Genomic DNA, 72,089 nt, shown 5'->3' on the forward strand with positions numbered 1-72,089 from the left:
TAGGGAAAACACGGAAATTTTACTTGAAGCAATTAAAGCGATCGGTTTGGAAGTAAATCCCGAAAAGACAAAGTATATGATTATGTCTCGTGACCAGAATATTCTACGAAATGGAACTATAAAAATTGGAGATTTATCCTTCGAAGGGGTGGAAAAATTCAAATATCTTGGAGCAACAGTAACAAATATAAATGATACTCTGGAGGAAATTAAACGCAGAATAAATATGGGAAATGCGTGTTATTATTCGGTTGAGAAGCTTTTATCATCCAGTCTGCTGTCAAAAAATCTGAAAGTTAGAATTTATAAAACAGTTATATTACCGGTTGTTTTGTATGGTTGTGAAACTTTGACTCTCACTTTGAGAGAGGAACATAGGTTAAGGGTGTTTGAGAATAAGGTGCTTAGGAAAATATTTGGGGCTAAGAGGGATGAAGTTACAGGAGAATGGAGAAAGTTACAGAACACAGAACTGCACGCATTGTATTCTTCACCTGACATAATTAGGAACATTAAATCCAGACGCTTGAGATGGGCAGGCATGTAGCACGTATGGGCGAATCCAGAAATGCATATAGAGTGTTAGTTGGGACGCAGGCGGGAAAAAGACCTTTATGGAGGCCGAGACGTAGATGGGAAGATAATATTAAAATGGATTTGAGGGAGGTGGGATATGATGGTAGAGACTGGATTGATGTTGCTGAGGATAGGGACCAATGGCGGGCTTATGTGAGGGCGGCAATGAACCTCCGGGTTCCTTAAAAGCCAATAAGTAAGTAAGTGAGTAAGTAATAATAATAATAATAATAATAATAATAATAATAATAATAATAATAATAATAATAACAATAATAAGAACAAGGAGCATCCTAAATTAAATGAAGCATGATCACTTAAAATAACATTTAAAGTAAATCTAATTTATCACCGCCATTACTCATGATCATCATCAACATAATCATCGATCCTCATGTGAACTGTTATACAGGTGCACAGTACGTAATGTTATTAATTTCAGGGGGTTATTCCATGAGATATTTCAAAGAAAAAAAGTTTAATACTATTTTGCGCGTTTTTGCTTCTTTTCGAGATAAAAATTGTTTCACGTGAAACTTTCATTGCGAATTTTGGGAAAGCCATTGACTGAATTCCCAATATACTCAGTTAATTTAAGAGAGTAGTGTATTTTGATCATCATCATTAACAGAGTTACAATGTAAACCACATCTTCCTGTATCCAAAGTGTTTAAATTCTTATCTTCTTCCTCCATTCTTCTCTTGCCTCCCAATCCCGTTCTTCCAAGCCTCTCTCCTTCATTCCACTTCTTATATCGTTCATCCAGGTTTTCCTTGGTCTTCCCCTCTTTCCTCTTCCTGGCGGAATCCATTCCAAAATCTGTCTGGGCAATCTTGTTTCTGGCATTCTACGTACGTGGCCATACAATTCTAATTGCTTGTAGCTAACGAAATCTAACAATGTAGTATTAACTCTCATTTCTTGTCTGATGGTTGTGTTTCGAATTTTTTCCAATTTAGAATGTCTATTGGAACGTCTAAAACAATTAATTTCAGTGGAGAGGAGTTTCAATCTCAGATTCGTGTTTATTTAAGTAGATTATTTTACGACGCTTTATCAACATCTTTGGTTATTTAGCATCTGAATGAGATGAAGGTGATAATGCCGGTGAAATGAGTCCGGGGTACAACACCGAAAGTTACCCAGCATTTGCTCATATTGGGTTGAGGGAAAACCCAGGAAAAACCTCAACCAGGTAACTTGTCCCGACCGGGAATCGAACCCGGGCCAACTGGTTTCGCGGCCAGACGCGCTAGCTGTTACTCCATAGGTGTGGACGATTCGTGTCTAAATGCCACGTTTCCGTCCCATATGTTATAGCACTCCCTAGTACTCTGCCCCGGGTATTTTATTTCCCTTGTACCCTCCTTATCTGGCGAGAATTCCCCTATCCGCCACTTGGGGAGGCACCCGATGGGAGACTAGCAACTCCACACGGGGTGTATTTTGATAATAAGCGGTTAAAAGAATTTTAGTTTTGTCTTTTAAATGCGCAGAAATTTGACCCGAACAAATGTAAATTTTCGTTCTACAAAGGAATTTTAAAATGTTATATTTGTCCGGAACAAATTCCTGCACATTTAGAGGGTAAAATTAAAATTCTTTGAATAATTTATTATCGTAATACACTGACCTCATAAATTTACTAAATATATTGAGAATTAAATCAATGGCTTTCTCAAACACACTATAAAATGGTTCATTTAAAACAATTTTTCTCTCAAAAAGGAAGCAAAAATATATTAAAAGTTTTTGTTTGAAATATCTCAAAGAACAACCCCTTGAAATTAACGGCATTATTTATGGTTCAACCAGTGTACCATGTCGTTCAGATAGAACTATCGTCGGTTTCTTGGAAAAAGTGACCAAGTCACAATCAAGGCTTTCAAGCATTATGAAAATTTAAGGGGAGGCAGAGGTAAAAGTTTCGAACAAAACTGAAGAAAAAATGAAAATTTGGTTTTTTTCCATTTTTATTACCTTTATTTTGATATTCCGATGTTAGTTTTGATTTTGTGCCCTTAAAAGTATGAAATTAAAAAAAAGATAACTGTATTACCATGTTATTCCCATAATAAACTAATACTTATCATTATTTATAGACCTTCTCTGAACATATAAATAAAAAGAAATATTGAAAATTTCTTACAATATGGTGCATGGAGCATTTTATATCAAACGATATAAAATTTTATGACATTATTAATATTTACAGAACTACTGTAATTAGAAAGTTGAAACTTGGTATGTCCATTACTAATAACATACTTAGTATCCATGATCAATTTCAAACAAATCGGATAAATTTTGTGGATTTTGAAATATTCACCTCTGCCTCCCCTTAAGACATAATATTATATTAAAATTAATAATATAGCACATTTACCTTCAAAATAACAAATTATTAACATCTAAATAAGTACAGTTATTTTTGGATGGATCATTTAAACCTTTAAATGGCTTTTCCCAATAATTTTGCATTTTGGACTTTGCCACGTTTACCAAGAAACCGGCGCTATACAGAATGTTTGAAAAAGGACTCAATATATTGTGAAGTGGTAGTAATCATCGGATCAAGACAAAAAAGTCTTATAAACATGGTTCCTAAAATTGATATATTCCGGGATACGAGTACCTCTTCATCAACATCACAGCAGATGCTCAATGTCTTTCATTAAAAAAAACATTCAGTATTCTGAGAGATGGTAGTTTTCGACAAGCAAGACAAAAATGTCTAGGAAACATGGATCCTAAAATTAATCTCTTCCGAGATATGAATATTGTTCATCAGCACGGCTAGGATTTTGATGAAATTGCATCTTTTTTCTAGTAAGCCAGAAACATAGCTGCTTTAGTATTTATATTTTATGTGATAAACTAAGTGTTTTAATACACTTCGTTAGGGCTTTTTTTTTGCATTTTTTTGCCTGTTTCAACTCATAAGAGCATTTTTTGTTTTATTCCGTCATTTTTAGGCAATTTCATTTAATTTTGCCCATAAATCCCCATTATTAATGTAAAATAATGTTTATTTCTTTTGATATTTTCTCTACATATTTTGTCTATTAATACCCATTATTTTGTGTAATATTTTAATCGTTCTTCTACACAAATATTACCATTTTAACGTAGTACACCCCATGTAATGGATCAGTCCAACTACCCCTTCAATATAAACTCCTCTATGCCTGCTAGTTCCGGATAAGAGTGGCCTTGTGGTGGGCTACATGGAAACTACATCAGATAAAATAATTAATTAAAGTGTACTGCTTAGAAAAAAATGTGCAAAATTAAATAAACTTAAATGTTGGTACTAGAATTTAATTTAATTACTAGTCTAAATATGAAGTAGTACAAAACCTCTTTTCCTTTTAAGCCAATTATGTAAGACCAATTTTTAGGGCATTTTTAAGGGTGTTTTTGAAAGATTTTTACGTTATAAATGCATTGTTTTTAAGACATTTTTTCATGATTTATAGGTCATCAAAATCCTAGGCCTATTCATCAGCATCATAGGGTATATGCCATTCATTGCAATGCATTCTTCTACCCTCCATCTTAGGGAATTGCACAAATTGAAAATAATAGTGAAAATTACGTGATCTTGTTTTAATCCTGTAGCTTCTTCAAAACTCTCTGATAACTCTTCCTGTATTTATACTACATTACGTGTTTTCTGAAGTGTCATTCTTACCACATTGACCAACATCACCGGTATTCTCAACTCTTTCAAAATTTCAACATTCCTTTTTTTCCTGGATCACCCTGTATAATATAGTATATCCCCTGAGTAGGAAGCTTCTCCTGTAGGTCTTTGTGACTCTCACTACGCAGTGATACTCCAAACGTTTTGAATTAATTTAATCATGGAAATTATTTGCAGGATTTGTGAGATAAGTATAATGCGAACGTGAGAGGTTGGTGCAAAGAGTCACACAGTCTAGTATAGCCTGCTGCGCGACACAATACAAGAAGTGCTTGAAATACGGCACTGGAGAGGAAAGGCCTTGGATAAGCAAATGTCATTGTGTACAGCCACGCTATCTTCAAGCATGTGTGCACCGATTCTAGCGCCACAAACTTAGGCGCTCTTAAGAGTGACGCATGGAGACGCTGCAAGAAGTATCAATAGAGATATAAGACTTCGTTGTCGGTAAGACGCATGGCTATTATATCGGTTTTCCACTTCGGAAATTCTGGTTCAATGCCGGAAGCGTCCAAGGAGATGTTCTTGAATTGCATGGAAGGTGTGAACAGACGTGGTCCACCGGATAACAGCTGACCTTTGAACCCTGGATTCGCGGGTTCAAACCCGGCCGAGAACGATGCATTTTTAAAGGGCGATGAGTTCTAAGAAAAGCTTTAGTTTCCGTGTAGTGGATTTACTGAGTGGCATTAATAGCTCCAGGAAAAATTAGGCGTCATTCCCCACTCACTGGATACCATCTGCAGTTCAGAGCGTCATTAAACAAAATGTTGCAATTATTATCAGGAACGTATTTATATAGGTTGAGTCATAATTATGTATACTATAAAGTATTACAGAATATTCTATATACATGAACATCATTTTATTTTTACTAACATGTTTAATATTATCCTTTCTATTAACGATTGAAACCGGAAATACCGTTTGCTACCCCTTCCACGACTGAAGTTCGATGATACTGGCGTAAAATAAAGGGTGCATCAGAAAGAACGGATGGATTTCAAACTATCGATACGCAACGAGGAGAGAGATATAGTGAGGGGGACCACGACTGTTGGGTCAGCCATAGAATGCAGTTTCAGTTGAGATCATGGTGTTGGTCTGGTGTACAACGTGCTTTCATCGTAGAGACATTTTTGAAAAATGAAGAGTCTGTGATCGCCACTCAGGACTCATTTCGACATCGGATGTCACGCTAGGATTCCAACTCGGAATACAATTTTGCGGTGGGTGGCTTCATTTCGTATCACAGGTTCAACATTAAAGAAGAAATCACCTGGACGAAATTCTATTGCACTGAGATTGTCCGAGGCTACGGTAAGATCTCGCGCCCTGCGACTTCTTTCTTTGAGACTTTGTAAACATCGATCACATACACTGGACGAACTGAAGACAGCGATTCGTGAAGAAATCGTGGCAATTGCACCAGCTATGACTGTGAAAGTGATGGCGAACATCAGAAAACGCCTCAATGCCTGTATTGAAAGCCAAGGACATCATATGGATAATGTTGTTTTCCATAAATAAACTGCATGTATTGGTGAATATGTTGATAACAATGAATTTTTGATTTGATGAATCTTTACAATTTTCTTGCCATGTGAAATCCATCCGTTCTTTCTGACGCACCCTGTACAAATCACTTTACTAGGTATAGGAAGGAAGAAAAGTAGTTCACCCATTTATGTAAACTAGGAAATATCGGAATTTTGAGTTTGATAATTTTCATTAGGTTTTTGTTTAATCAAAATGCAGTACTGTATTAACACTTAGTGTTTTTACTCACGAATTGAGCTATCCATTCGAACGTATTAATTATGCAGTGTATATTATACTCTTGCAGCACATTAGCATACAATATAGAGAAAGAAGTTAAATTGAAAAAAATTCATAATATGGATATTTAAACACAATTTTTGAAAATGGTGGCTGTTCATTTCGATACAGGCTTCAGTTCTTTTGTGCATATTATCGCACAATAGACTATTGTAACTAATTCCGATTACCAGTTTCGTCCTTCGTACTAGTAACTCATGTTCAAATAATTCTGTACCTACTCTATAAAAGAGTACCTTACGTACTGTAAATTCAATCTTCTCTTCTGCCCGATCCAAAAAGATAAAATTACTCAGAAATGCTATCTACTGTCCGTTCAAGTGGTTTTGTCGCAGGGTTATAGAAAGGGGGGAGGGAAATCACGTGACAGTTAATTACTTAACGAGGCCCTTTTATTTAAGTTATTTTAAACAGTTGCATAATATTACGTAACGCCCAATTCCTAACAGAAATTAATGTTTTCAGAAAAGAGCTAAGATAGCCCACCTACTAGACTTTACAGAGGGGCGAACAAAAACACGTGGGGGAAACCGGCATGCGACGTAGGCAAACGGACGACAGTATCTGTGCGAAAATATGATTCAATATTGAAACTCTTTCGTCACTGGAAAACGCGAACATATTTCTGAAACGTACTATACTCAGTAACTCAGTACTGCTTACGCGCCCTCGGCTCTGTGTCGTGAACGGTTGGAAGTTTACTAGTAGAAGGGGTGGGAGTGAAGTACATTAAAAAACTCAGGTACAATAAAAATTGAAGTAAAAATAAAATGATGTCCCTGTACTATTTCTATATACTATTTCATTTCCACCCTGTATTGTACTTGGAAACCTTCCTGCTTGCCGTTAACGTAGGAGAGGAAGAAGATACTTCTCACATTACATTACACTGGAGGCAGATTGGTAATTTGTAAGCCACAATTTAACTACATACAAGTCTACTAGTAGCTCTAACGATGAACTCTTGCGAGACAATTCTCACAAATTCTCACCCTCTCTGCCAATAGGAAATCAATACGATTAAGAAAAGTGGAAGGCGAAATCGTTATAAGGCTCATCATGCAAAGGTCATGAAGAGCAGTGTGAATTATTTATGCTCTGGTAGTATTAAAACATCACTCAAACGCACAATCTAAGCTATTCTTGTGCCTTAAAAATTTTATTGGCAATTGATTGTTAATTTTAAACTTTCCTTTACTTTATTTCGTGTGTATAACTTCTTAAACGTTTTTTTCTGCCTGAAGATTCGTTTTGAAATGTAATTAAAGTGGTATAAATTTCATAAAACACCGTTTTAACTTAACTCAACGATAGAATTGTTTATTAAATTATAAGGTGTATAGTATCGTAGAACAGAGAATCAGATTCTGGCCAAGAGTAGTGTAGCATAACTTAGCGCTCAGAACATTGTACCGGCGCTAGTGTTTTCTTCCTAATAACACATGGCGAATTTTAATAAGTATGGATACCGAACTGCAGCCTGTACATACTGACGCTCGAAACATCTGTCAGTGAATACTGACCTAGTTCCGAACATTAATACATGTTCGTTGTATCCGCAAAAGAGAAAATACCATGTTTTTCCGCAGTCTTTTCAAAACTGGCCTTGTTACATTTATGTCGATGTCATATAAACGTATAGCCGATACTGCATTGTTATCAAGATATGGCAACATTGCGTTATTTCAAAGCTACTCTACCAATTACCCATGGCTAAAATCGGAACTAACATTCGGTGTTGTTCCAGTGGGAAAAAGATGAAAAAAAAATAGCTCAACAGTTGTTATATCTGTTACAATAAATTTTTCCAATGAAACTATGTTTTCTTTCTGTAAGCGGCCCCAGGGAAACTCATTTTTACGGCCCTCGTAATTGTGCTCGTGTGGGCAAAATAATTTGTACAAGCACTTGTTTTGACTTTATTAACACGGTGGAAGAAAAAACTAACTTTTTATCTGCCCCCATCAGAATGTCTGCTTGTCAGCTAAAGACTGGACACTGATCTTTGCTCTACCAGGTAGAGCTACCTAATACGTTGCTCTGTGCACGTAAGTTGAACATTTAACATTGTAACGCCTTTCCATACATATTTTTCATATTTTCCTTTCCTTAAATTTCTCTGCAGATAGAAGTCCATCAGTGTGTAGTATATATCGATCTCACACGAGGACAACGCAAATCGTCCCTGAAATAGACGTTTTGCCTCACCTTCCACTATACTAGGTTGACACAAAGGCGCAAATAGTTCTGTTCCGTTCTCCTAACGACATAAATGTAACAAGCCAGTTTTGAAAAGACTGCGGAAAAACATGTTATTTTCTCTTTTGCGGATACAACGAAAACTAGGAACTAGGTCAGTATTCACTGACAGATCTTTTGAGCGTCAGTATGTACAGTGCTGCTGTTCGGTATCCATACTTATTAAATTTTTCCATGTGTTATTAGGAAGAAGATACTAGCATCGGTATAATGTCCTGAGCCCTCACGTTATGCTACACTACTCTTGCCAGAACCTGATTCTCTGTTCTACAAAACTACAGTGAGACATTGAATGACACCTTATAATTTAATAAATAATTCTATCGTTGAGTTAAGTTAAAACGGTGGTTCATGAAATTTGTATCACTTTAATTACATTTCAAAACGAATCTTCAGGCAGCAAAAAACGTTTAATGGGAGAGTATGATATTTTTTGGTGAAAAGTGAGTAAATTAAAAAAATATCTTTAAAATACTCTGTAATAAGTGTGGAATGCATAGCACATAACATTTTGTGGGTATTTGTGCCCTCATCGGATGCTGAGTGCCATTTTTGAACTTCCTGCGTTATGGATTTTTAAATCACTCGCCCACTTTTATTGTTGTTTCCGGGAAATTAAAGTTTCAAAAAAAATATTTTCTTTAAAATATCCTTTGATATGTGTGGAATGCATTGCGTAACATTTTGGGGGTATTTGTGCCCTTATCGGATGTTGAGTGCCATTTTTAAACTTCCTGCATAAATATTAAATGCTGTACATCTGTATATACTATATGGTTATATTACAAAGTAACTATTTTAGTTATTTACTAACATAATTATTATGAGGCTTATACTTTATTTTCTCAATTTCTCCGGAAATATTTGAGACAAACATAAATAAAAAAGTGTGAAGACTCACTGCTTTAGCCATGATTATAACATGTGAGTGCATTCACATGCTCCGAATTAAGTGCCGCTCTACGTTTAGTAACAATGATTCTTGCACACTAAAAAGAAAAAACTTTATTTTTTTCTGTCAAGCACTTCTCAACGATCGTTCAGTTTAAATCCAAACGTTTCACTGAGTTTACCTCTCAAATTCTCATATGTCATAATGGAGTTTTCACTACTGACCACAGAAATCTGATTTTTTCTTTAGCAAACTAAACACACAAGCTTCATCTACAAACTCAGTAAAGAAACTGCAACAAAAAAAATCCTGGCCCCTATTGTAATCGGGTTCCAAAATTTTATAAAGAGAAGAAGATAGTTACTCTCTCACTTGCACACAGTGTAGCCATGATTAAGGGATGAGGAGGGCGAATCCCAAAAAAAGTATGTATTTCATATAGGCCTACTAGGAAGATGAGCTGACAACAAGGTGGAAGTTTTCTTGGAAAACCATAAAATTTAATAAGTGTTTCGCATTGTGTTTCAACTTTCAATAGGGGTAGACAGTCAACAGGTCACTATCCTCATATCTACATCTCTTTCTGAAGTGTTTGTGCAAAGATTTGCTGTAACGGTATTGTTTGCTTTGAATTAAGCAATTTCTCAGAGACAAATGTTGTCGGAGTTTTTAGTCTGAGTTTTTCATTAAAAAATAATAATAATTAATATCAAGTAAAAGGTAAAAAAAAAGGTAAAGGTATCCCCGTAACATGCCATGAAGGCACTTGGGGGGCATGGAGGTAGAGCCCCATGCTTTCCATGACCTCGGTGGTGTGGTCGGCACCACGCTCTGACCGCCTTTTACCCCCGGGAAAGACCCGGTACTCAATTTTATAGAAGGCTGAGTGAAGCTCGGGGCCGTTGTGAAAGTTTGGCAACGAGAAAAAATCCTGTCACCACCTGGGATCGAACACCGGACCTTTCAGTCCGTAGCCAGCTGCTCTACCAACTGAGCTACCCGGCCGCCCAATTAATATCAAGTACAACCGATTAATTTTAATCGACTCGATTATTCGATTAAATATTTTTGATCGATTAATCTTACAACAGAAATTTATCGAAATCGGTTTGATTAATCGATTAAATCCCACAGCACTAGTTACAAGACATATTGACAAAGTGTATTTCTGCGAAAACCTCGCAGTAGAATTTTTTTACAGAATTACAATTTTGTGTCTTAATGCTTGGTATAAGGATGTAGTAAAGAGATAGCGTGTAGAAAACTGCTCTTCGTTACATGGCGCATCTCATGATACCCTGCCGCGTGCTTTATGTTATATTGACTTGTATACCACACGTGTGGTCCCTCGGATATGGGACAAGTAGCTGTGTTATTATATAAACACGAACACAGCGCCCGAAGTTTCTTCCTCCCCCTTCTCCTTCGTCCCTATCCCACTCTCTTTTTTTTTTGTGTGTGTGTTGTCAGATGTCGACCGCTTGTCCCGATCCCTAGGGATGTATAAAAAATTTAAAATACCGGATTAAATTTTGCACCGCGTTAAATATAGAGGAATAAATATGTCCCTTGGCTTTTGAAACTGTTAAATTTAAATAGCGTTATCACTGATACAGTCATACGAGAAAGGCTGGGACACAGGGGACCTGGCACCATGCCATTAAGTTGCGCAGAGAGCTCGAGCGTTATGTTAATCCAGAACATTTTTAATGAAATGTCAGCTTCACGAAATATCTCGCCATGATCACACTAGTTACATAATTGAGCATTTACGTAATAATTTATTTAATAAGGTTATTTAAATATAATATCAAACTCTTAATCTCATTCTACGAAAGGATCATACATAATCACGTCCATCAACATAAACCTCATATCAGTTTTCATCATCCTTTCCTTGGCAAATACAAGCTGTGCTGTTACCTCAAATCGTTATCTTACTTCAACGGAACATGGCCCTCTTACCTTAAATTTTCTTGTCACAAATTTCCATAAACCACCTAAGTTGCTTCACCATAGTGTAATCTATTTACTTTCGTTATTTTATACTCTGTTAATATAACTTATCGATGGTTAAGAAGTGATATCTCGTATGTACATATATACAGGGTGTTTAAAAAATACGGGGCATAATTTCAGGTATGTATTTCCCACATGTAGACAATCAAAATAGTTCATTACAACATGTGTCCGGAAATGCTTTACTTCCGAGTTATGGCCTTCACAACATTGAAATTCACCGGAACGTTTTTCTTTCCGCAGGTCGTTGCCGTCAAAGGAGACATTAAGAGGGCACTCTGACAGTTCATTCAGAGGCGAAGGTTACATTCAGTGTTATGTAGGCGTCAGATAGTGCTACATGTATTCAAATCAAGAGCTGGCAGAGATACACTTCATGTACGGTAAGGCGGACGGCAATGCTGCGCTGGCTCGTCGTTTGTACCAGGAGAGGTACCCACAGCGACAATGACCAGATCGGAAGACATTTCTACGTCTCCATTGCCGTCTGTGCGAGTATGGAAAATTTAACTCTCCTGGTTCGGGAAGGGACGACGAAGATCTACAACTCCAGAAGTACAGGAGGAGATTCTGGAGGCTGTGAACATGACTCCTTCTATCAGCACACAAAGGGTAGCGTTGCAAGTCAATGTTCCTCATACGACTGTCTGGAGACTGTTGAAAGAGTGTCAATTGTATCCTTATCATTTGCAACGTGTACAGGCCCTGTCACCAGCAGATTACCCAGCACGAGTTAGGTTCTGTCAGTGGTTCTTGCAGCAGTGTGGTGTAAATCCGAACTTTCCTGCCTTAGTATTATTTACAGATGAAGCACAGTTCACACGAGATGGCATAACAAATTTCCACAATCAGCATGTATGGGCGTATGAAAACCCACGTGCAACTGTTCCATCTAATCACCAGGTGCTGTTCTCCCTCAACATGTGGGCCGGTATCATTGGTGATCGATTAGTTGGACCCCATGTACTTGTAAACAGACTTACGGGGCAGGCGTACACAAACTTCCTGGAAAACACCATATCTCATGTTTTAGAAGACACTCCACTGATCAATCGTCAACACATTCACTTCTTGCATGATGGCGCTCCTGCACACTTCAGTCGTACGGCTCGCCGGTACTTGGATCGAAGGTTTCCTGATCGATGGATAAGTAGAGGTGGCCCAATTGCTTGGCCTCCACGCTCACCTGATATGAACCCTCTCGATTTCTACTTGTGGGGCCATTTAAAATCATTGGTTTATTCGTCTCCGGTGCCTGATTTGGAATCCCTTCGGAATCGAATTATGGCATGTTCTGAGGACATACGCAATACGCCTGGAGTTTGGGATCGTGTTCGCAGGTCAATGAGACGTCGATGTGAGGTCTGTATTCAAGCAGGAGGTGGACATTTTGAACATCTTCTGTAATGACAACGACCTGCGAAATGAAAAACGTTCCGGTGAATTTCAATGTTGTGAAGGCCATAACTCGGAAATGAAGCATTTCCGGACACATGTTGTAATGAACTATTTTGATTGTCTACATGTGGGAAATACATACCTGAAATTATGCCCCGTATTTTTGAAACACCCTGTATATATGGTACAATAAGATTTGAAATGTGTTGTGGTTGTGATAAAAATATTGAAAATTGGTTTATAGCGCCACATTGGCAGTGATAAAAGTGTGCAATATCCGTTCAGTGGTTGGTGGATGCTCTAGGTTGACCTTTTATTGATTAGGACATCCAAATTTAATCACTGATTTTAAATTAATGAACTCTTCTTTCTCTATTTAAGAATTGTGCCGTTTGTGAGACGGAACTGTCGAAACCCACTGTGGTACTAGAAGCGCATACACAAGTCTCGGGGGGGGGGGCAGGAAATGCAAATACAGTACTGTATTCGTTGATGGATAACCAATAAGAATTTGTATTCATTTCACTTGCCACATCCACTACCCTTATTGGACTGAACTTTCAATTCTGTTCAGTCGAATTTAGGAGAGTCCACCGTAATATAAAAGTATCTTTACACAAGTCTCTCAGATTCTGCCGGGCTCAGAATCGTTTTGTCTTCGTTGCTAAGGTCTTGATAATTACCTGAGCTGGGACCGGTCCATAGGAACAACAAGTTTGCAAGCTCGCGGTCGCCAAGGGAACGGCGGTTTGTTGTACGAGGCCTAATTGAAATAATATTTAACTACTGCAGACATAACATGTAACAAATGATGCAACGAAAACACACACAGGTGTTCACTGTCTGCTGTACATTACCGCACGGTCACCCAGCAGCGAGCTGTGAATGTTCCAATTTTTACCTGCTCATGAGCTCTACATTACACCCTAGGAAATACTATGAAGATTTAAGTATAAGTTAAGCGGTTAAAGCAGTGGCGGTTTCTTGGGGGAGGGAAGGGAGGAACGTCCTCCCCACATATTTTTTCTTTTGAAAGTAAATACCAAATGAAATATATGCCTTGAAATTCGAGGAAGATTCGATAATTTTTAAGTTCACAGCTATAAGAAAACCTTGGTTGATCGAGTTTTAAACGACGCGCACTCATGTGCCGCTAGAAAACTGTGAGAATGATGCGAGATTGTTTGTGTGGAGGAAAGCAAATCCTTTTCTCCTTTACTGCAGTTTACACACATAGACAACAGCGCACTAGCGGCCAGAAAAAGAAGCAGAGTTTTAAAGCAACCGAGTGAACAGTTAGGGAGGAGATCCTCCTCTGAATCAGCGCATGGGCGGGAAATAGGAACCAACTGGTCTTGCAGAAAACTCGCTACCGCTGCCATCTAACGATGCTGCATTCAACCAGACTATAACACATCTAAGAGGAGGCACAATAAAAACAGTTTTAATGCAAAGCTATGAAAGACACCATATAAACTTTTTTTAAATCATAAATCAAAATATATTATTCATTGCATTTTATATAACCTACTACTCATGGTTTAAAACTTTCGAGGATATCTGAAAGCTGAAGTTAGATTTATATAAAACAAAGAGGAAGTAGTTCTACGTTAGTATCGCAGATCTTTTTGGCCCCTGAAATTCACATCCATTCATTGTCTACTAGATAAACAACGGCCAAGTTGTCAGTTTTGTACAAATATATTTGAAATTGAAAGTACTCCAAACGACATTATTTTTAACACAAAAAATTAATCGGCCACCTGCAGCTTTGAACAATAATGGTAGTATGACTTTACAAGAACTGACATTCTTCAAAAGCATGTGATACTGAACTTGTAAAATGTACATGTGGCAACACAGACCATGTGAGTGGGTGCAGTGTTCTCGCTTTCATAACAGATTATTTCTCATTCCCACTTCCGTAAAACGGTCCTGGTTATATGTTAGTAGCTAGTCTCTACCAACACATGTGATGCTGTAGTGTGCGCGAAAAATGCTGCGAGTTTGTGAATTACCTTGTAATTGTTAATTTGTGCAATTATCCACCAATAAATGGAAGTGAAAACATATTTGGGCAATTTAGGAAACTCAGTTTACAAGAACAAATTATTGCTATACGAAAGAGAAGGCCAACCCTATACTACCTGGTCTTACATGTATGCATGTAGACTAATTTGTAGCTTGTTTCTCTCAAGAAGGTGTCATTTTGCGCTGTTAACTTCTTTCCTCCTCTTAAGAAATGTGCAGGAGCCGCCACTGGGTTAAAATATTGAGATAAGACAGTTTTTGCCACACTGGTTTTCGTTTACAGTAAACTGTTAAGTCGCATTATCTTTACCAAAAATCCTGATACGGCAATCCCATTGGAAAAGCTACGTTTCAATATTAATGATGATTAATATTAATACGTGAAGTAATTGGAACTAATCCATATCAGAACTTGAATCTGTGGAAAGATATTCATGAGAAAACAGTGACTGCAACTGGAAAACCTTTCTCTCTGCGAGCCATAAAACAGCATATGTATCATCTTATCAAACTATGGTAGAAATATGACACTGCAAATTTACGAAAGTAAGTAGGCCTATAACTGTAAAATTCGGTGAACACAGCCAATAAGAAAAGCTCATTTTACACTATACAAATGTAATTAATGATTAAAAATTTCTGTTTGTCGTACTAAGAGCATTTTCTTATTCCAATTAGAAATAGTTCCCTCCCACTTTAATTGTTAAAGTTGTTGTTGTTGTTGTTTTCTAATGCCAGGCGTTTGACAATAAAGTCATTTGACCTCTTGCACTCCAATATTTTTCAAAGATATTATCATGACCAGCCACTGAAGCACAGATTTTGAGGTGTTCCGAATCCATTTCTTGGTTTGAGTGGCATAATGGGCAGTTAGGGGACTGATATATTCCAATTCTATGCAGGTGTTTGGCCAAACAATCATGGCCTGTTGCCAATCTAAATGCAGCTACAGACGATTTTCGTGGTAAATCGGGAATTAACTGTGGATTATGATGCAGAGAGTTCCATTTTTTCCCTTGGGATTGAGTTATCAAATTTTGTTTGTTGAAGTCTAAGTATATAGATTTAATAAATCTTTTCATAGAGTAATACGTAGATTTAGTAACAGGTCTGTAAGTAGCAGTGCTGCCCTTCTTTGCTAAAGCATCCGCATTCTCGTTTCCCAGGATTCCACAATGGGATGGTACCCATTGGAATACAATTCTTTTATTGAGTGATATTAATTGAGAGAGCATTTTAGTTATTTCTGCTGTTTGAGATGAAGGTGTGTGTTTAGAGACGATTGATAGAATAGCTGCTTTGGAGTCTGACAATATAACTGCATTCCTAAATTTATTGATGTGGCATAGAAGATTCCTGAGATATTCACTTATTGCAATGATTTCACCATCAAAACTTGTTGTTCCATATCCAAGTAATTGTTAATTAAGTGTTAAAGTAGTAATCGGTAAACTTACATACAAGAAATCAAATTTCCCGAGCCCTATTTAAAAGTTATTGTGTTATGTTTAATTTCTAGTTGTCTCACCCATTCCCTGCATTTCCGATCTGCATCTCTCCAGGCATCTTTACAGCGTTGTAACAGTGCAAATAAAAAATAATTTGTAGTAATTCTTAAAGCAAGAAATGTTATCAATGATATATATATATATATATATATATATATATATATATATATATTGCCAACAGCTCAGTGGAATTTTAAATTTATTTAACTGGTTGTATACATGAAGATATGTTACATATTTCCTACTTTTCTGCATTTGTATCCTTTATAACTTCTGAGAAAAGTGTACCCAAAATTGAGGAATTTAACATTGTAAGATATGGAAGTACGGCCTCCCCTTAAGCAATGAATCCTGGCAGAGATATTGCGAAAGACTCAGAACCCAGAGGACGCCCTTCTGCAAACGTACAAACGGACTCTTCGAAACCGACATCAAGCACTTGTTTCTATCCCTCATCATACAACGTCTTTATACTCTTCTTCCTATATTGTAGAAATACCTCGCCTCTGGAATTCGTTACCTAATGACGTCAGGGACTGCCGGACTTTATCACAATTCAAAATTAAATTGGAAAATTTTGTCTTAGTTAATGTTTTTTAGGTATTGCAAGAAGTATTGATTTGTGTGTGTTTTTTTTACTCTAGATTAAAATTGCAAGTTTCTTGTTTATGTTAGTAATTAGTTAGAATACAATTAATTATGATACTTAATCACTCATTTAAAGTTTGTGTGACTGCAACCTGTGTATATTTTTGTGTGGATTTACTTTGATTATAGTGTTTCTCTCTCTTTCTCTCTCTCTCTCTCTCTTTATTTCTTGTGTAGCTTTACTTTGTACGAGGCGCACCCAGAAAGTAAGTTTCCCGATTTTTTTCCCCTTGAAAATAAACGTAATTAGCCGTGTCAATTGCGCATGCGTAACAGATTTATGACGTATAAATCATATGCAAGCCGGACAGGTCCCGCCTGGTGCCAGTAGCGTGGCAGCAGTGGTCCGAAATGGAAGTTCTTGTTCCTTCTCCCGCCGCCTGCGAGGTTCGATCGGAGATAAAGTTGTGCATTACGCCAATTGAAATTCATCGGCAGCTCTGTCAGGTCTATTGGCCGAACATCTCTCTCTCCCTCTCTCCCCCTCCCTCCCTCTCCCTCCCTCCCCCCCTCTCTCTCTCTCTCTCTTCTCAAGAAATTCCTGTCCTCCGGTGAGCGTTTTGCAAGACGAAGAGCTGAAGACGTCTGTCACACGCTGGTTCCATTCACAGGCTGCAGAGTTCTAAGAGAGAGGGATTCAAAAGTTGATCCCACGATACGACAAGTGTCTCAATTCTGATGGTGGCTATGTTGAAAAATTGCTGAAACATTGCTGTACCTGTTGCCAATAAATGTTTTCCTGAAAGTGTGTGTTCTTTTTTTTTTAAATAGGGAAACTTACTTTCTGGATGCGCCTCGTATATAGTGTATTTTTTTCTGTTTATTTCTATTATTGTATTTGTATTCCTGGTGTTGTGGAAGAGAAGGCCCGATGGCCTTAACTACACCAGAATAAATAAATAAATAAATAAATAAAGACATGCGTCATGGCCTAAATATGCCTATGAAGTGAAATGATGAAGAAATGAAATCTAAATTCTTTTTTCTACACGAAAAAGGGAAGGGAAATTGACCGTGGCAATGAAATTTTCAATCCGACATTTCCCTAAGTAACTGTGGAAAACCACGGAAAAAACCAGTCAGGTTGGTCGGTCCGGGGATTTGAATTGTGAGCCTCCCGAACATGAGTGCCACACTTATCGAATGAATCACTTTGATCGGTCCCGTAAACATGAAGTCAAGGCCCAGCTGACCAAATCTAACACAATCGCGTGTTGTGTGTACTCTGAACTAGGGCACCTTACTACTTATAATGTTTGCTATTGATTCTATTAATGTATCCGGTCATAAATTAGGGCTACGTTTAATTTAAATAACACAGCATTTCTCTTACTTTGTGTGGAGTGCAGTAAATTACAATGCACTATGCCACGAAGTATTCGTGATGTTTGTTACCCTACATTCTCTGACATGGGGATGCTAATTTATTTCGTAATTGTATTATTCTTAGAACGCATGCGCTAAGCACACTTTTCTCTATAACAACAGACTAGCAAGTAATTCAATTAGCCATCTATGCGGTGTGTGTTTCATTGGTAGCCGCATTCAAGCAGCGTTTTATGAGAACACAGTCGGACGACATAATGCAAATGCAAGCTTTTATTGCAGAGCACTACAGAGGAGAGCTCTGAACACACGGAGAGCCTACCCTGAAAATTTTGCATCAGTCCTCCATAACACAAAGTTCGCAAATGTGCTGTTTGAGATGTTGACTTTACTTAGCGGTTATTTCTCTGTTTGTATCCTGGCTCAGGCTGTAATATTGCCAGCTATGTAGGTGCAACAGACACTAATTCCATTCTAGGTAAGGAAATAGACAGCTGTATCCTCCCTACAACTATCTCGTGTTGATATTCATCATCATTTCATACAGATCTCTACTAAATTCGTCCGCTGGCATTGAATTAGGGGAAATACGGGTAATTTAGCAGTATTTATAATTTGGCAATACTTTATACAGAATTTATTGCCAATTTAACCTAACATATTTGACATAGTACGAATGCGATTCAACAGACAACAGTAAATCTCAGAGCTGCGGAATTTTGTTTTGAGCGATTTAAGCGAATCCTAACGGACTGGTAGAGAATTATAATAAGTGTGCCATGTTTCTGGTGAGTCAGCAGCAAGCTAATTTCAGTCTGTAAAGAAACGAAAAGTGTCAATGCTAAATAATTATATTTTACTGTGTTTTATATGACGCTTTGAAGACAGAGACTTTATCCTTCAAGTGAATTAATTATACTTTAATAAAAATTATGTTTTCGGGAGTAGGGGCTTATTTCTCTAGCCTAATTTCTTAACTATTTTAGTAATATCTTGCAGCTTGGCGGGAGTTGGGCAGTGTTAATATGGAGGGTTCCTGCCATCTGACGTTTCTTGAACTAACTGCTACCAGTAAATTCAATCTCAAGACTCCGAAAGCTTCATTTTTAATATTTCGGTGTTGCAGATATGCCAGGTGAAAGGGGCAAATATTCAAAATATTCGAAAGACGAATTGACTTCTGCAATTGGAAAGGTTCATAAGGATGAATGGACAGTTTACAAGGCATCAGATCACTACAAAATGTATTTTAATACCCTCACGAGGTATCTACCTTACCATATCTCCGGAACCCGATGACGTACCAGATGTCAAGAAGGGAAAACCAATAGTGCTGACAGCAGAAAATTTGTACCTTATGTTCATACAACTGATTTATGTTTTAACTTTTGTCTTTCTAGCCATATTGATGATAATATGAGTGCTTGTTTGGTTCTCAGAGTTCAAGTTGTCTTTGGTTGATCCATTATCACTATTTTACAATCATTTCATGTAATGTTATAAAAATATAAAAATCTGATATTGGACTAATGCAGTTTATTCATCTATTGCCAAATTAAACAAATACTACTCCCAAATTACACCTAAATATTGTCAAATTATCCTCAGTTGCAGTGTGCAATTGAATGAATGAATGAATGAATGAATGAATGAATGAATGAATGAATGAATGAATGAAGCCACTGTGTCCCATGAAAGGCTAGGGCCTCCTACAGGAGGGGAAGCTCGGTTGGTGTGGTTCACATGATGAGCTATTTCACGTGATCAATATTTACATTCACACTCACTATATGAGATATACTAGAGTTTGTCAAATTTTAGTTCTATATGTGTTTGTTCACTATCTGTCTCCACTCGTTCCTGTTGCGGGCGATGGTTGACCAGTTCCCTCCCAGCTGCTGCTTGAATGTATCTGCCCATCTTCTTCTTGGCCTGCCTTGTGTTCTCCTTCCTATGTACGGGTCCCACATGGTGGTTTCTCGCGCCCGTCTGCCTTGTTGCTGCCTTGCTACATGACCACCCCACTTCCACTTCGTTATGAGGGCTTTTTCTGTGATGTTCTCAGAAGCTGTAATTTTCTGCAGTGCCGTGTTGGAGACCTTGTCTTTCAGTGAAACGCCAACTATCTTCCTCTCCATTTTCCTTTGGCATATTTCGATGTTTGTCTTTTGCCAATTAGAATTTAATTTAAACTTGCTAAGTTTAATTTTATGAAATTTAGACGAAAATATACATGTTTATTTGTGCTTCAAATATTATATTCATATTTTGTAAACATATTTGCCGATAACCGGCAAGTCTTAAACTGTATAATTGTACAAACTATTGCCATCTTACCTGTATTTCCCTAATAGTTGAAAGTAGATCGTCGCAATCACTATTTTCTATCAATTTCAAATGGTTTATACGTTTTTTTTTTAATTATAGTGCTGTTGTAAATACCATCTTATAGAACAGATTAAGTCAGTCATATATAAATTACACACAATTATGTCGCCACTTACACAGACATAGCCTATTGTCTTCCGAATTCCTATACCCAGTTCTGTACTTTCGTACTTGTTTTAGGCGGTTTAATTTAATTAGTATATGGTCACTCTAAACAGATTCCTTACTCCTAAACAAGCACATTGTACTTCAGTTTAGCAATGTTTATGGTATTATGCACTAGAGCGTGTCATTGTGTTTGTGAGCAGGTAGAAATGTTATTTTGTTTTTCCAGTATATTTTCATAAAAATGTAAGGGCTTAACGGCTAAAAATTCTTATTGTGTATTATTTTGATAAGCTGAATTCTTAATTTACTATTATTTCTTATTATTAATTCAATAGAGTTCAGGTATATGTCAGTGAAATAATACTTTTCTACTGTTTTTAATGCCTATGTACTCTAATTTAAGAATTCTCAAACTTTCTAAGCAATAACGACTTAGGTTTTCCATACTTTATTTACGAAGAAAGTGAATTCTTGTTGAACGTTGGTTGAGAGAGTAGGTGTGTGTTACATTCGGGACAAAGATTTTCTTGTTTCACAATTTATCATTCTTTTATTAGTGTTGCTATTAATTTATGTATCTTACTGGTTTCATATTAAAGCCCCTATGTGAAGAACTACGAATCCAACAATTTTGAGCAAAGCTCTGCATTCCAGTACAATACGCCGCTTGCAGGTTCACCACACTGCATATCCTTCGGGTCCAGCTTGTTTCAAGTTCCTGCCACAACACTTAACCGAGCCCATTTTTCACTGTATCGGAAAAAGAGGGAAATTGATGTATCTGCGTTGTGTTTCATTCCTGCTGTTTCGAATCTTCGAAGCGCGCTGAGCTTGGCTGTCACAACGATAGAATCCGTCGCTGAGCTTATATTTTGTTCAGTTACGAAATTACTTACCAATGGATGTACTCAGTGGCGGCTCGTGATAAAATATGTGTTCACAATTTTTTGTTCCAAAATATAAGAGAATTTGAAATCGTACGTTTTTAGCCTAATATGAAATGTCATGATTATAATGTTTCACTGTCGAAAGAACAGTACCGGTATATAAATTCAAAACAACATATAATTTATTTATTTGTTTATTTACTTATATTTAATGTGCTGTACAACAGCCAGAGGCCAATTACAATTCAGCACAAACAATATAACAAAAACATTAGCAATAATTTACCATAAAAGTACAAAGAAATAATTAAATTAATGGTAATTAATTAAAATGATAATTACAAATGAAATAATGGAATCATAAATGAAGAATGGAATCATATAAAATAGTATTACAAAGATATACAAGATTATAATGACAATGAATGGACGGGATAAAATGTATGACTAAACTACATAGCATAATGAGATAAAAGTAATTGTATTTGAAAATGAAAGGATGGAACCAAGTAAATTAATAAATAACAAAATGATATAAAAGTTAGCGAGAATAATATTAAAATACATATTTAAACAAAAGATATAATTGAAAACTGATATAAAACTTCAAAATATATACTACAGATTAAATGGATCCAAGCTTGATCCATGCAAATTAGCATATTTAATACATCTGCAGACCGGAGACAGAGATTTAGAATTCCTATTGTAAAACATTTTATGATATCTTAAACCCTTAGCAGGAATACGAAGACTGATAATAATAATAATAATAATAATAATAATAATAATAATAATAATAATAATAATAATAATTATGAAACCTAGTCTTTTTATTTCCAATTTTTCCTGGAAAGCCAGTTTACCCAGTTCTTTACTCTTCAAAATTACTTGAACAGAGTTCATTGTTTACGTTTGTTAAAAATTAATACATAAAGCAATTTACAAAAGTATGTGTTCAGTAATATATTTTGATTCACAACACACTGATACACTATAGCCTATACCAGTACTGTAATCCCATTCGCATAGATTGATTAGCCTACTATAAATACATGCCAGTAAATATTATTCTTAAATAATATACACCACCATACAGATATTTTTAAATTCATACCACCATCACATTCAGCCAGCACGTCTTTGAAAGCCAAACTATGCTATATGCCGACACTGAAGTATAGTAATTCACAAACTACACTCTCGTAGCAGCACTGTACACACATCCACATAAAATAAACATTCCGACAGTGAGATGCTGGCACCTGCAGGCTAAAATACAGACTAATTAAATTTTCTCCTCGAGATGTAGCACGTAAACGATAGGCATCGATGCACCTGACATCTGTAGGATAGATTCACTGTTCACTTAATGCTTTGTGCTCTTGACGAGTCATAAGCGGCCAGTCTTGAAAAAAGCACGGCTTGTACGTGAACGGATGTTGCCAAGTTTACATAAGAAGTTTATGCAAGATGCGGAAAATTTAAAATACTCGATCCTGATATTATGCATCCCCATTACGCCAATACGATATTAAATAATAAAACTAGTCGTGCATTAATGGAAACAAGGTGTTCACGTGCTCTTGTGCTCTTATTGACGCACCGCCACTGGATGTACTACATACAGTTTACCCTGTTTTATTTCAGTCTATAACCCATTATGGAATATTAGGAGTAGTACTTATAAAACTAACCTTACTCCACTAAATTTATTACAGAGAAGGGAAGGGACTGGATGAGACGAGATGACCAAAACAATGGCCAACAAGTTCGCCAGATCTTACTCTCTAGATTTTTGGCTGTGAGGTATGCTGAAGGACCGTGTATATGCAACCAAGTCACGTAGACTTAAGACTTGAATTTTTACCACACACAGGACAACACTTTCCTTATGAATCCTGCTCGACTCTGTTGAGACTCTCAAATTTAGCATGCCAAAAAACACATTGTAGCAATTTAAATCATGTACGATTTTCATTTCACATTATGCATTGTTGATTTTCATTCTTACCATATATAGAAACTCTCATTTTTCAATCATAATATTACGAGCAAAAAATTTCTCATACTACCGTAATAGTTTTATAATAATAAATTAATGTTATCCATAATCAAACAGATCAGCCTGTAGATCTTGCTAACGCTATGTTAGGAAAAGAGTTCAAGTACTGTAAATCTACGACACAGGGCCCACAAGAACGGTGAGCATGTAATCGCTAGATAACCGGAGACGTTTCGGTTTTTTCAGCGTCGTATTGTTTGTGTAGTGATATACTGGGTTCAAAAAGTTCCCGGAATTTTACTACCATTTTTCGTATTAATATATAACAAGGGATATTATACATTTGTTTTGTTGGTAACATTCATGATGTCATTTCCTTAAAGTTTGTCGATAATGGCGATTGTTGGTTTTGAGTTGTAGGCATTTGTTTATCATAGTGTTTTGTTTGTTCGTCGCATTTTGTAATGATGTCCACAGAGCAACGTACAAACATCAAGTTCTGTGTTTTGTTACACAAAACTCCTGCAGAGACATTAAGATTGTTGGAAGAAGCATATGACGAAGCAGCAATGAAAAAAACTCAAGTGTATGCCTGGCATTAACGCTTTTCTGGTGGCCGCGATAGCATCAAAGATGACGTACGCAGCGGCCGACCAACAACTGCAACAAATGAAGCAATCGCTCAGTGTGTGCGTAATGTTGTGAGGGACGACCGACGTAAAACCATAAAAGAGATAGCAGAAGAGGTCGGAATATCAGTCGGAAGTGTACACAATGTTCTTCACAAGCATCTCAACATGCATTACGTGTCTCAGAAGTTAGTTCCGAAAATGTTGTCGGCAGAACAGAAAGAAACAAGAATGACTCTTGCTGGGGACATGATCAGTATGGCCGATGAAGATGGTGACTTCTTAAACAAAATTATTGCTGGCGATGAAACTTGGTGCTACTTGTACGACCCAGTCCCTAAACGACAGTCATCTGAGTGGAAATCGAAAACATCTCCTCGGAAGCAAAAATTTCCTATGGACACTTCCAAAGGCAAAGTTATGTTGGAAGTTTTCTTCGACTCTCAGGGTCTCATGCACCATGAGTTCATTCCAGAAGGTCGTACTGTAACGAAAGAATTGTAAGTAAAAATCCTCCGTCGCTTCCGGGACGCAGTGAGAAGGAAACGTCCAGAAAAGTGGGTAGAAAACAACTGGTTCCTTATGCATGACAATGCACCTGCTCATCGCGCAATTATTGTAAAGAATTTTCTTGCCAGGCACAACATAACTGCTTTGGATCACCCACCATACTCTCCTGATCTCTCACCACCTGATTACTTTCTGTTTCCCCGTCTGAAAAGTCATCTGAAAGGACGGAGATTCAATGCTGAAGAGGTTATCGCAAACGCGACGAGAGCACTAAGACGGGTTACACAAAATGGCTTCCAGGCCTGCTTCCAGGAACTCTACAAGCGTTGGCAGAAGTGTGTTGTTGCGGAAGGCAACTATTTTTAAGGGAATGCTGTAGAATAGTGTTTAAGGTACGTTGTTTCTATGATACTAGCAAATTCCGGGAACTTTTTGAACCTAGTATGTATTACAGACTTTATAATGATTATCCTACCTATGAGAGTTATGCTACAATGCTTCAAAATTTACATTTTACTAGTTTGCAAATTCGATGAAATTGTCAATCTTTAAACTTTCTTTATAAAATTATTAACAATAAGTTGGACTGTGTTGGTTTATTTTATTATATAACATTATATGCACCTAAGCTTAAAACGAAATTTCGAAATTTGTTTTACATACCAAGGACAAATACTGAATCCCACAAAAATTCCCCAGTTTTCCAAATGTTACAGTTATACAATAAATTACATCCTCATCCGAATGTTGATATTTTCAATATGAATTTCTCTAGATACAGAATTATTTGTTATCATATTTTACAGAATATTGTTGTTAGTTAATTTGAAGCTACTTTCACACCTTATTTCAATTTCTCTTTTTTTCTTTCTCTTATTTCTATTTTGTTTCAGTTTTTAATAAGTGTATGTTTCCTTTTCCTTCTTTATGTTTTATAAATTAATTTGTTAGTCGTGAACATTGTAATTGGGCTTTGCCTGTTATGTTCATCAACAAATGAATAAATAAAAAAAATAAAAAATAAAATAAATAAATATTTGCTGTGTTACGACTTGCTTGCTGCTACATATTCAGTTGTGCCCCTTGTCTGTGTTGTGCTGAATTGTCGGAAAAATTCTTCTACCTGCGTGCTACTATCTAGTCGGGAAATACTGATATCGGTTCATAAGCCACACAGAAGTACAAATGAAAACGACCAATCCTTGGTGGTGGTGGTGGTGGTGGTGGTGGTGGCGGCGGCGGCGGCGGCGGTGACGTAATAAATGTGGACTCAAGTTCTAAGTCGGTAATTTAGGATGTTGCAGGCGTTATCTCGTAAACAGGAAGATGATTGCCTGGTGTGGCTGCTTTATCCTCCGTAATACTGCAGCCGATCACGGGCAAGCTGGCAAATTCCATTAAGGAAGAGTGCAACTGTCGTTTATTGGAAGATGAGATGGAACAAGCTACCAAATTACACTTTTATGACCGGAAAAAACTCAGATTATGCTGGATTTTCTATTTCGGCCTAAGTAATGCTAGTGGATAAGTAGTTAGTAAATCGAAGCTGTGCACCATGGATGATAGGACCATAAAGAAACGTCACAGCGCGTCAGATGTTCAGTTTTCGTTACGAAAAAGACGATGTATGGTGGGTAAGGAAGGCGGGTGAAAGTTCTTTGCATAAATACAGTGTCCCATATGCATACTATCTTCAGGCGGCAAGCATGTGTTTTTAATACTTTACAAATGGCTAGACAGGTCCTTAAGGGCATTGGGAAGTATTCTATATCTTTTTTCTACAGTAATCTCACCAAAAGTTTTGATTTATCTAGACCAGGGCTGGGCACATCACGTGATTCTGAGAAATGAGCGCTGTGTGCTTTAAAGAGCGGTTCTTCCGAGCGCTGTGACGTATGCATACTGTACGTCATTCAGTGTCGGTGCAGTGGTGACTCTGCAGTATGATGGCGAACTTCGAAGACGGAGCTTCCGCTCATACACTAAACGGCCCGCTACTCCCACTGCTTTTAATGTATCATGGAAGGAGGAGTTCTTTCTCGTAGAGAGCAGTGGATTAGCAAAGTGTTTAATTTGTCATAAAACTCTCCAACTGATTAAGAAGTTCAATATCCAACGACATTATTCTTTACAACATGCTACTGAATATGACAAATATGTTGGTAATGAACGCCATAAATTAATACAGCTTAAAGAAAATGTTTCTCAGGTACATTATATTAGAGTATCTATTTGATATTATAAGTTATTATACATTTAGTAATATATAATTTTAAATTATACAAGTATTATGTTATATCATAGTATTAGTATATTACAGTTTATGATATATCATATCATATCATATCATATCATATCATATATCATATCATATCATATCATATCATATCATATCATATCATATCATATCATATTATATTATATTATATTATATTATATTATATTATATTATATATTAACAGGATGACAATAATGCACTTAGTGAATCAGCTATGAGAATTAGCTACAAAATTTGCCACGAAATTGCAAATGAATTGAAAACATTCAATGAAGGTGAATTCATCAAGCGATGTTTAATTATATTGGCAGATGAACTCTGTCCACAGCAAGTAGGGGAAGTGGAAGCCATACACCTGTCTCGTAGAACCGTGGTGAGGAGATTGCAGTATGTGCGTATGGGTTATGTAAATAAGCTTAATGATTTGTGTGTGTGCATAGAGCGAAGTTTATTCCATTAAATTAATAAGAGTGTTATAAATTCTGTAATGTGCAATGGATTGATGTAATATCCTTATAAACTATTATGTACTGACAGACTGAATGACTAGAGCAACCGTGGCTCTTGTTATATTAATGCAGGGAAGGTAGCTGTAATGCGAGTCCGCCACTGCGTGAGCGTTCTGCTCCGGCTTGGAATTGAAGTGCCTTGCGGAGCGAGAGCAGCTCTGGCCGACTAAATGGAGCCGCTCTCATGCCCGGCCCTGATCTAGACAAAATCAAAACTCGTATGGGATTGAATTGACTATTACACGATTAGAAGAAATTATATAAAGATTAGAAGAAATAAAGTAATCTAATACAATAAAATATTATTTGACTTGCTGAAATACTATACTGTCTTGAAAATGTATTATTATACCATCTCATTATTACAGATATTCCGATAGATGGCAGTAATTGTGTTATGATGGGCTGTTCTCTTGTTATCAATTGTGTCAGCTATACAATCTTCATTGAACGTTATGGACGATTACTAGTCAACAAGGCTTTGTTGATTCAGTTTCATTTTTATTAAAACAGTTGCATTCCATTTCAATTATCCATATATATTAAACAATCTCTGATACGTGACTATCCATAATCTCATACAGAAGAAGCTGTAACACAAGCTAAATAATATACAGGGCTTTCATTTCAAAACTTGTCAGTCTAAATAACTAATTATTTAAATTGAATTCAATTTAAATAAAAAAACACGTCAATTTAGATCAGTCATGTCAACTGATGCCCATCTGGGCAAGAGCTCGCTTTAGAGCCCAGGAGAGCCTTAGCGCTTTACAGCGGAAAGGAAAGAGACAGACGAAAGAGGTGGTATATGCCGCTTGGTCGAGCTATATTCAGGGATGGCCAGCACTGATTCAATAGATAAAGGGAAGAGAACTTATTAAAACTGTATCCATGTTAATTTTTAGATTTGTCTGAGAAGTGTAAGTGCATTATAAGAATTTAAGTTTCAATTTTAATGCTCATTTTTCACGAGTTTCCTTTTTATTGAAAAGCGGTATTTTCTCAACTTTTTACAGAAAGGTGAAATTTTCAGATATGTGTATTTAGTAGCCTTAAATAATAATAATATTGAACTGCCCCCCATTGAGGGTAGCCCTTACGGACTCAGTATATCCTAAAAAAAAATAATAGGCTATACACTTCAATTATCAATATACAGTATGTTAAACAATCTCTTATACGTGACTATCCATAATCTCATACAGCAGAAGCCATAACACAAGCTAAATAATATACAGGGCTTTCATTTCAAAACTTCCCAGTCTAAATACGTCTAAACACGTCAATTTAGATATTGAGGGGGAAGTCTGAAACCAGGCTTAATTGCATTTTAGATTTCCCTCCCATCCCCCAGTCACTCCCACATTGAAATTTCAAATGGAACCTCTATATTTTTATACTTAAATATGAAAGAGCATTCAATTGTTTACACACATCATTAATTTGTTTCCGCATCTTTTTTTCTATCGTCGCCTGGCAACCTGTACTTTTTTATCAGTTGATTGTAGGATGAAAACACAGCTTATTTTGTGTAATTTCCTACATTTAATCAATAAGGATAATTTATGTTCTCTCTTGAAGGGTATACACCATTTTTAATACACAAACACAACTATTATATGAAATGCTCAATAAGTTTTTGTAGCTCTATTCTCTTCAGCTCTAATCAACAATAACAACAATCAGGTTGTCTCCTCATCCAGCATCACCGGAAATGAAATAATATGAGATGAGAAGCGAGGAGAAGAAAGTAGAGGTATCGGAAGATGTCATCGACGTTAGATAAGAGATATGTTGTTATTAATATCATTACTATTATTGTTATTATTATTATTATTATTATTATTGTCCACACCTGTGGAGTAACGGTTAGCGAGTCTGGCCGCGAAACCAGGTGGCCCGGGTTCCATTCCCGGTCGGGGCAAGTCACCTGGTTGAGGTTTTTTCCGGGTTTTCAAGCAAATGCTGGGTAACTTTCGGTGCTGGACCCCGGACTCATTTCACCGGCATTACCACCTTCATAAAATAAGCTAAGATGTTGATAAAGCGTCGTAAAATAACCTACTAAAATAAAATATATTATTATTTTTATTATTATTATTATTATTATTATTATTATTATTATTATTATTATTATTATTAGACTTCGTGGAATTGCCACTAGAAACGCACGCGGTATGGACTGTATGAGAAGGGGACGTGCAACGGATGGAGTATGCCTCTGATGTAAACACTGAGCAGTATACTGCGGTTACAATAAAACCTGTATGCTTCATTCAAGAAATATAATGAATGACCATTGAAGTAGGAAATGTCTAAACATGTAAATACACAATTATTTTGTAGTGAGATATATTAACTCTTAAAATTTAATGGAAGATACATCATCCTTGAATATGTGCATTGCAGTAAAGAGTTACGTACATTTTGAGCGACTGCAAAGTGAACCTCCTCCGATGGTCACTCAAACAGTTTTTATATTGGGAAATTGTACGTTCAACATCACACGATGTAATAGGTGCATATTTGAAGAACGGAAAGTCGCTACTTTTTAGTACACCAACTTCAGAGGTCTTGTCGTGACCTGATAGTACATCATTTATAATACAAAGTTATGAATAGGCAGAATTTTTAGCAATAATGTTTCTCAACTTACATTTCACTTTTTCTGAAATTAGTGAATTGTTATTTTGGATAACGGTTTGTGATACTTTATACACTATATTAAGGGCTTCTGAGAGTTGTACTGACTGCGGGGGTAAGGGTATTCCATGGGCAATTGTATGGTACAGCAACACTCTCATTGTAGTATGTTTGATTGAATTCTTGTCTGCACTGAACAAATGTTAAGCTTTGACTATTCCAACCACAGTAATGCAAAAACAAGTGCTTACATAGGTATACATTAGCTGTAGCTGCTCTATCTATTTGGACCGGTCACAACTCTTAACATGAACTCCTTATACTACCAGACCGGGCGGTCGCTCTCCTCTTCTATACTACCGTACATCGGCAACCTGATTGCATGCTGCGTGTGGCAATTCAACGAAGTCTAGTTATTATTATCTTGGCGAGGACACACAAGCGTCTGGTGAATTATCTAGCTAGGGTGATCTGACGCAGCACTTATAACACCATAGAACTTCTGTCTTCCCACCGGGAATCCAACCCGCGTCCGCTGGTTTTGTAGCTGCATCCATTACCGCTTTGAATCACAAAGGAAGTAAGTTCTTGTCTGACGGACCTCCGTGACCGACACGAGGTAAGAGCCAGGGCAATCCAGACTACAGACATAATAGTAATACTGGCCGCTCCAACTTAGCCCGACATTCCCATTGATCGCATCGCCCAACTTCCGCATGGCCGTCTAAAATGATCAATTTTTGATGAGTTCATGTAGGGGAATGTCATGGTGGTGAAAAAAAAGAAGAACCCATTTCACTTTCGTAGCCGTAGACTGGTTTCAATGCCCAGGATGAGTCAATGTTGTGGAATTCCAGACGGCAGACTAGGAATGCTGTTCCTACGTGTACAGTAGTGCAGTCGACGTCAGTTACAGCATAAATAATGACTCAACGGCGTTGAGAGCTCAATGAGCTTGTATGTAAGACAGTAGCTATGTCGTTACTTAGCATTTGTATAATTATAGCCTACACATTTCCTCTTGAAAGTAAATCTATCTATCTATCTATCTATCTATCTATCTATCTATCTATCTATCTATCTATCTATCTATCTATCTATCTATCTATCTATCTATCTATCTATCTATCTATCTATCTCTATCTATCTATCTATCTATCTATCTATCTATCTATCTATCTATCTATCTATCTATCTATCTATCTATCTATCTATCTATCTATCTATCTATCTATCCCACCGTCCGTCCGTCTATCTATCTATCTATCTATCTATCTATCTATCTATCTATCTATCTATCTATCTATCTATCTATCTATCCATCCCACCGTCCGTCCGTCTATCTATCTATCTATCTATCTATCTATCTATCTATCTATCTATCTATCTATCCATCCATCCACCATACCCACCCACCTACCCACCCACCCACCCACCCACCCACCCATCTATCTATCTATCTATCTATCTATCTATCTATCTATCTATCTATCTATCTATCTATCTATCTATCTATCTATCTATCTATCTATCTATCTATCCATCCCACCGTCCGTCCGTCTATCTATCTATCTATCTATCTATCTATCTATCTATCTATCTATCTATCTATCTATCTATCTATCTATCTATCTATCTATCTATCTATCTATCTATCTATCTATCCATCCATCCACCATACCCACCCACCTACCCACCCACCCATCTATCTATCTATCTATCTATCTATCTATCTATCTATCTATCTATCTATCTATCTATCTATCTATCTATCTATCTATCTATCTATCCATCCCACCGTCCGTCCGTCTATCTATCTATCTATCTATCTATCTATCTATCTATATATCTATCTATCTATCTATCTATCTATCTATCCATCCATCCACCATACCCACCCACCTACCCACCCACCCACCCACCCACCCATCTATCTATCTATCTATCTATCTATCTATCTATCTATCTATCTATCTATCTATCTATCTATCTATCTATCCATCCCACCGTCCGTCCGTCTATCTATCTATCTATCTATCTATCTATCTATCTATCTATCTATCTATCTATCTATCTATCTATCTATCTATCTATCTATCTATCTATCTATCCGTCTGTTCGTCTGCCTAATCTCCTTGCCTGCTTAATCTATCTAACCTCTTTGCATACATAATCTACTAACCCTCCTTCCCTACCTAATCAACCTAACCTCCTTATCTGCATATTCTACTTAGCATCCCTCCCTGCCTAATCTATGTAACCTCCCTATCTGCTTAACCTACTTAACCTCCCTTCCTGCCTACCGTACCTACTCTTTCTCCCTGCCTGATCCACCTAACCTCCTCCTTGCCTACTGTATCTACTCTCGCTCCTTGCCTAATCTACCTAACTTCCCTGCTCACCTAATCTACCCAACCTTTCTGCTCACCTACTCTATCTAAACTCTCTGCCTACGTAATCTACTTACTCTACCTATTTACCTAATCTACCTAACCTCCCTGCCTACGTTGTGTACTTAACCTCTCTACCTGCCAAATCTAGTAATCTAGGTACCTAATCTCCCTGTCTACCTAATGCCTCTAATCTCCTTGCGTGCCTGGCCTGCCTAACCTCGCTACCTGCCAAATATAGTAGTCTACCTAACCTACCTGGCTTCCTAATCTGCTTAACCTCCCTGCCTGCCTAATCTATCTAATCTATATACCTACCTAATCTGTCTGTGTCTATTCTCTGTCTGTCTGTCCGTCCATGCACTGCAATGAGTTCTATTGATTTACACTTATAGTCATAATCATAGCGTTGTTAGTGCCTCGTATGAAATCAGTTACCGGTTTATAAAATGTTTAGCTATGTACATCTCTTATTAATGTTGAAATGTTAATTATTCGAAGTGCAAGTGTTTGTGTACATAGAACACTCCTTAGGATCGGCTCACCTAACGAGTGAAGTCTACTGAGCCAAACCCTGTCAATCAGGAGGCCCTTGCCCGTACGGGATCTAGTAGGCTAAATTTATTATTAAATTTATTATAAGTGTTATTTTTATTTACCAAACTTACCGCCAGTGTGACCTGACAAGTTGACAATATATAGCAAAATATAATAATGTTAAGTAATAGAACTAGAACATATACATAAATTTGCAGTACATAATAACACAAGTATAAAGAATTGAAATTCTACGCGTGTGATACACGAAAATTTGAAAAGATGAGTTAAGTGCCATAAAGGCAATTTGTCTACAGATTATTCTCGGTAAATTAAATTATTCACAAAAGAAAATTTTTTTAATATTTTGTTATATTTCCTCGAATATGCTCGTAGTTTCAATTGTCTTTATTTGATAATATAATTGTTATTGAGAGTTTAATAACTTTGAATTGTAGGGGATTTTGTGGATTTTATGTTGTAATAATTTCTCATGATTTATGTTCTTCTGGTTTGGCTAATATTTCTTATGAGCGTTTGGGTAGACTACTTTTAGATTAAAGAAATCAGATGTTGATGCTTCTTCTTTTTGGTGCAGGTCTGCAGTTCTGAATATTATGTGATTTCTTCTCAGACTGTAAGACAGCATAATTTCAAAACGCTCCACATGGCACCATAAGAGCAATGTGCGCCTGATATTCTCGTTGTGCTATAGTTTAGAATTAATGTCAGGTGAGAGAACTTTGTTTGCATATTTGTTACTTGGTGTTTAATTACCAGGTGAATGATAAATGGCTGGTTTACTTGCATCTGATGAATGATCCAGCGTTATTAATACGACGTAGTATATGCCTACCGCCTGCGGGGATAATTTCTATGCTCAGCTGACAAGAAAGCATCGCATCGTTTTCATTTGTTTCCCAGGAGACCTTGCGATCGGGTCTCATCGAGTGGGATGCGACGTAATTAAAGTTATTTTTGTGGCGCGTTGCCAACATAAACACCACCTCCTAAATGACGCTGGATTAAGAAAGTTATATTTAAAAATAATAAGCGAGTCTTTCAAATTCTGACACGTCTTTATACCGATACGATACTGTCTTAATTCACTACCAATATTACGACATTGTTTTCCATCAAGGATTCAGTTTTATCCTCGCACAAGTTGTGATGTAATTTGACATCGACTAGGTAGACATTGCAGGAGATCTTTTTCCCAAAGTTCTGCCATTTCGTTCTACTGAGACATTATTTTATTTTTACTAACATTTCTAATATTAACCTGTCTATACATTTGGATCAACGTTTCAGAATCGGAAACACCGTTTGCTACCCCCTTCCACAACTGGAGTTCGATGATACTGGCTTAATATACAAACAAATCACTTTACTAGGTATAGGAGGGAAGAAAAGTAGTTTATCCATTTACGTGAACTAGGAAATATCACGCTTTTGAGTTTGATAATTTTCATTATGTTTTTGTTTAATCAAAATATAGTACAGTATTAACAATGAGTGTTTTTACTCACGAACTGAGCTGTCCATGCGGACGAATTCATTACGCAGTGTATATTATACTGTCTACAACACATTAGCGTACAATATAGAGAATGAAGTTAAATTGAAAAAATAATCATAATATGGATATTTAAACACATTTTTTAAAATGGTGGCCGCTCATTTCGATACAGGCTTCAGTTCTTATGTGCATATTATCGCACTATAGACTATTGTACCTAATTCTAATTACCAGTTTCGTCCTTCGTTCCAATAACTCATGTTGAAATAATTCTGTACCTACTCTATAAAAGTGTACGTACCTTACGTACTGTAAATTCAATCTTCACTTCTGCCCGATCCGAAAAGATAAAATTACTGAGACATGTTAATCTACTGTCCGTCCAAGTGGTTATGTCGCAGGGTCGTAGAAAGGGAGGAAATCACGTGACAATTACTTAACGAGGCCCTTTTATTTAAGTTATTTTAAACAGTTGTATAATATTACGTAGACGTCCACTTCCTAACAGAAATTAATGTTCTCAGAAAAGAGCTAAGACAGCCCAGCCAATAGCATTTACAGAGAAGCGAATAGAAGCAGGTGGGGGAAACCGGGATGCGACGTAGGAAAATGGACGACACTATTTGTGCGAAAATGATTCAATATTGAAAGCTCTTTCGTTACTGGAAAACGCGAACATATTTTTGCAACGTATTGTTTACTATAACCGTAAGGTTACTATGACTGTATATGCGGTCTTGGATCTGTGTAGAGGAAGGTTGAACCTCACTAGTAGAAGGGGTGGGAGAGAAGTACATTCAAAAACTCAGGTACAATAAAAATTGAAGTAAAAATAAAATGATGTCCCTGTATTATCACACCAGCACTCTCTTCTTCTCCTTTTTTTTATTTATCATCTGCAATAGTTGAAAACGGGCTAGGGTGAAGTTTTTCGAGCAGTACGGATTTTCCGATGCTGATATAGGAAGGGCTTGGGGCTCTTCAGGCCTATCAGATAAGTTACTCATCTAAGGATGAGTCCTCGCTCATGTCGTGCTGAGGCAGGATGGCTCATCTATCAGCATCAGATTCGCAAATGTCATACTCAAAAATGAAGCCAAACCTTCACGTTGAAGAGTGGCGGACGCTGCTATTCGGAACGAGTAGTATTGATACTGTATATATTTTTCTTATTTACGGTCCGAGTTCGATCACCGGTCTGGTTTTAATTAAATTAATGGTGAACAAAGCAGACGTTGTAGACAGTTTTTCTGGTGGCCTATTTCCCTCTTTAATTCCACAAACGCAATCCAACTTTCCATCATTATCTGCTCGTCTTCCACTCACAGATTCATCGATAAAATCAAAACCTCTAATGAGATTAATTGAAAAACCTCAATGTCTTCAATATTTACTTACTTACTTACTGGCTTTTAAGGAACCCGGAGGTTCATTGCCGCCCTCACATAAACCCGCCATCGGTCCCTATCCTGAGCAAGATTAATCCAGTCTCTATCATCATATCCCACCTCCCTCAAATCCATTTTAATATTATCCTCCCATCTACGTCTCGGCCTCCCTAAAGGTCTTTTTCCCTCCGGCCTCCCAACTAACACTCTATATGCATTTATAGATTCGCCCATACGTGCTACATGCCCTGCCCATCTCAAACGTCTGGATTTAATGTTCCTAGTTATGTCAGGTGAAGAATACAATGCGTGCAGTTCTGTCTTGTGTAACTTCCTCCATTCTCCTGTAATTTCATCCCTCTTAGCACCAAATATTTTCCTAAGCACCTTATTCTCAAACACCCTTAACCTATGTTCCTCTCTCAAAGTGAGAGTCCAAGTTTCACAACCATAAAGAACAACCGGTAATATAACTGTTTTATAAATTCTAACTTTCAGATTTTTTGACAGCAGACTGGATGATAAAAGCTTCTCAACCGAATAATTACAGGCATTTCTCAATGTCTTCATTACTAGAAGAAAAATACATATATATATATATATATATATATATATATGAAATTTACAAGAATATATTTGTGAAACACAAAAAGTTGTAAATATTTAGAATCGAAATTTTTTTCTCCTATAATTTATAGCCTACTCTCGTGAAGTAGGGCCCAGATGTGAAAAGTTTAGCTTCTGTGAATGTTATTATTTCGTCTCGTACCATGATTACGTGATTATGTATTTTAAGAATGTAGAAGTTCCGTTAATAATGTGTAACAGCCACTCCTACACTGCAACATGCCTACTGAAAATGTCACGTTAGAACAAATGTCAATCACTTCGAGCGTCATTAACCTGCGGACACACATGGGCGCGCGGATCATCCCCTACACTTACTCGGCTCCACTCGAATAATCCTCCTGCACTTTGACCATGGGCAGGCGTGACGGCGCAGGCATTGTGTGGATTCCAACCGTTTTAAATGTTTCCAATTGCGTCTCAGTAAATGAATGTAATTATAGGATTACACTGTAGCTGCGACTTGAATCTTAATTTGAGTTTTAAACATGGAAATGTAACTTCTTGTATTTGCTTCACATCCAATATCGGGAGAAACTGTGGAATGTTCTAGTACAGTTACGCTTATGTTACGTGAAGCAAGACAGGTCCAGACATTGGCATTATACTTATTATTCTTCACAACTTAGGCTTAAATTCTTTTTATAGTTCTTGTCTAGTAAACTATACGCTGAATAACATGTGAAATAATAATAATAATAATAATAATAATAATAATAATAACACACCATATATTTTTATCTACAGTAATCTCACTAGAGGTTTTGATTTATCTAGAGAAAATCAAAACTCGAGTGGCATTCAGTTGACTATTACACGATTAGAAGAAAGTATATAAAGATTAGGAGAAATAAAGTACTCTAATACAATAAAATATTAATTGACTTACTAAAATTCTATTTCACTAATGTTACCTTCACAAAAATGTTTGAACGTAGCCACCATTTTCAGTCGAGTATGTTTTATAGTACCTTAAAGAATTTGCAGTTTGAAATGTTGAGAAACAAAGAAACAAATGCTAAGGTAGTGATAAAAACAAACAAATGCTAGAAAATCGATAAAATTGTAGCGATAAGCAGCCATGATTGGTTGAAAGACGTCCTACTGTATGTTTTATTGGTCAAAAGTAGTATGACGTAGTAAAATTGTAATAGTCCATAATAATCTCACTAGAGGTTTGATTTATCTAGAGAAAATGAAATCTTGAGTGGGATTTAATTTAACGATTAGAAGAAAGTGTATAAAGAGTAGAAGAAATAAAGTACTGTAATACAATAAAACATTAATTGACTTACTAAACTGTCTTGAAAATATATTATTGTACCGTCTCATTAAAAATATTTCGCTAGATGGCAGTAGTGTGTTATGATGAGCTATTCTCTTGTTACCAGTTGCGCCAACTATACAATCTTCATAGAACTCTATGGACGATTACTAGTCAAGAAGACTTGTTGATTGTTTCATTTTTATTAAAACAGTTGCATTTCACTTCAGTTATCAATATATTGTATTAAACAATCTCTCATACGTGACTATCCATAATTTCATACGGCAGAAGATATAACATAACGTAAATTATATAAATAAAGATAAATGATAGAAACGTTTTAATTAAGGATGATGAAATAAACATGAATCATTTTAAAAGGTGCAATTATTGAAAGTGTAATGTTGCCAACAAAGAAAGAAATGCTATGGTGGTAGTAAAAAACAAATCTTAGGGAGGTGATAAAAATTGTAGGATAAGCAGCCCATGACTGATTGAAAAATGTCGCTCCGTAACCTTTTATTTGTCAAAAGTAGTATGACGTAGTAAAAGTATAATAGAGAACTTTGAATTTAACATTTTGCACTTTAAAATGCATATTTAGCATATTCTAACATTTTCAATATCGGAATTTACTATTCTGTAGCGATTTGGGATGGAACATTTTTATGGAATTTTTGGTGGAAAAGTTTAATGTCATTATCTGTTGTGCATATGCACTTAAAAATCTTTAAAATAATAATAAAAGAAAGAAACATAAAATTACACTGAAATAGTGAAATATATATCCAAGGAAATTAATTTTCTTCCATTTGCTTTACTAGATATGGATTAGATAATCGTCATTAAATTATTATTAAAACCATTGCTATTTGAAGAAGAAAGCGATTTGTTATTCACGAGCTGCACAAAGATTCTTTCGGGTCATTGCTGGCCACAGATTTTTATTCTTCCGTTCACGGTTACAAGAATGAGGAATAACCTTCCGATGCCGATATTACCGCATGTATTTTATACTGCAATATTAGTACATTATGCAACGAGCTTATAATGGTAGTACTTAAGACGCGAGTATGTTTCTTTATGAAACGAGCGCAAGCGAGTTTCATAATTTTCATACGAGCGTCTTAATTACCATTATAGGCAAGTTTCATACGACTTTTTATGCTCGACCATATTTCTAACTTGAAATTATTCATAAGTATTCATCTTATGGTTATGTATGTGAGGAGCGGAACTGACCTGAATTGTGAGATGTGCGCAGACGCCAAATTATTGATTTTTTCCGAGGCACAAATGCCATTGACCTTGGTATAATCTAGAGAATAACATGAAGATTAGTCTTGATATAACCTGGAAATTGACTTGGAATTGAAAAACGAGATGACAAATTGAATTTATTTGAATATTATTTACAATTAATGCTAATTATTACAGTAACAGAACATAACCTTCTGCGACAATATTGGATTTCCAGCCTCCGTGACTTTCGCTAATTGTCTTTCGATTGCATGTCCGAGAATAATCGATACTTGCAGTTTTATAATGGTACAATGGTGATTTCTCATTGGCTGAACAACTAAATTATAATGAATAGGTGTACTTTAATGAGGTGCATTAAAGGGCTACTACCAGCTGTATAATTACTACATTTCGGCATAGTCGAGCATAATAGTACATTATGCAACGAGCCTATAATGATAGTAATTAAGAAGCGAGTATGGATGTTTATGAAACGAGATTCTTAATTACCATTATAGGTGAGTTTCATACGACTTTTTATGCTCGACCATATTTCTAACTTGAAATTATTCAGATGCATTTTATTTGTATCTGACAAGATCGGAAGTGACCTTGTTCTAGGTCGTGAATTGTGAGATGTGCGCAGACGCGAAAGTATTGATTTTTTCCGAGGAACAATAATGTCATTGACCTTGTGTAATCCCGTTTAACTTGGTATAACTTTGATTATTGAATTCGACATTGAAAAACGAGATGACAAATTGAATTTATTTGAATATTATTTACAATTAACGCTAATTATTATAGTAACAGAACATAACCTTCTGCGACAGTATTGGATTTCCAGCCTCCGTGACTTTTCGCTAATTCTCTTTCGATTGCATATCCGAGAATAATCGATACTTGCGGTTTTATAACGGTACAAAGCTGACTTGTTATTGGCTGAACACGTGTAAGCTGAGTTGTCATTGGCTGAAAACATCTGTACTTTAATGAGTAGGTGTTCTTTAATGAGGTGCATTAAAGGGCTACTACCAGGTGTATAATTACTACATTTCGGCATGGTCGAGCATAAAATAATCAATGCAATTGTTGCAGAATAGTTAAAGTAAGATTATGGGGAAGAAACACGAGGAAGCACTTTGCTCGACCTGTATGTGGCGGGAAGGACATCTGAGATCGTAGACCGATAAAAATTTAATAGTATCCGCTGCCACGACATGAACAACCGCCCCCGTGCGCATGCTCGGAATTCTTGATGGCCTCACGCGCGTCCTTCGGCCGCTCCAATTTATGAACACATTTTCTCACATCCATGACTGCAGCGCTTACATTTCAATATCTGGGCCGCGTGCTTGTTTGATTTCCATATTCCTGCGCAGGATATTCACGGGGCACGCAGATTAGCTGCCAACTAGATTAATGCTTAGATTACTGCAAGACGCAATCAAGTGCCGGCCAATGAAGCAGCGAATTCTATGAGATTTGAAGCAAAGACATGACTGGGACAAGTTGCTTGCTTCGTCTTTGTTTTTTGTTATTGCTTGCCAGCCCTAATGGAAACGGTTAGAAGAAAAGAAAGAGAAAGTACAAGAGGAACAACTAAATAAGAATAAAAATGGAAAGAATTGTAGAGCACCAGTCTTTTACACATTCAGGAATGGGCGCAGAATATTCACGGGGCGCGCAGATTAGCTGCCAACTAGATTAATGCTTAGATTACTGCAAGACGCAATCAAGTGCCGGCCAGTGAAGCAGCGAATTCTATGAGATTTGAAGCAAGACATGAGTGGGACAAGTTATCCATGAGATGCTTGCTTCGTCTTTGTTCTTTGTTATTGCTTGCCAGCCCTAATGGAAACGGTTAGAAGAAAAGAAAGAGAAAGTACAAGAGGAACAACTAAATAAGAATAAAAATGGAAAGAATTGTAGAGCACCAGTCTTTTACACATTCAGGAATGGGCGCAGAATATTCACGGGGCGCGCAGATTAGCTGCCAACCAGATTAATGCTTAGATTACTGGAAGATGCAATCAAGTGCCGGCCAGTGAAGCAGCGAATTCTATGAGATTTGAAGCAAGACATGAGTGGGACAAGTTATCCATGAGATGCTTGCTTCGTCTTTGTTCTTTGTTATTGCTTGCCAGCCCTAATGGAAACGGTTAGAAGACAAGAAAGAGAAAGTACAAGAGGAACAACTAAATAAGAAGAAAATGGAAAGAATTGTAGAGCACCAGTCTTACTCATTCAGGAGTGGGCGCGGGATATTCACGGGGCACGCAGATTAGCTGCCAACTAGATTAATGCTTAGATTACTACAAGACGCAATCAAGTGCCGGCCAATGAAGCAGCGAATTCTATGAGATTTGAAGCAAAGACATGATTGGGACAAGTTGTCCATGAGATGCTTGCTTCGTCTTTGTTCTTTGTTATTGCTTGCCAGCCCTAATGGAAACGGTTAGAAGAAAAGAAAGAGAAAGTGCAAGAGGAACAACTAAATAAGAAGAAAAATGGAAAGAATTGTAGAGCACCAGTCTTACTCATTCCGGAGTGGGCGCAGGATATTCACGGAGCACGCAGATTAGCTGCCAACTAGATTAATGCTTAGATTACTACAAGACGCAATCAAGTGCCGGCCAATGAAGCAGCGAATTCTATGAGATTTGAAGCAAAGACATGATTGGGATAAGTTATCCATGAGATGCTTGCTTCGTCTTTGTTCTTTCTTATTGCTTGCCAGCCCTAATGGAAACGGTTAGAAGAAAAGAAAGAGAATGTGCAAGAGGAACAACTAAATAAGAAGAAAAATGAAAGAATTGTAGAGCACAAGTCTTACTCATTCCGGAGTGGGCGCAGGATATTCACGGGGCACGCAGATTAGCTGCCAACTAGATTAATGCTTAGATTACTACAAGACGCAATCAAGTGCCGGCCAATGAAGCAACGAATTCTATGGGATTTGAAGCAAAGACATGATTGCGACAAGTTGTCCATCAGCGTACAGTAGAACCCCGATTATCCGTCACCCTATTAACCGATTGGCGGATTATCCGACTGTCTTTCTCTCGCTCCTTTTTTTGCTACAGAAACATATGAAGTAGATTCTATTGTATTTTATATTAGTATAGGCTTACGTTTTTTTTTCTAGAGCGTGTTATTACAAGAATTTACACTTACACAGTTTGGTGTACTGTTCGAGTTGCCGTACTCTACAACTTCTATACAAAATGTATGCCATGAATGTCAAAAGAAACGTGTTGTGCTAAGTATCGAACAAAATTCAAATAATTAAGTGGTTTGGGGAAAGAGAAACTATGGGTCATCTGGCATCAGAATATGAGATTGATGTTACAACTGTGAGCAATTGAATAAAAATAAAAGAAAGTGTAAGCAGTATGTAAATCTACAACATGAGACCTCTACTATTTATATTTTTCCGCTGACAACCATTACAAGGAGTTTTCTTACCCCTTAAAACTACGCCATTCACAACCGAATTTAAATTAATGAACTTCTGACTCACTACCAAGCATGTTAAACACAAGACCACGGAGGAAATGAAAATTCAAGTGTTATTTACTTAATTTACGAAAATATTTTATGGCACGGATTATCCGATTTTTTCGATTAATCGTTCCGTCATTACCACGGATAATGGAGGTTTTACTGTATTCCGAATCTCACCGGTCCGGTGGTATCAATGACGTCACGTTGCAGCGAAATAAGGAACAAAACTGCTGGAAGGATCAATGGCTGTCATGGCGACTGTATAAGTTGTTGTCCGTGCTACGCTAGCAAAATTTTGCGAAATTTTCGTACTCCCATCTCGTTCAAAGAAAAGACAGAATAAACATTTTATTTCTTGAACCGGTAGTAATAACTGGTCCGTTGACATATTCGCTCATAAGCCATTAACATATTGTTTTTTCGTTGTGCTCATTACAAACAATACAGCAGAACTAAAGCAGAACACACCGCCATGACACAACAGTGCACGATGTTATTCGTCTGCTAATTCCCGCCCTATACAAGAACCAATCAGATTCACTGATGGCGGCTGATGGAGACTGCCACCACCTCTGCAAGCTCATGGCACCGGTGCGACACCGGTGGAGCATCAATGACGTTATCGGTGGAATTCGGAACACCGTGATGCCATCGGATTGCCCACCGGTGAGATTCGGAATACGCTCCTTGAGATTCTTGCTTCGTCTTTGTTCTTTCTTAATGCTTGCCAGCCCTAATGGAAACGGTTAGAAGAAAAGAAAGAGAAATTGCAAGAGGAACAAGTAAATAAGAAGAAAAATGGAAAGAATTATAGATAGAAAAAATATATGTGCATAGAAAAGGAAGGTAGTAAAAAATGTGGTAGGGGATTTGAGGAAATACCTATGACTTCGTGTAACGTCTATTAGGAATTAAGGTAATGGAATTAGGATAGCGTCGGCTTATTTCTAAAACCTGTAAGTGCAGTTCTTCCCAGATGTTGTAATCTGTGTTTTTTTGTGGACTAAAGCAAGGAGATGCACTGTCACCTTTACTTTTTAACTTAACTTCGCTCTAGAATATGCCATTAGAAAAGTCCGGGATAACAGACAGGGATTGGAATTGAACGGGTTACATCAGCTTATTGTCTATGCGGATGACGTGAATATGTTAAGAGAAAATTCACAAAATGTTACGGATAACACGGGAATTTTACTTGAAGCAAATAAAGAGATAGATTTGGATGTAAATCCTGAAAAGACAAAGTAACTCATATGATTATGTCTCGTGACCAAAATGTTGTACGAAATGAAAATATAAAAATTAGAAATTTATCCCTTGAAGAAGTGAAAAAATTCAAATATCTTGGCACTCGAGAGGAAATTAAAAGCAGAATGAACATGGGAAATGTCTGTTACTATTCGGTTCAGACGCTTTTGTCATCTAGTCTGGTTTTTAAAAAACTGAAAGTTAGAATAATTTATAAAAAAAAAAAGTTACGTAGATTACCGGTTGTTCTGTATGGATGTAAAGCTTTTACTCTCACTTTGAGAGAGGAACAGAGGTTAAGGGTATTTGAGAATAAAATGCTTAGGGAAATATTTGGAGTTAAAAAGGATGTAGTTACAGGAGATTGAAGAAAGTTACACAACGCAGAACTGTACGCATTGTATCCTTCACCTGACATAATTTTGAAATGAAATGAAATGAATACATTTGAATTGAATACATATGAATAGACACCCGAAATGAGCATATGCTCGTGCTCGGGTGCAGTCCAGTAGTCTACATAAATTTTACAGAGATCAAATAATAATGCTGATGATAGAAATAATAGTAACAACAAGAACAATAATAATAATAATAATAATAATAATAATAATAATAATAATAATAGAATAATCGTGACGGAGATGATACAAAGATAGTAATACAAAATAATTCATTAATAATAATAATAATAATAATAATAATAATAATAATAGTGATAAAACAAAAATATTTACAATAACAAAATAAATACTAAGACGGATAAAATAAAATATAAAACCACTAGCGACAATTAACACAACTTAAATAAGCATGTAATAACCGGAAAAAAATGACGAACTCGAAAATCAACAGAAACATTAAATCCAGACGTTTGAGATGGGCAAGGCATTTAGCACATATGGGTGAATTCAGAAATGTATATAGAGTATTAGTTGGGAAGCCAGAAAGAAAAAGACCTTTGGAGAGGACGAAACGTAATGCAAGGATAATATTAAAATGGATTTGAGGGAGGTGGGATATGATGATAGAGACTGGATTAATCTTTCTCAAGATAGGGACCGATGGCGGGCAGCAATGAAACTCCGGGTTCTCTAGAATTTATTTGTAAGTAAGTAATTATTACTATTTTATTTTTATTATTATGTACTTGAGGTGTGTATTCCTAGTGAAACCTTGTGTTTTAAAATAACTAACACTTTAAGTTCACAATTATTGGTGAAACTTATCTGTAGACCAGGAGTTCGAGGTAATACAGATACGAGACACGTATTCCTGTAGGAGAGGGACAAAATTAACGCCTACTACATGATTGAAAACACATTGACGTCTTCTAGCTTCAAGGCGGGTGTGTTACTTCTCGACCTACAGTGGAAGACATTCTACATGAATTAAGGTTTTAAAAATTATGTTTTTTATGCAATGTGTATGTATTGAGATACGAGTTGCCAATGTAAATATATTTTGTGCGAGATCGTGCGTATTTGCTTGTTTTCCGCACAGAACCAATACGCGGTAAGTGTGAAATACCACATTCAGTATTCCCAACGTAACACACATAACAATTTCCCTCTTCTTACCGCTTAAGCGCGACATTCATTTTACTGCTTTAGGCTTTTAACATATTATTTTTAGAGACGTTTAACATAGTAATAATTATAAATTGGAAACTTATCACTGCAATTTCACCTAAATTGCAATGTTAATTATTGTTTTTAAATATTTGCAAACATCAAGTAAAGTCTACTACTCCACGAAACTTATTGCATTCCTGATACAAGTAACATTAAGGAAGCCGTGAAAAAATCAACAAGATTCCAGATGCCGATGTTATTACTACAATATGTTATATAAATAATATTGTTAAAATATTAAAATGAAAAATAAATCATTACATAACCTTACCGTTTGTTTTAAGTTCGCATTTATAGACTGGGAAAAAAAAAAACAGACGTATATCACTGCCTGCTGGAGTATAGTAAACACAGAAAACATTTTATGGCAACAATGTTGAACAAAGATATTTTGGTTTTCCGAAGTTGCCGTCATTAAACAGAAACCAACATGGAGATTTCATTGCAACTAATTAGAAATTCGTCTTTCAGGTATGTAATAAACGATCTTCGCAGAAAATAATGTACGATACACGAGCGGTATGTTTGTTTTCATGTTCTCGGAAATTAAAACAGCTCAACTACGTTTCGCTTTTTCAATCTTTTCCTCGAGCATGAAAACGTCAACATACCGCTCTTGTAACGTATATTACTATTGAATATATATCTTGCCGTTGAGCACCTGCACGTTCCGTTATCCTGAGTTGCAGAGTTGCCATCAATATTTGTCCGTGCAACTGATAAATTTCACTCCTGAATAGCCAATTGATCTTATTACATGTTAGTGGTTTACCAATAACGATCACCAACTTGGTGCACTTGATGAAGAGCCTATTTCCGTTTGATTTAATTCTGTTTGTTATCTGTGCATGTTAACATAATTAATGTACGTTATGCATATTTCGCCTAACAATCGGCTATTACATAAATCAAACCTTGTTTCCTGATGTTAATTTTCCAATGTATTGTATGCGTCATTGTAGAGAACGGGTTACATCAGCTTCTTGTCTATGCGGATGACGTGAATATGTTAGGAGAAAATCCACAAACGATTAGGGAAAACACGGAAATTATACTTGAAGCAAGTAAAGCGATCGGTTTGGAAGTAAATCTCGAAAAGACAAAGTATATGATTATGTCTCGTGACCAGAATATTGTACGAAATGGAAATTTAAAAATTGGGGATTTATCCTTCGAAGAGGTGGAAAAATTCAAATATCTTGGAGCAACAGTAACAAATATAAATGACACTCGGGAGGAAATTAAACGCAGAATAAATATGGGAAATGCCTGTTATTATTCGGTTGAGAAGCTCTTATCATCCAGTCTGCTGTCCAAAAATCTGAAAGTTAGAATTTATAAAACAATTATATTACCGGTTGTTCTGTATGGTTGTGAAACTTGGACTCTCACTTTGAGAGAGGAACATAGGTTAAGGGTGTTTGAGAATAAGGTTCTTAGGAAAATATTTGGGGCTAAGCGGGATGAAGTTACAGGAGAATGGAGAAAGTTACACAACACAGAACTGCACGCATTGTATTCTTCACCTGACATAATTAGGAACATTAAATCCAGACGTTTGAGATGGGCAGGGCATGTAGCACGTATGGGTGAATCCAGAAATGCATATAGAGTGTTAGTTGGGAGACCGGAGGGAAAAAGACCTTTAGGGAGGCCGAGACGTAGATGGGAGGATAATATTAAAATGGATTTGAGGGAGGTGGGATATGATGATAGAGACTGGATTAATCTTGCACAGGATAGGGACCGATGGCGGGCTTATGTGAGGGCGGCAATGAACCTTCGGGTTCCTTAAAAGCCATTTGTAAGTAAGTAAGTAAGTATGCGTCATCGTCGATGTAGAAGTTAAACAAAATAATACAGGTCTTGAAAACGGGAATCAATTTACGGACAAAACTCTTGCATTACAAACTGGGACGTCCGCTAAGAGAAACAAGGCTTTATTGTGAATCTGCTCTTGTATGTTCGTGCTGAAAGGCAACAAGATTATGCTAGCGACAGCTTTATTACAATGTAAACGAAATAATTAATCTACGTAAATTAATAAAATAATTAATGTTATAATGAAAAAAACATCAAAACAGAAAACTAAAAAAAAAAGACAAATTCTTAAAAGTGTTACGTATCGGAATAAAACACAAGAAAACAAATAATGGAACCAGTTAAAGAGTATAGGAATAAGGACATTAAAGTTTGTTGATAGACTGATGAATTCAAAGCATTCCAGGGGAAAGTTTCAACCCCCCCCCCCCAAAGATTTCAGATTTTTAAACTAAAAAAATGTAATTGGCACAATATTGACTGGAAAGGATTCAAAAACGGCCTCTCAAGCGTTGTCGTAATAATTCATCATTAAAATGGGACACACTCACGCACAGGAGAACGCGAATTTGATTATGTGCAATGTTCAAAACATACCGAGGTGAGCCTGCCTGGAGCGAAATAAAAAATAGGTTGCAGCCGCCAAATTACTCTTCAAGGAACGACCACTCATATAAATTGAGGGAAAGAAGACAGAGGACGGACACTGGAAAGTTTTCTTTTCTCAATCGTAGTATCAGGGACTGGAATGCTCTACCTGCAGACTTACTAAAGGCTTTACCAACAACCAAAAATGTATTTCAAAATAGGCTTAAGGACATTACTAATAGACGGTAGTATATTATACACACTATTTAAAGGCTGTAATTGATATTTTTTATTGAAGTGTTGTATCAGTGAAGAAGTGTGTTGTGTCAGTGAAGTGTGTTGCGTATGTGAAGTGTGTTTGTGTCAGTGAAGTTTTATAGTTTATAGTGGCAGTTCAAAGTAATTTGAACAGTGAAATGTTTTTGAAATGTTAGTGAAATCAGGATAGAATCAGTGAAATGTGTCATAGTTCCAGTGCAGTGAGTGAGTTGTCAGCGAAATGAGTGTATTGCTGAAAGGTACTTGTTATGTATGAACATATCATACTCGTGAGTTTTAGTTCGAACTTAGGGTTAAGATACAAATTAGATTTACTTTAAATGTTATTTTAAGTGATCGTGCTTCATTTAATGTAGGATACTCCCTGTTATTATTATTATTATTATTATTATTATTATTATTATTATTATTAAATTATTATTAATTGAATTTTTTATTAATTGTGTTTATTATTAATTGTCATTATTGAGTGTAATTAGTTACCACTACCACCGGGTATATACCCATTTGCAGTGTGAATAAATAAATACATACATACATGCATACATACATACATACATACATACATACATACATACATACATACATACATATATACATACATACATACATACATACATATTTTAATTTGATATGATTTTTCAGTACCTAACTAAATAATTCTATTATGTATGTTTTCAGGCAGCTTTTTTTTTTTAATGTTGGTTTTGTTATGTTGGAGATTTAAGAAGGACTACTTGCCGACACAATTCGTATAACTGAGTCTACTGGCATTTCTTCATCGGTTGAAATTTATACCGTCTGAATTTTCAGTCCTGTCGGTTTGGAAGTAAATCCCGAAAAGACAAGTATATGATTATGTCTCGTGACCAGAATATTGTACGAAATGGAAATATAAAAATTGGAGATTTATCCTTCGAAGAGGTGGAAAAATTCAAATATCTTGGAGCAACAGTAACAAATATAAATGACACTCGGGAGGAAATTAAACGCAGAATAAATATGGGAAATGCCTGTTATTATTCGGTTGAGAAGCTCTTATCATCCAGTCTGCTGTCCAAAAATCTGAAAGTTAGAATTTATAAAACAGTTATATTACCGGTTGTTCTGTATGGTTGTGAAACTTGGACTCTCACTCTGAGAGATGAACATAGGTTAAGGGTGTTTGAGAATAAGGTGCTTAGGAAAATATTTGGGGCTAAGCGGGATGAAGTTACAGGAGAATGGAGAAAGTTACACAACACAGAACTGCACGCATTGTATTCTTCACCTGACATAATTAAGAACATTAAATCCAGACGTTTAAGATGGGCAGGGCATGTAGCACGTATGGGCGAATCCAGAAATGCATGTAGAGTGTTAGTTGGGAGACCGGAGGGAAAAAGACCTTTAGGGAGGCCGAGACGTAGATGGGAGGGTAATATTAAAATGGATTTGAGGGAGGTGGGGTATGATGATAGAGACTGGATTAATCTTGCACAGGATAGGGACCGATGGCGGGCTTATGTGAGGGCGGCAATGAACCTTCGGGTTCCTTAAAAGCCATTTGTAAGTAAGTTTGTTACGATGAAGAAGTCACGTGTTCTGTGTTTTTATTGGCGTATTTTTCAATGTTAGTTTTTTTTAGCAAATATAATAATCGTGTTTACTAAAATATCTAATAATAATAATAATAATAATAATAATAATGTTTATTTTCGCTGGCAGAGTTAAGGCCATAAGGCCTTCTCTTCCACTCAACCAGCCTTAATCAATACAATACATAAATTTAAATTACAAATATTTTCACTACACTTAAAAGGTTCTGCAGCAATAATCTTAACTACACAGCATATACAGCAAATATAAATATTTCAATGTACGATGGAAAACAAGAGATACTGTTTACTTTTCCTAAAAAAGAAAAGACGTATTGAGGAGTCAATGGAAAGTGCAACCCTTGAATTTAGTGAAGAAAATTCTCAATTGGCTTTAAGCTGTGAACCGGTAATTCCATCTGTGTTACCTTCATCTAGTGGTTTTTGTGAGGTAACCAATGAAACGGTTGGACGCAAAATAAATATAAAAAACGATGGGAAACTGAATATGAATGGGTGTATTTCGATTGTATTCGAGGTGGTGTATTTTGTAAACTGTGTGAAATACATTAAAAATTATTTCGAAGTTCTTCAAAACAGGTGGGATATTTATGTCAACTCCTTTAAAAAAATAATAAATAAAAGCAAACTAATGGAAGATGCATTTGTCTAATTTAATCGGTGAGGAATTATTACTACCTTTACTAAATTTAGGCGGTATGTATAAAAAGAAAACTTAACACCGCTTTATGAGACAATTTTATGCAGAATGATAGTTCATATTCACCATGTTTTACATAACAATATTGACATTTTAAAATTAATGTCCTATTTAAAACAAGTATAAAGTAATGAAAGCTCTATTTCTTCAATTTCCGCCATTTTTCTGGGTTCTCTTTTACATAGGCGGTCTCTGCAGCTTTTAGGTAAGATCTAAAAATAATCTTGCTATTTCTCTACACCTTCGATTATAATTTCTACTTTATTTCATTTTGTTTTAACTGAAAGTAATTATTGCATAACGTATTTAGTATTGTTTACTGTATCTTAATTAGTGTATTTATATTGTAACTATGACTCATGCCTACTATTAATTCTTTAAAATTGTGTATTATCACTACATAATGTATTTCACATGTAACAAACTACAACCCTAATATACCAAAGGTAAAATAGGGTTTCAATATTTGGATAACAATAATAATAAATTATTGCTTCTTGGAATCATTTCAAGGGAAAAATTGTTCCGGGGTCGGGTTTCGAACTCGGAACCTTTGGCTGAGCGCGTCAACGCTCTACCGACTGAGCTACCCAGGAACTCTACCAGACCTCGGCTCAGTTATTCTCTTTTGTATCCAGATGCTTGAAGTGGGTTGACAAGACGTCATAGACCCACTATTGAGTGCACACTTTTTCTGTGTGACTTAAATTTTGCTTTGCCGTTAACGAGCAGTGAAGTGTGCTATACAAATCTGGCTTTTCAGGAATAGATCACTTTAAAGCTGACTGGGTAGCTCAGTGAAAGAGCGTTGGAGCGCTTAGTCAAAAGTACCGAGTTCGGTACCCGGCCCTGGAATAATTTTTCCCTTGTAATTATTCAAGTCAGCTTTACAGGAAGCTATTCCTGAAAAGTCAAATTTGTATTGCTTCTTTTTCCGTCGGTCTCGGCTCCCATTTGATATTCTATAATTTTCATCCTCCCCGGGAAAAGATCTGAATTCAACACTAATGAAACAAAATGGAACATTTTTAAATTACCGTAGAAATCCTTGTCATACAGGGATGATTTAAATACTATGTGTTAAGCTTTGTTCTGTTCTCTTCACAAAGTAGGCATACAGTATGAATAACATAGGCTATATATTTTTATGTATAATAAAGTGATAGTAGGAGGAAGAAGAATAAAGTGCATAAGATTTGCTAGCAGAAGAGGAAATGATACAAAAAGATAAGCTACTGAAGCTAAATGACAGCTGTGAGCAGTGTAGGATGAAGATAAATGCAAACAAGACTAAGAGCATGGTCATAGGAAGAAAAATACAGAAGATAAACTTACAATTCTAAATGAGGTAGTAGAGCAAGTGGACAGCTTCAAATACTTGGGGTGTACTACAGAGTGATTTATATAGAACTGACACATTTCTTTCTTTAATTATGCCGTTGGAAATTCATTCAATGACCCAATTTTAGCACCAGATTAAGCAGAATGTTCTGGAGTTTCGATTCCTTGTCACTAGATGCGCAGATGTTTATGTTTTATTCCTATTGTTGGCAGCTGTTTTCGACATTTTGTGTCAACGTGAAAATTCAGTACACATTAAATCAACGACTCTTCCTTGTGAAGCAATACTGGATTACGAATTCAATTATAGCTACTCAAAGGGCATACCAGAGAGAATTTGGTGTTCGCAATCCTCCCAAAAGAAACACAATACTGGGACTGGTAAACAAATTGGAAACAACTGGATCTCTGGTGAGTGAAAAGGGCAAGCATCGTTCATCTAGGCTTCCAACGGTTGTTTTTGACGTAAGAGCACGACTGGAGCCGTCACCCAAAAAATCATTAAGACGTTTGTCGCAGGAGACAGGGTACACCTACTCAATGTATCAGAGAGCCTAAAGCCATATAGGGTTACGGTTGTTCATCAGCTACAGGAACCAGATAAGGATAAAAATTGAATTATTGTCGTTGGTTTCAGACGTTCATTGTGCAAAATCCTGCCATATTGTCCATCACATGGTTCACAGATGAAGCATGGTTCCATTTATCCGGTTATGTGACGACCGAATAATTTCCAGGAACCTGTGGCCACCGAGATCTCCGGATTTCACAACGCCGGACAACATTTGCTATAGAGGTAAATAATCTCCCAAAATTCCTCTACATTTTAGGTATAATAAGTTGTCGCTAGCACAATTCGTTTTGAAACAATTAACGAAAGAAATGTGTCAGTTCTATATAAATCACTCTGTATAAGCAGTAAGATGAGCTGCTGCCAGGAAGTCAAAAGGAGAATAGCAATGGCCAAGGAAGCTTTTAATAGAAAAAAGAGCATCTTCTGCGGACCTCTGGAAAAAGAACTAAGAAAGAGACTAGCGAAATGCTTTGTATGGGGTGTGGCATTGTATGGAGCAGAAACATAAACATTATGACGAAGTGAAGAGAAGCGAATAGGAGCATTTGAAATCTGGATGTCCACATCTGTGGAGTAATGGCCGCGAAACCAGGTGGCCCGGGTTCGATTCCCGGTCGGGGCAAGTTACCTGGTTGAGGTTTTTTCCGGTGTTTTCCCTCAAATCAATATGAGCAAATGCTGCTTAATTTTCGGTGCAGGACCCCGGACTCATTTCACCAGCATTATCACCTTCATCTCATTCAGACGTTAAATAACCTAAGATGTAGATAAAGCGTCGTAAAATAACCTACTAAAAAAATCTGGATATGGAGAATAATGGAACTTTTGAAGTGGACAGACAGAATAAGAAAGGAAGCTGTGTTGCAAAGAGTGGGTGAAGAAAGAATGACGCTGAAACTGATCAAGAAGAGGAAAAGGAATTGGTTGGGCCACTGGCTCAGAAGAAACTGCCTACTGAAGGATGCACTGGAAGGAATGGTAAACGGGACAAGAGTTCGGGGTAGAAGACAATATCAGATCATAGACGACATTAAGATATATGAATCATATGAAGAAACGAAGAGGAAGGCAGAAAATAGGAAAGATTGGAGAAAGCTGAGTTTGCAGTGAAAGACCTGCCATTGGGCAGAACACTAAATGAATGAATGAATGAATAAATGAATCCTCGCAGGAAACCGGAAGTTAATTGAATCTGGAGGTGCTGTTGGAGGTCGTAACAAGCGCACCTAAAATCGAACCCCAGTGATGTGGGGAGGGGATTTTCTGTGCGCGGCTGTAATTGATAGGAACAGGCGGCATGAAATATGAATCCACACAACCAGGTTGCATGACCGTAGGTACACGCATCCTTGGGGAATGTGTTCTATATTCCGTCCTCTTCCATGGTCACGTGTGTTTCAATGAACACAGCAATTTCTGGTGTCAGTGATCTGTTGAGAGCATTTCACGTAGGGAAACAGAGTTCAGTACCCTGCAGACCGTTAAGGTGAAAAATGCGACTAGGGGCTGATTATCGTACAATTCTTTCGTAAAACGTTCATTATCTCTGTATCATTATCTAAGCGTCGCTAAATAAAAGCGTCGGATTCCAAAATTCTTCTCATCCAGTTTCTGTGATTTTCCATAAACTACAAGGTGTTTATTCATTACCTACTTAAACCCATGTGTTAAAATAGTACATTATGCAACGAGCCTATAATGACAGTAATTAAGACGCAAGTATGGTTGTTTATGAAACGAGCGCAAGCGAGTTTCATAATATTCATACGAGCGTCTTAATTACCATTATAGGCAAGTTTCATACGACTTTTTATGCTCGACCATATTTCTAACTTGAAATTATTCAGATGTATACATTTTATTTGTATCTGACAAGACCGGAAGTGACCTTGTTCTAGGTCGTGAATTGTGAGATGTGCGCAGACGCGAAAGTATTGATTTTTCCCGAGGAACAATAATGTCATTGACCTTGATGTAATCCCGTTAAACTTGATTATTGAATTCGACATTGAAAAACGAGATGACAAAATGAATTTATTTGAATATTATTTACAATTAACGCTAATTATTATAGTAACAGAACATAACCTTCTGCGGCAGTATTGGAATTCCAGCCTCCGTGACTTTTCGCTACCTAATTCTCTTTCGATTGCATATCCGAGAATAATCGATACTTGCGGTTTTATAACGGTACAAAGCTGACTTGTCATTGGCTGAACACCTGTAAGCTGAGTTGTCATTGGCTGAACACCTGTACTTTAATGAGTAGGTGTACTTTAATGACATGCATTAAAGGACTGCTACCAGGTGTATAATTACTACATTTCGGCATGGTCGAGCAAAAATCAATAAAAAGGTAGAACAACAATCTGCACAGTTTCATCTTCCAAATTTTAAGGTTAATCACAATATAAGGCCTAATATTTTGAATAAGATATTGACGCTGTATCACCTGCTGCTCTAAGTGTTGTAGACTTTTTAACTCACCTTACACTACTGTTGTCCTTATGGTATTACAGGCTTTTCATATTTCATATTTTCGTAACTACTATTTGCAGGCCTACTAAATTTAGTCCGTTTACGTACAGTACAAAGGATACTTAACACTAGCTTCATGGGATAATTGTTCATTAAGATAACTGCTATAAGACATGAAAATTGCTTCAATCCAGGACCTCCGGTATATTTTAAACTATTTAATTGTTGTACGTGTGGCAGTTACAGGAAATTCTACAAAGGATTCTTAACCAAGCGCAAGGTGCAATGTCTTCCGTTTAACTAAAGTAAGGCCTCTTCGTTGTTTGTGCCACCCCTGTGTTCAAGATGTGAATTTTGTTGTCCCTTGCCAATTGGCTTAAGGCTATGAATCGTAAAAATAATGAAAAAAAATTTTAATGGAAATTTTGTCTTCAACTCTAATACTTACTTACTTATTTACTTACTTACTTATTACTTACTTACTGGCTTTTAAGGAACCCGCAGGTTTATTGCCGCCCTCATGTAAGCCCGCCATCGGTCCCTATCCTGAGCAAGATTAATCCAGTCTCTACCATCATATCCCACCTCCCTCAAATCTATTTTAATATTATCTTCCCATCTACGTCTCGGCCTCCCCAAAGGTCTTTTTCCCACTCTATATGCATTACTGGATTAACCCATACGTGCTACATGCCCTGCTCATCTCAAACGTCTGGATTTAATGTTCCTAATTACGTCAAGTGAAGAATACAATGCGTGCAGTTCTGCGTTGTGTAACTTTCTCCATTCTTCTGTAACTTCATCCCTCTTAGCCCCAAATATTTTCCTAAGCACCTTATTCTCAGACACTCTTAACCTATGTTCCTCTCTCAAAGTGAGAGTCCAAGATTCTCGACAATAAAGAACTTACTTACTTACTGGCTTTTAAGGAACTCGGAGGTTCACTGCCGCCCTCACATAAGCCCGCCATTGTTCCCTATCCTGAGCAAGATTAATCCAGTCTCTATCATCATATCCCACCTCCCTCAAATCTATTTTAATATTACTTTCCCATCTACGTCTCGGCCTCCCCAAAGGTCTTTTTCCCTCCGGCCTCCCAACTAACACTCTATATGCATTACTGGATTAACCCATACGTGCTACATGCCCTGCCCATCTCAAACGTCTGGATTTAATGTTCCTAATTATGTCAGGTGAAGAATACAATGCGTGCAGCTCTGTGTTGTGTAACTTTCTCCATTCTCCTGTAACTTCATCCCTCTTAGCCCCAAATATTTTCCTAAGCACCTTATTCTCAAACACCCTTAATCTATGTTCCTCTCTCAAAGTGAGAGTCCAAGTTTCTCAACCATAAAGAACAACCCGGTAATATAAATGTTTTATAAATTCTAACTTTGAGATTCTTTGCTTCAACTGTAATAAATAAAATAATGTTTCAGTTTTTAAATCTGCGTTTATTTTGGACCTATTACAGTTTAAAGCCCCTCAGGACGAATTTAAAGGGACCAGCGCGTACTTGAAGTTGCAGCCCTTTAAACTGACACTCAGCTGCCATTCTAACAAACTTTTTTTCTTCATTCTAACTAACTTTACTTTTCATTCAGTTCATATTTCGCCCTGTTATGTAGGAGAAAAATTTAATGTGTGTGGTAGACCTGTATAGGAAGGAAGAATATCTATAGTATAAATCATACACATGCTGTACTTTGATACTCGTTTTCTTGATTTTCCAATTTTCAACATTTTGTAACATTCAAAATGCTCTGATGAATGCAGGGTTTGTCCAATCTCAGTGAAATTTTTCACAGAAATTCACAAAATCATGTGAAGTAAACTGACACATGTATTTTCTTCTGCTATTGAAAATATTAAAATCACCATATCTCGAGGATGTGATAAGTTTTAAAAAATTGAAAAGTAACAATTAAAATGGTAAATATCTTTTTCTCGAAAAGTAATTGAAAAAATACGAAAAAGATGTGTCATATTTTACCTACTACATCTATCAAGTATAAATTAAATATAAATTTAAATAAAAATTACGCAGACTTTGAAAATTGGGTTTATTATGATTCAGTATTCAAATTGCAAGTACGACAAATAAAGCAATCGTGAATATTAAAAATAACATCTTTAATATAGATTTAGGGTGGTTATGAAATAACTTAGCTACAAGAAACAGGTTAGCAAGTTTAAATCTGATTAAATCAAGATGTAAAAATATAACTACACAAAATGATTTTAGTAGTAACAATGAAATGCGATCCCTAATATTTTTATGGATATAAAAAAATATGGGGAAGGAGTATAATGTGAATATGAAAGAAAGATTTGGAGTGGCCTGGTTCAGACTAGGTATTTGGAGATTAAGAAATAATAGAGGTAATATATCTCAAGGCATGTTCCCATTATGTGGACGGAGAGAAGGTGACATTCACGTTGTTCTTGAGTGTCAAAATACAAAAGATGTACGGATGAAATTTATAAAAGAAAAGTTCCTACAAATAAAGAAATAGCTATAAGAAAACTGATGAATAATAATTTTTATTGGGTTATTTTACGACGCTGTATCAACATCTAGGTCATTTAGCGTCTGAATGATATGAAGGTGATAATGCCGGTGAAATGAGTCCGGGGTCCAGCACCGAAAGTTACCCTGCATTTGCTTGTGTTGGTTGAGGGAAAACCCCGGAAAAAACCTCAACCAGATAACTTGCCCCGACCGGGATTCGAACCCGGGCCACCTGGTTTCGCGGCCAGACGCTCTGACCGTTACTCCACACGTGTGGACGATGAATAATAATAACACAAAGTTACAAAAGCAAATGAAGAGTCCACTGCAAGAATGATGGATGTCATTTGGAATACATTTTGCAGGAGAAGCAATTGAAAGTTTGAAATGCTTAGCGCTCAAAGCTTAACTGCGATTTTCCGATCATTACTGGGCAATGACTATCAGTGTTAATGTCATGTAACTCTCTATGTACATTCTATATGTCTTAAGCTATGCATTGACAGTCTTGGTTCATTTTCGACAAGAAAGTGACATCCATCATTCTTGCAGTGGACTCTTCAAATAGGTTTATATCTTTTTTGACTAAAAAATTAGAATGAAAAGAATAAATGAAATAGCCAGAATTGAATGAAAAAATGAATAAATAAATAAATAAATAAATAAATAAATAAATAAATAAATAAATAAGAAAAAATTAGAATAATGATAATTCAGTATTAAAAAGAACCAGAAAAATACTTATAAGTAAACTAATTGGAATATCAAAGTGAAAATTTGTGTATTGCATGTCCACATTGTAAGAAATATGTGGTAAAAGTTACAGATTAATTGGTGTCAAAATGTAGAAGTTAGAAATTTCAAAGTTCCAAAGCCTTAATGTCTTCTTATAGGCTTACTGGGCATGGTAAACTCAATTTACTTACAATTTCAGCAATCCTTTCACTTCCTCTATTGCAGAAGTACCTGAAGAAGACTGTCCCGAAACTTTACTCCTGAGAAAGAGAAATTCCGAAGAAATATAAGTAGCCTGTACTATCTACGGTAACTGAAGCCCTGATTTCCTAAATATGAAGCCATCTCAACGGACACGTGTCGTGTGATGCCATAAATAAGCAGTCTACTTCTTTTCGTGCGGACTCAGCTGTATAATGAAAGGATGTGCATTTTAATAATTTAATTATTGGTCTCGAGGACTTGCGTGATCTCCCTTCATTGCCTGTCTTGGGTTTACGATTGGTTATAAGGCAGCTGACCTATATTCAGATAAAACCGATACTGTCTCCTTGAAGGACGGAGACCTGGTAGAAATGTTGAAGGTATGAACCTTATCTTCAGAAGGAATGATTGTTGGATTAAAAAAGTTACTTCGACAACCTAATCACAAATCCTGAACATAAAGAGTTTAGGTACCAAATTTATTACAGGACATGTTTGCAATAATTATGTCCATTGACATGTCTTGGCAATTAAAATTCATTTTAAAATAAAGACAGATGAAGAAGATCTTAAATGTATTTGATTGTGGTGACAACTATACTTTTGTGCGAGATCGTGCGTATTTGCTCGGTTTCCGCACAAAACCAACCCGCGGAAAGTCTAAAATTTCACATTCAGTATTCCCAACCTAACACACATAACAATTTCCCTCTTCTTACCGCTTACTTACTTACTTACTTACTTACTTACTTACTTACTTACTTACTTACATACTTACTTACTTACTTCCTTACTTACTTACTGGCTTTTAAGGAACCCGGAGGTTCATTGCCGCCATCACATAAGCCCGCCATTGGTCCCTATCCTGAGCAAGATTAATCCAGTCTCTACCATCATATCCCACCTCCCTCAATTAAGTGACATTGATTTTACTGCTTTAGGCTTTTAACATATTATTTTTTAGAGACGTTCAATATAGTAATAATTATAAATTGGAAAATTACCACTGCAATTTCACCTAAATTGCACTGTTTTTATATATTTGCAAAAATTAAATAAACTCTACAACTCCACTAAAGTTACTGCATTCGTGATGCAAGTAACATTAAGGAAGCCGTGAAAAATTAACAAGACCGGCAAAATTAATATTGCCGATATTATTACTGCAATATGTTATATAAGTAATATTGTTAAAATATTAAAATGAAAAATAAATCATTACATAACCTTACCGTTTGTTTTAAGTTCGCATTTATAGACTAGGGGGAAAAAAAGACAGACGTATATCACGGCCTGCTGGAGTATAGTAAACACAGAAAACATTTTAAAGCAACAATGTTGAAGATAGATATTTTTGTTTTGCAAATTTTCCGTCATTGAACAGAAACCAAGATGGAGATTTCATTGCAACTAATTAGAAATTCCTCTTTCAGGTATGATAAACGATCTTCGCACAAAATAATGTACGATACACGAGCGGTATGTTTTCTTTCAATTATCGGAAATTAAAAAAGCCCAACTACGTTTCGCTTTTTCAAACTTTTCCTCGAACATGAAAACTTCAACATACCGCTGTTGTAACGCATGTTACTATTACTACGTCACACTACTTTTGACCAGTAACACAGTACGAAAGGATGTGTTTCCATATTACAAACAACAACAACCAAATTTCTTGGCTTAAAAATCGATAATGTGTTAAATTGGAAAAACCATATTAAAGAAATTACGCCCAAACTAAATTCATCTTGTTTTGCTATTAGACCTATGCAAAAGATAGTAAATATCAATACCTTAAAAACCATATACTTTGCACATTTCCACTCGATAATGAGTTTTGGAATAATATTCTGGGGAAATTCCACAGATAGTAACAATATATTTCTATTACAAAAAAGAGTAATTAGAATAATAGTAGGTGCCAAATCTAGGGAATCGTAACTTTGTAACTAATTCAACAGTCCATAGCATAAATAGCCAACACGTCAAAAAAATGACTTTCATATTCCATCGGCAAGTCTATCGTGCTATCAAAAAGGAGTGCGTTATATGGCAGTAAAAATTTTTAATAGCCTCCCTATGGATATAAAAAATGAAACTCAAAACTTAAGTTTATTTAGGGCCAAATTAAAGAAGTACCAAATTTCTCACGCCTTCTATTCTGTAGGTGAATTCATGACATTCAATAACACTTCATGAAATTGATACTATAACTATGTGTTGTTCTACTAGACTATATTGTAAATCTCGTCTGTATATATTTGATCTAGACTGTGACTATAAATTAAGGGACCTATTCATAGACATTTTTAGCGCGGGTTTCCGGTGGATGATCAGCGTTTTTTCGTATTCATAAACCAGTGTTAGCAATAGGATATGATTTGAATTCTGTACTAGTAACCAGTGGATAGCCGGGGCTAGCTTAGTACGCTCGTAGCGCGTGCTGCGAAATGTCTATGAATAGCACCTAAGACTTTATAATAGTATTAAGTTTTTTGACTTGTTCCATATTCTAGCTGTCAAGCAAGGTATGAATACCATGGAATGTTAATAAATACAATACAATACAATACAATACAACCAATCATGGCTGTTTATCGCTAAATCACTTCCCTAGCATTTGTTTAATTTTATCATTTCCCTAGCATTTGTTTGTTTTTATCACTTCCCTAGCGTTTGATTCTTTGTTTGCCAACATTTCAATCTGCAAATTCTTTACGGTACTATAAAACATGCTTCGCGATCGTCATTTTTTTCCAGCATAGATAATCAACTGAAAATGACGGCTCCATTCAAACGCTTTGGTGAAGCTAACATTATTGAAATAGAATTTTAGTAACTCAATTAATACCTATTTCATTGTATTACTTACTTACTTACTTTCTTACTTACTTACTTACTAACTTAAAAATGGCTTTTAAGGAACCCGGAGGTTCATTGCCGCCCTCATATAAGCCCGCCATTGGTCCCTATCCTGAGCAAGATTAATCCATTCTCTATCATCATAGCCCACCTCTCTCAAATTCATTTTAATATTATCTTCCCACCTACGTCTCGGCCTCCCTAAAGGTCTTTTTCCCTCCGGCCTCCCAACTAACACTCTATATGCATTTCTGGATTCGCCCATACGTGCTACATGCCCTGCCCATCTCAAACGTCTGGATTTAATGTTCCTAATTATGTCAGGTGAAGAATACAATGCGTGCAGTTCTGTGTTGTGTAACTTTCTCCATTCTCCTGTAACTTCATCCCTCTTAGCCCCAAATATTTTCTTATGTACCTTATTCTCAAACACCCTTAACCTATGTTCTTCTCTCAAAGTGGGAGTCCAAGTTTCACAACCATACAGAACAACCGGTAATATAACAGTTTTATAAATTCTAACTTTCAGATTTTTTGACAGCAGACTGGATGATAAAAGTTTCTCAACCGAATGATAACAGGCATTTCCCATATTTATTCTGCGTTTAATTTCCTCCCGAGTATCATTTATATTTGTTACTGTTGCTGCAAGATATTTTTCTTTGTATTACAGTACTTCATTTCTTCTCATCTTCGTCTGCTCACTGCAGAACTTTGTTTATTTCAGAAAGAATTTAACTGTTGAAAATGTGTATATTTTCCATTGTTTGATTAAAATTAAGTCAAATTTAAACAGCTATTATTCACATAGTGAGATTCATCATTATGGTACAAGATATAATTACCACCTTGTGACCCCTCGGGTTAGATTAGCCAAGTCTAAACAATGGTCTATATCAATTGCATTGTCTCTGTTTAATAAGCTTGCTTATAGTGCACATATTGTTGATTTTAATAGATTTAGGTGTGTTATTCGTGACTGGCTAATCAAAGACCCTTTTTATGATATAAATTAATTTATAGAAAAAACTAATGTTGGTATAGTATTTTAGTTTGTTTATCTTGTTTTCTTGACTTTGTCTATGTATTTTTGATACCACGACTGTTTTTATCAATAAATAAATCAATAAATCAATATGAGGGAAAACGGGAGATACCAGAGAAATACTTCATCTGCGACCTAGTCCACCATAAGTGTCACTATGTATTTTATCAAGAGTAATCTCACTAGAGGTTTTTATTTATCTAGAGAAAATCAAAACTCGAGTGGGATTTAATTGACTATTACACGATTAGAAGAAAGTATATAAAGATTAGAAGTAACAAAGTACTACAATACAATAAAATATTAATTACCTTACAAAAATACAACTGCCTTCAAAAGTATTATTATACCATCTCAACAGTACGCTAGATGGCAGTAGTGTTTTATGATTATGTTTTCTTGTTACCAGTTGTGCCAACTAAGGAATCTTCATTGAACTCTGTGGACGGTTACTAGTCAAGAAGGCTTTGTTGATTCAGTTTCATTTTTATTAAAACATTTGCATTCCAGTTCAATCATCCGTATCCCAGTAATCAACGTCACTTGACAGATCATTTTCAATAAATCTTAATATTAAATAATCTCTGATACGTGACTATTCATAATATCATATAGCAGAAGCTATAACAAACATAACCTAAATAATATAAACGAGTGTTAGAAAAGTTTTAATTAGGGATGATGAAATAAACAAGAAACATTTTAATTAACGATGATGAAATAAAAAATAAACATGAATAATTTTAAAAGAAACAATTATTGAAAGTACAATTTTTAAATTTGAATGTTTTGGTGGTTGGTGGTTCAGCTGATGTTATATTGTGCGTAAAAGATGTGAACTCGGTGATGTACATGGTGTATCCCTGAACTTATTCAGGATTTCCGAATGGTGCTCTTCATTTATTTCTAAATAGGATTTCAGGGAAGATGCATAGCTATGACCGCTGATCTTTATTAATTCTTGTTCTTGAATGCCAATCCGAGTCATATTTGAAAGTGCTGTGCATCGACTGGACTGGAGTGGTTTGTAATTTTCTGTTTTTTGACGTCCAGACCAGTGCAGTTTGAAATGTTGGCAAACAAAGAAACAAATGCTAAGGTAGTGATAAAAATGAACAAATGCTAGGGACGCGATAAAATTAAACAAATGCTAGGGACGCGATAAAATTGTGCGATAAGCAGCCATGATAGGTTGAAAGACGTCCTTTATTGGTCAAAAGTAGTGTGACGTCATAAAAGTGTAATAGTCAATGAAAAATCCCAGACCTGACCGAGATTCGAACTCGAGCCGCCTCCGTGACAGGCCGGAAGTCGGTCTGACGACTCAGTCACCGCAGGGGTCGTTAAACGGCATAGTTTTAATAGTGACTAGCCGGCTGACTAAATAATTCGTTGTAAATATCTGTAATATTTATATGAGATTATCCCATCTGCATTCACCTTACGGAACAATTCAATAATTCCAGGTTTATGAATAATTCTCTGACGGGCAGGCTGATTTTGATTCGCTGTGCTTGACTTACTAACTGGTTTCGATAAAATGGCTACTGACTGAATATTTCTTACTTATTTCTTTGTTTTATTTATTTATTTATTTATTTGTTCAGTATTTATTTGTTAATCCATTGAAATGTGTTTATAGTCCTACGTACTTACAAATATCTTTTAAAAACAAAGAGGTTCATTGTCGTCCTCACATAAGCCCGCCATCGGTCCCTATCCTGAGCAAGATTAATCAAGTCCCTACCATCATATCCCACTTCCCTCAAATTCATTTTAATATTATCCTCCCATCTACGTCTCGGCTTCCCCAAAGGTACTTTTCCCTCCGGCCTTCCTGCTAACACTCTATATGCATTTTTGAATTCGCTCATACGTGCTACATGCCCTGCCCATCTCAAACGTCTGGATTTAATGTTCCTAATTATGTCAGGTGAAGAATACAATGCGTGCAGTAGGCCTAACTTTTTGCATTCTCCTGTAGCTTCATCCCTCTTAGCTCCAAATATTTTCCTAAGAACTTTATACTCCTCTCAAAATGAGAGTCCAAGTTTCACAACCATACAGAACAACCGGTAGTATAACTGTTTTATAAATTCCAACTTTCAGATTTTTTCACAGCAGACTTGGTGACAAAAGCTTCTCAACCGAATAATAACAGGCATTTCACTTATTTATTCTGCGTTTAATTTCCTCCCTAATGTCATTTATATTTGTTACTGTTGCTCCAAGATATTTGAATTTTTCCACCTTTTCAAAGGATAAATTTCCAATTTTTATATTTCCATTTCGTATAATATTCTGGTCACGAGACATAATCATATACTTTGTCTTTTCGGGATTTATTTCCAAGCCTATCGCTTTACTTGCTTCAAATAAAATTCCCGTGTTTCCCCTAATCTTTTATAGATTTTCTCCTAACATATTCACTTCATCTGCATAAACAAGCAGCTGATGTAACTCGTACAATTCCAAACCTTCTCTATCAATTTGATTCAATATTTTTTTTCATCGATTTGAATTCCATATAATTTCTTCAATTATTCCTTTTGAACCCCATAAAAATTAAAATAGTATAATAATTTCAAATGTAAATATAAAATTAAATACATATTATTCATGAAATATAATATATAATTATATACAGGGTGTAAGAAAGGGTCTAATTTTTGTGAGATAGTAGATGTCATCAAACAAAGCAAAACAGTACTACAAACATGTGTTATGAAATTAATATCTTCCGAGATATTAAAACTAAATTGTTCATACCAAATGCTCGATGTGACTTCCATTCATCATAACACAGCCTTCTTAAGGAACCACGCAACCTTTCAAACACCCCTGTTAGGTCTTTCATATGCTGACAAAAGTAGAAGACAATCTCCTATAGCATTTGAACTTCTTCAAAGAATGTTGCATACATTAAGACTTTAAATGTTCCTATAACCAGAAATCCAAGAGATTAAGGTCCGGAGAACGCGCAGGCCATGGTACAGGACCTCCCTTGCCAATCCACCGAAGATTAAATACCCGTGTTAGATATCGTCTGACTCTGTTATGGAAAATAGCTTGTGCTTCGTCATGCATAAACCACATTTATTTTGTAGGCATGGCACCAGCAAGACGGACAATTGGTTTCCTAAGAAACGCCAATACTGAGAACCAGTTGATCTACGGAGCAGACGAATTTTAAAGTACGTTTTTCGTAAAACTATTAATTTTAGGACTTATGTTTACTGGGCCTTTTTTTCTTGTTATGATGCGTACTAGCACCCCTCAAAAATTAGACCCTTTTTAACACCCTGTATGTCAAATTAATGATGTTATTTATTGCTAAGACTACGGTCATACTTCAGTGAATTGGTGACCCCATTGAGTCCCACCATTTGCAAATCTCATGTATGGTCAATAGGGACTAAATATGGCTGTAGTATAGTACAGATCGCAATAAGGCCACTAAAACTCGCGATATGCGGAGAATTGAAAGTGGAGAGTTTTGTTGCATCTCTTCGGAGATCCTTTGCAAGAGTGAGTGACTGGACAGAGTCAGGTGCAGAACAACAAGCAGTATCGATCAGGTAGCCGCTCATTGAATAATACATCCACCCTATGTCTGCTAATGGTGTCTGGCCCTCCCAATAGTCTTTAACTTGTTATCTGACCTACTGGTCAGCAGTGGCGGCTGGTGGGCAATTATAAGACAATTGAAGAGCTTCTGATCTGAAGAGAAAGTTCTTTTTATATAGGCCGTCTTCATATAGGCTCTACTCTGAATGAATTACATGCTCTAACCAATGATATTCTATCACAGATGGCTTTATGGTTTGAATCTAATGGTTTTTTTCTTAATCAAGAAAAGACTATCAACGTAACTTTTACCCTAAATCATGTAATAAAAAAGGACAACATACAAGCTATACCAAATTTTTAGAACTTTTTATAGACCCCAGTTTAACATGAACAAACATATCGAATATATATGCACAAAATTATCAAGAGTTATACAATTATTAAAGAAATTAGTGACTTAGTGACTTGCGTTTCCCAAAATTATTTAAGATGTGCCTACTTTTCGTTCTTTCAGTCGATAATTAGGTATGCCTTAATATTCTGGGGGAAATGGTAGCAAAATTGGGAGTGTCTTGATTTTGCAAAAGAAATCCATTAGAATTCTATGTCAATCAAATCAAACTATCTTGAACACTGTCGACCTCTTTTCAAACAATCACAGATATTAACTATCATAAATTTATATATATATATATATATATATATATATATATATATATATATATATATATATACACACACACACACACGACCTAGTCCTTTACACTCGACAAAATATGGACAATTACTCATTAATAGCCAATATACATGATCATGAAATTAGAAATAGTGAACAAATTAATATCCCATACTGTAGATTACATAAAACTAGTAAAAATGTTTCTGTCATGGGGATGAAATTACATAATAAGCTTCCCAGTCAATATTATAAGTTACCAACCAATAGTTTCAAAGCTAGATTTTATAATTGGCTTTTAATTAATCCTTTCTACTCTGTAGATGCGTTTCTTAACATTCATACGAAATTGTTTTTTAATAAATAAAGTTATTTACATTTACAATTATTACATTAAGAGTGAAGTGTTTTCATTAATTTCAGAGTTTCAAAATGTTTTGTGTTTTCATTCTAATTAAACTTTACTGTTTTCAATTGTATGTGTATTTTCAAATGTATGTTTTTTTTCCTCCCTTCTGTATTGTGACGAAGCCTATCACTGTATGTTTAATGGCTTAATAAATTGAATTGAATTGAAATTGAATTGAATTAAGACAGTTTTATTTCCTAAGCCAAGTACATGTCGCAGTCTACATTATATCGAAATTGAATTGACTAATCTGAAATATAGTTGATACTATTTGAAATTAAATTGACAAATATGAAATACAATTGATGTTTTCTGAAATACAATTGATACTATCTGAAATTAAATTGACAAATCTGAAAAACAATTGATGTTTTCTGAAATACAATTGATACTATCTGAAATTGAATTGACAAATCTGAAATACAATTGATACTATCTGAAATTAAATTGACAAATCTGAAAAACAATTGATGTTTTCTGAAATACAATTGATACTATCTGAAATTGAATTGACAAATCTGAAATACAATTGATGTTTTCTGAAATACAATTGATAATATCTGAAATTGAATTGACTAATCTGAAATACAATTGAGGTTTTCTGAAATACAATTGATACTATCTGAAACTGAATTGACAAATATGAAATACAATTGATGTTTTCTGAAATACAATTAATACTATCTGAAATGAAATTGACAAATCTGAAATACAATTGATACTATCTGAAATTGAATTGACAAATCTGAAATACAATTGATGTTTTCTTAAATACAATTGATACTACCTGAAATTGAATTGACTAATCTGAAATACAATTGATGTTTTCTGAAATACAATTGATACTATCTGAAACTGAATTGACAAATCTGAAATACAATTGATTTTTTCTGAAATACAATTGACAAATCTGAAATACAATTGCTCTTTTCTGAAATACAATTGATACTATCTGAAATTGAATTGACTAAACTGAAATACAAATGATACTATTTTAAGTACAGTTGACAAATCTGAAATACAATTGATTTTTTCTGAAATACAATTGACAAATCTGAAATACAATTGATGTTTTCTGAAATACAATTGATACTATCTGAAATTGAATTGACTAAACTGAAATACAAATGATACTATCTTAAGTACAGTTGACAAATCTGAAATACAATTGATTTTTTCTGAAATACAATTGACAAATCTGAAATACAATTGATGTTTTCTGAAATACAATTGACAAATGTGAAATGCAATTGATGTTTTCTTAAATACAATTGATACTATCTGAAATTGAATTGACTAATCTGAAATACAAATGATACTCTCTGAAATTAAATTGACAAATCTGAAATACAATTGATGTTTTCTGAAATACAATTGATACTCTCTGAAATTAAATTGACAAATCTGAAATACAATTGATGTTTTCTGAAATACAATTGATACTATCTGAAATTGAATTGACTAATCTGAAATACAAATGACAAATCTGAAATACATTTGATATTTTCTGAAATACAACTGGAAAAGGTGTAGTTGCTATAGTCACGTTAATATGGTTTGTGTTTGGCGTCTGAAAATTTGCTGTCTAGTGATAACAATAATGACAACAATGTCGACGTTGAAGATAATTGAAATCTTCCTTTATGAGAAGTTGCCAGCTTCTCGAAGCGACAAGTTTGCATCACTCCGAAATGTAAGTTACGAATACTTCGAAATAACTTGTGTAGCACATAACCCAGTATTTCAGTGCACTTTCTTTCCGATTTAATAAATGTACTCTGCCGGCGAGAAGTATGCGCGATCAAGTGGCTCATTATACAATTTTCGCTAGTCCTCGTGAGGCCATTTATCTCTCTTAGGTCAAGAGCCTCTTCGACAAACAAACTACATTAAGACGAAGCGGCCCTTGCGACGAATTCAATGTACTGTAGGATGCAGTTCTTCGCTTCGCGCAATACATCACACGGCATGGCTGCGGATTTGAAATGCCCCATCAAATTCAGATCCCAGGAACGTAGTTAAGCCTTACCCCAAGTTTTCTCATAAATCTTGCGCTGTGTAGTAAAATTTGTCACGTCGAGGGACAAGCTGCTGCCCCTCCCCCCAGACACAAGAAACATGACGTGACTACCACTGCGAATGTAACAAATAACATGAGTGGGGGTCACAGACAATTTTTGTTACTCAAAAATGCGATGAAATTCAAAAGAAACTTAATCAAATGGCTATCGTGTATAATAATTATATTATACGCAGTGAAAGTGATGTAACTGTGCAGATTGCAGCGGGCAATAGGCCTACAATACATTAAAATTAATAAAAATAACTATTATGCGTTTTGTGATCAACTGCAATTCCAATTAGTAGGGATGTACCGTAAAATGGGGCTACTTGGACATCTTTTTAGCACACTTTTCGATGTAAAATATGGAACTTTTATATTAGGGGGTTTCAGGTCATTTTTCCGTAACCAACTTTCCGAATGTCAATTTTTCCGAATGAACATTTCTCCGAATTCCTCATTTCCGAATGACCATCCTGGAATTCGCTGCCGCTGGAAATCAGGGGTAGTCTTACACCTCAGTTGTTTAAAATTGGGTTGTTTAGAAATATTTTAAATGCACAGAATTAGTTTTTTTAGGTATAATTTTTATTATTTTATTGTTATAATAATGACAATAATAATAATAATAATAATAATAATAATAACAATAATAATATTGCTTGTGTTGTCATCTTGCTATCCGTCCGGCTTGCATCATCCTGGAGTTTTCGAGTTTGTTCAAATTTCCTCAAAATGGGTAACCAGCCCTTTGTTGAGTAAGTTTAGTGTGGGGTTGCCACTTTGAGGCCTCTAAGCTTGCCTGTTTTCTGTAGGGGTATACCAAGGTTTTAGCATACTCTGGGTCAAATTCCATCATATCAAAAATAGTTGTAGATAATCATATATAAGAACAGGTTAACTCTTTCGATAATTTAGGTTGCAACCTCTCTCACATTTCCCCTAAGGGTTTTGACAATAAAATGGCTAAATATCAGCAACTCATAAGCACTACTACGATTGTTGTCATGATATTCATACAGAGTGTAAAAAAGTGTAGAATATTAATCGTAAATTTAAAGTTCTGAGTTTTACTATAAAATTATACACGTACTGTTGGAAATAAATAAAGTAACATCTCATTAATGTTCTATAGAAAATACTTCGCTGTACAGAATGAGACATGAACATGTTCAGATGATCTGCATATCAACTTGTAAGTACTTCAATATGCATTGAATTTTAGGTACGAAACGAAGTTGGCTATAATAGATGTCTTTCCAAGTAGGAATGCCTAATTCATGAGTGCCACGCAAGTAGGCTTACTGCACATCCGGTGTGGAGAGCAAGTTCAATGCGCAAGCTCTCAAAATTGATCTGCGTCCTTCTGGAATTTCGTGTTGGTGGCAAGGTCGGCCGGAACATTATTTAGAGGTCAGCTCGGTAGAAAGTAGGTCACGAACCCGTGGTCTTTGGTCATTCATGAATCTATTATGAGAAATTCAGCGCTCTCCGTCACTACACTGCGATCCATCTCATTTACTTTTTCATGGAGTTTTAAAACAGATTTTCATCGACTTAATAGTAATCATTCAGAGTGTTACAACGTATAAGCAATATCCACGTCGATCCTGAGTTCAAATCCCGATGTAAGGAGTAAATTTGCACAGAGTTTTAAATAACAGCGATCTTTTAAAATGAAAATTTAGCTCAAACAACCTTCACTATGGAATGCCTGAGAACTCGCCATTAAATTAAAGGCTAGACATAAAAAACTGTAAGTGCAAAGAGTAAACCCTAGAAAACAGAGCTTTCTTGTACGACTAGTAATGTAATCTCATAATATTCTGCACATATATGGGAGAAGCTAGGCTCTATAGTAATATACGTTACAAGAGCGGTATGTTGAAGTTTTCATGTTCGAGGAAAAGTTTGAAAAAGCGAAACGTAGTTGAGCTTTTTTAATTTTCGAGAATTGAAAGAAAACATACCGCTCGTGTATCGTACATTATTTTGTGCGAAGATCGTTTATTACATACCTCAAAGAGGAATTTCTAATTAGTTGCAATTAAATCTCCATCTTGGTTTCTGTTCAATGACGGCAAATTTACAAAACAAAAATATCTATCTTCAACATTGTTGCTTTGAAATGTTTTCTGTATTTACTATACTCCAGCAGGCCGTGATATACGTCTGTCTTTTTTTTCCCCCTAGTCTATAAATGCGAACTTAAAACAAACGGTAAGGTTATGTAATGATTTAGAGTTTACTTAATTTTTGCAAATATTTAAAAACAATAATTAACAGTGCAATTTAGGTGAAATTGCAGTGGTAAGTTTCCAATTTATAATTATTACTATATTGAACGTCTCTATAATTAATATGTTAAAAGCTTAAAGCAGTAAAATCAATATGTCACTTAAGCGGTAAGAAGAGGGAAATTGTTATGTGTGTTAGGTTGGGAATCTGAATGTGGAATTTTAGACTTTCCGCGGATTGGTTTTGTGCGGAAACCAAGCAAATATGCACGATCTCGCGCAAAATAAAATTACATTGGTACTTTTCATTTTTTTAGTGATTGGATAGATAAATAAATAAGTAGGCTAAATGAATAAATAGATAATAAAATAAGTACCCCATAGATAAAAGTTGCAGTCAGATCAGAGGATCGTGGTGGCCATAATTCTTTACTACTGATTCTAGCTTCAAAAATTTCCTGAGTTAAATTTAACGTCTCGTCAGCTGTATGCGCTGTGACAGAGTCTTATTGGAAATGTCTTGTACTAGCATTATGTTAGCAAAAACATACAATGAAGAAAGTGTTAGAATTCCAAATTGATTGAATAAGAGCTTACAATTTTCTCTCGGGTGACAATCTTTGATAATACGCACAGCTTTTCTCTGAAGAAGAAAACATCTTTTGCAGTGACACTATTTCCTCATAGTAAAATTGCATAATTAAAGTGAGACCGAAAAAAACATAATAGACGTTTAATAAGGCACTGACAGCAACCGTTTGTTTTAATCTTCTTAATAAGTAAATAATATTTGACAATTTGACAGACAACGCTCGAGTATGCTCCTTCATGTTAAGTTTGCTATCGAGATAAAAGTCTAAAAGTTTAGCATATTTATCA

The sequence above is a fragment of the Periplaneta americana genome, chromosome 13, assembly GCF_040183065.1.
Source record: "Periplaneta americana isolate PAMFEO1 chromosome 13, P.americana_PAMFEO1_priV1, whole genome shotgun sequence".
NCBI lineage: Eukaryota > Metazoa > Arthropoda > Insecta > Blattodea > Blattidae > Periplaneta > Periplaneta americana.